Source organism: Triturus cristatus, chromosome 4_1 (assembly GCF_964204655.1).
Source record: "Triturus cristatus chromosome 4_1, aTriCri1.1, whole genome shotgun sequence".
NCBI lineage: Eukaryota > Metazoa > Chordata > Amphibia > Caudata > Salamandridae > Triturus > Triturus cristatus.
In genome coordinates, this window is record NC_140585.1 from 1,227,363,720 (window position 1) to 1,227,435,808 (window position 72,089).

A 72,089-nucleotide genomic window follows, 5' to 3' on the forward strand; every position below is an offset into this window, starting at 1 on the left:
AGACTTTGGAATATTTTACGCAACAATACACCTTGAAATGAAAGATGTTACATAACTGCTGTTGGGTGTAATTATGATGTATTTGGTGGGGTTTTTTGTCACGCTGCATGCAATCGAAGTGTTGTTTTTTCAGGCACTCAGGATCCAAAACAGTGAACAAGGAATTTTTATATGTTTGATTAAAGCAAAGGAAACCAAAACATGCTAGCAACAAGTAGGAACCTTTTGGAAACGGAAGTCTCTTCAGCTTCCTCCTGAAGGTGGTTTGATGGGAGAATTACACAGTTGGATGGAGCTCATGAATCCTTTTCGCACCAGGCTTGGATGTGAAGGTCACCGTTTGCTGATTTCTGAAACTATGACACTATAAGACTTTATTGTTTGATTACTTAAAACCATTACAATTTAAAACACATTTAATTCATTCGTATAAAAGACAACTGAATAAACGTATAAAAGACAACTGAATAAACAAGCATTGAAAATGCAACAGGTCTCGCCTTTGATTAAGTTAAAGCTTTGCTAATGATATTGTATAGCAAAGCAAATGGCTTTAACTTAATGAAAGGTGAGACCAATTGAATTTTTTTTTTTTTTTTTAATTTTTTTTTTGAAAACCTTTATTTCAAAATTCCGGACACAGCCATTCAGCCGACAGCCCGAAGGTTCGGCAGCATTGAGAGTTAGATACAGTGACGTGTCCCCAATACAGTTCAAAGAGTAATGCAAAGGTCCAATTTTAAGTAAACACAGAAAAAACTCACAACAAACCCCAGCAAGGCAAGGACATTGAAAGCCCATGGCGAAAGCCCCCAGGGGAGGCCGGACCCCACTCATCTACTAGGTACAAGACTGTGTACGGAGGAAGAAGGGGGACAGCAGAGGCCCAAGACGGTTCCTAAAACAAAACTGTGCTGGAAAGTAGGTCAGGGGGAAAGCTGTTCCTCGGGAGGTTCCAGATCTGGGGCAAGACATATTCCCCCCCTGTATTGGTTCCACAGATGGCATGCCACTTCCGGGGGCGACCTCTAGAGCAGTAGACCGTCTTCTCCCTAAACATGCTCCAGTCCATGTTCTCCTTCCACGCGGTCAGTGTAGGGGGTCCCGAGGAGCCCCACAATCGCGCGATATCCCTTTTAGCTACCATGTTACCCAGAGTCACCCATTGGGTCTGCGCCTCATCGAGGTCAGTGGGCCCCCAGACGTTCAGGAGGCAACATCGCGCCTCCGGCTGTACCGCAGTGCCCGTCACCTCCCCCATAACCGCATGGACTCTCCTCCAGAACTCCACAATGGCACCACATTCCCAAATGATGTGCAGGAAAGTACCCACCATACCACATCCCCTTCTGCACAGGCCGTCCTCCGAGAATCCCATGTGGACCAGCCTTGGCCCCGTCACATACACCCGGTGCAGTATTTTAAGCTGCACCAGCCTCAGACGCGACGGGATCGCAACCTCCTTAGGAGACGAAACCGCTGACTGCCAGTCCTCATTATCCAACTCAAGGCCATCCCTAGTCCACTGTTCTCTCAGCCCCAAAAGCATGTCTGCCCGGACGTTAATCAACTTCTTATATATGAGCGATATCGTGCTCTCGGGCATATGACCATCAAGGACTCGGTCCTCAAGGGGAGAGGACTCCGGCACCTTCTCACCCTCCACGAGGACTGATCGGAGGGCGTGACGCAGCTGGATATACCTGAAATACTCTGAGGGCCCTAGCTCATACTCAGTCTGCAACTCCTCGAAGGACTTCACCCTCCCCTTATGCAGCACATCTCCCACCTTGGATATACCTATCAGGTCCCACTTATCAAAGCCCTTCGTATGCCAGAGACTTCCCAATCTTTCCGATTCAAACAGTGGGGTAGCGAGGGTGAGCCTATCCTTCCAGCCCAACGAATCAGTCGCCATCTTCCATACACGCACCGCCACACCTGTGGGTCCCGTGAGGGACGAGTCTAAGGACCGCGAATACAACGCCCTGTAGTAGTTGCCGCCACGCAGCAGCCACCTATCCATGGCATACCCAGGGCTGAGGGCAGGGCCATAAAACCCATGGTTGATCGCGCTCAGTTGCGTGGCCCAATAGTACCGTCGGATGTCTGGGAGCGCAATGCCCCCATCGTACCATGGGAGCGTCAACTTTGAAATAGCTATTCGCGGCCGCCCATCCCACAGCAACGTCCGTTGGAGGCCTTCGACCTCCCGAAAGTATTTGGCCGGTACCCAGTCCAAGGTGTTCTGGAGGGCGTAGAGGAAGCGGGGAAGAGACATCATTTTGAACAGGGCCGCACGCCCAACAAGGGAGAGCGGCAGCCTCCGCCAACCTTCAACATCTCGCCTCAAGCGCGCCAAGGGGGGGAGCAGATTCCTCTCATAGCGCACAGCAGGATCCATGGATATAAAAATCCCCAAATACACGAAACCCTGCTGGGCAACCTGTATCGAACATGTTCTAGGGATCGGTGGGACCTCGCCACTAAGAACGTACAAGTACGATTTGCCCCAATTAATCACAAGCCCCGAGTTCCTACCGAACGATGCGAGTACGTCACAGACCACTATAAGTGACTTCTTAGGTGAGGCAAGATACAGCAGGATATCATCGGCATAAAGCGAAATACGGTCCTCGTGATCAGGCGACCACCGAAGGCCCCGTATATCCGGGTGCCAACGTATCCACGCTGCCAACGGTTCAAGGGCGAGGGCGAACAACAGAGGCGACAGGGGGACACCCTGCCGAGTACCCCTACCAAGCTGAAACGGAGTAGATGCCCGACCATTCACAACAACATTCGCTAGCGGCCCCTCGTACAGCAACCGAACCCAACTCACAAACCCGCGACCGAAACCAAACTTGGCCAGCACGGCCCATAAGTATGCCCACTCCACCGTGTCAAAGGCCATCGTGGCATCAAGAGATGCCACAATAGCCGGTTCACGCAGCGCGCCCGCCCTGGCGATGACGCCATGAAGACGCCTAAGGTTTAATGCTGTGTTTTGGTGCGGGATGAAGCCAGATTGATCCGGGTGGACCAAATCGCCAAGTACCCTAATCAAACGGGTAGCCAGGAGTTTGGCCAGAATTTTCGGCTCAGCGTTGAGGAGTGAAATGGGCCGATAGGAGGCGCACCTATCTCGGGGTTTACCCTCTTTATATATGACCACAATCGACGCCAGCCGCTGATCCAACGGAAGGATCCCATCCCCCCGCGCCTCCAAAAACATGGCGCGCAGGTGAGGGGCGACCCTATCCGGGAAGAGTTTGTACAGGTCGATCGGCAGTCCATTCGGTCCAGAGGCCTTACCCGAGTTTAACGCGCGAATCGCCCCCGCCACCTCGTCAACCGTTATATCACCATCCAAATCGTCCCTATCTATGTCAGAGAGGCAGGGCAACTCGATATCACGGAGGAGATCAGACGAGTCCTCGGGCGGCCTGTCCGACACAGAGGAATAAACCCTACGAAAATACTCCGCGAAACACTTCACAATCCCCTCAGGTTCCACAATCGCCTCTCCCCACTCTCCCGTCAACTCTGGCACCACTCTATTGACCCGTTCTTTCCTGTCCAACCACGCCAGGAGTTTCCCTGCCTTATCACCAACGTCATACAGGCGGCCCTGTTGTTCCCTACTGAGGGTCTTAGCGGCGTTCGTCGCCAGGTCCCTATACTCCGCCTGCTTCAAGCCAAGCTCATGCAGTGAGGACTCTGTAACCTCCTCCTCCATAGCCCCCTCAAGGGCCGCGATCTCCTCCTCCACTTGCCGCACCTCGCCATCCCTCCGATTCTTGGCAGCCACCACCAGGGAGAGGGATTCCCCCTGAAGCACGGTCTTAAAAGCTTCCCACAGCGACACCGCCAAGTCCACGGTTCCCAGATTGTCCTTAAAGTAATTATCTACCTTCTTTACCAGGGCGCTGCGCATCTTGGGGTCTCGGAAATACCATGGGTTGATGGGGGCCACCCTTCCTCCTCCCTCCCGACCTAGATCCAGCCGGATCCACACTGGCGAGTGGTCAGAGATACCGCGTGCCATGTGCCTCGCCTCGGATATCAACGAGGCATGTGCGGCCAGAGTGAGCAGGTAATCAATCCTGGAGAGGCTACCATGCGCCCCGGAGTGAAACGTGTATTGACTCTGCGTGGGGTGCCGGAGCCTCCAGCAGTCTATCAGACCAAACGTATCCAGGAAGTCTGGAAGCCATTTCTGAGCCCCCCCTGTGTCCCTGGGCGGGTATCTATCCAACAGTCCGGAGCCCACAGCGTTGAAATCCCCTCCCACTACCAGCATTCCCCCCGGGAGAGTCAGCAAAGCCCTGCCCAGTTCAGCAAATGTGGAGGCCTGCAGGGCCGGCGGGACATAAACCGAAACCAAAACCAAAGTCCTTCCTTCCCACCGCCCCGCCACCGCCACAAACCTCCCCCTATCGTCAACAATGGTGGAGTCCACCTCAAAAGGCAACGATGCTCTAACGAGGATGCCCACGCCCCTGGACCCAGAAGAGAATCCCGAGTGTGCAATGAATTTATACCCCTTCCTATTCAGGGCATAGCACGTATTACCTATGAGATGCGTCTCCTGCAGCAGGACAACATCTGGCATTGAGCGTTTCAAAAATTGCAAAACAATCCCCCTCTTGATGCGATCCCCCAAACCATTAACATTCCAGCTTATTACACTTAAGCCCCTACCCCCCATCCTCAAACGGAAAGAGGCCCACCCCACACCCGAGGAGCCACCATGGAACAGCCCTGAGGATAATCATCATGCCTTGCAGAAATAAACCCCCCAACAACAAACTCAAAATCCCCAAAACTCCCCCCACCCTGCACCCCTGCTGCAGCTTACAAAGCCCCCCCAACTTGCAGTGTGCCTGTCGCCCTACAAAAACAAGAAATCTACAAAAAGTACCCTAAGGGAGGAAAAGAGCACCCCTCGTCCTCCCGCAACCCTCCACAGTTACTGCACTCTGTTCAAATCTTCAAGTATGGTCAAATCAAGTCAGGCCGGCTCTGAGATATCAGCCCTGTCCATCCCGGCCACTGTCTCCATGCTCGGCTGTGTCGTCCCCCGTCCGTCGCCGGGGCAAAGCGTCCAGCCATTCGTCGGCCATAACAGGAGAGTCAAAAAAGAATGTCCGATCTTCATGCACCACCCGTAGTCTGGCAGGGAAAAGCATGGCATACTTCAGATCCAGTTCCCGAAGTCTCCGCTTCACCCCCAGGAAGCTCTGTCTCTGTCTCTGCACCTGCTGGGTGAAGTCCGGATAAAAATTCACCGACGCATTCTGGAAGGGGACTGGGCCCGTCACCCTCGAGGCTTGCAGGATAGCGTCCCGATCTCGAAAATGAAAGAGCCGGGCGACAATCGGCCGCGGCGGGGCACCCGCCTTAGGCCGCCTGCCCGGCACCCTATGGGCCCTTTCCACCGCAAAAAACTTTCCAAGGCCCTTAGGCTTCAGATGATTGAGGACCAAATCCTCCACAAGCAGGTCCGCCGAAGCCTCATCCGAGGACTCCGGGACCCCGATGACGCGCACATTGTTGCGCCTGGCCCGGCTCTCGAAGTCCTCCAGCCGGCGGGCGGCGAGGTCACTCTCGGCCCTCAGCTTCCGAACCTCGGTCTGCAGATCCGCAACATCATCAGTGAGGCCCGTGGTCTTGTGGTCCAGGTTCTTAACGCGTTCGTTCGTCTTGCCCAGGTCCGAGCGGATCAGATTGACATCTACCAGGATGGCATCCACCTTATGCGCCAGGGCCTCGAACTGTCTCCCCATCGAGGTCTGCATCCCGTCGAGCGCGCCCATGACATCCTGTAGGGAGAGCTCCGGTGTCCCAGGCGAGTCCTCCTTCTGGGCATCCGGCGCCTGGCTCGATCCACTCGGCGATGCTTTCAGGAGGGCGTAGCGGTCCATACTGTTGACTTGGGAATACGTTCCCCGCCTGGTGGACTTAGTCTTCAGCCGATCCCCTTCTGCTTTGCCCGACATAATGGACTCCAGGCAGTCCAGTGCAGTTAAGATAAGATAAGGAGTGAGCAGGTCTGCCTTGTGCTGCCAGAGTAGCCCGCCGAGCGTCCTTGGGGTAATAAAGCCACCCAGAGCTCTACCGTGTCCGGGCAGACAAAGGGAGCGAAATCGAAAGTGAAAGAGCGAGGACCTCCGTCCGACAGTTCACACCTCGCCAGGCCGTTGTTGATCAACTAGGAGTCGGGCATCCTGCCAACTCTAGCCCCTGGCATCCCCGGGAGTTAGGCCGCAATCTTCCGCCAGTCGTAAGTCCGGTTCCAGATGGGCTATCCGACCGCGGGTAGCATCAATCGCCTCCCTGACAACTCAGCAACACGGTGCCATGCATACCATCAGGATTAGAGACAGGATAGTCGACGGAGGGCGCGAGGGTCTCGGGAGCTCTAAGCTCACGCGGCCATCTTGGTCAAGAGCTAGGCTCCTGACACCAATTGCATTTTTAATGCTTGTTATTTTCTTTCAGGCCATCAGTGTCTTGGTACAGTAGTCAATACTTTTGCCATTTTCCTAGAGTATAATTTTACATTAAACAAAGAAAAAGAAACAAAATAATAAACAATGGATTGTTTGGTTCCCTTTCCGTAGGGGCACAGACAGGAAAAAAAAATATTGGATACTGTGCACTGTAATTGCCTGTAGCTGAGATTAATTCAAGCATCCACCGCATCACTGTACTTTTTTCTCACATAATTTTTCTGGGGACATTTGTTCCTTCAAACCTATTGTGTCAGGCAGGCAATGAATATTATTTGACACCAATACATGACGGCCTCTGCATGGCCCCTTCATAACTGGCTGTAATATGCCCTGTGTGATTGCACATGTCCATGACTGGTTTTGGTTCTACGCCCGGCGCTGCTGATCCAAAGAGGCCGCAGAGGAGCCTGCCAGCACCGCAACAGGTTAATTTCAGGCAACAGAGGTCACTGTGGGGTGACATGAACAACGTGTGCTTTTAAAACAAACACCTGTGGTTCCTTGCTCTCAGACTCTGGAAGTGGGCGTGGCTTCCGAAGACGTTCGCACAGGGGGAGCTGAGCTCACGTCAAGCAAATGTGTTTAGACTCGTCACAAAACTGTAACATATTTCAGTTCACTTATACCAATGCAAACAACAATAAGTAAATGTAACCCACCCAAAGCTTACCGGCATCCTAACAACGCGCTGATGAGAAACAGTATATTTCCAGCATATGACAGTGTTAAATCCTTTATGACGTTTTTTTCTCCAGGAGAAAATCGGCCAGGCAATTTTAAAACTAATCGCAATAAACTATCCAAAATAACTACCAATTACCAGCTCTCATCCCTCCTAATGTGCTTCTATTGTCCTGCGCCTGTGATCTGATACCTTGCGACACAACCATCTACGATAATATTGCACTTATGTTTAATTCATTTGCGTACACAGTCTACTTCCAGTTAATAAAGTCACATCCCCACATACTAAACCCGCTTTGCACTTCTAGGAGCTAGATAGAGTTGTTTTTTTCTCAAGTCACCGATGTGTGCAAAAATGTGAAAACATATCACAAATGCATCAGTCGGACAGATACTGGTGCATGAAAGGGAAAGTTCAGACGGGGACACGCATACACCATGATGATTTATTTTGAAAGGCGAGAAGGGAGGTCTCGCGATGCTAAAACTGACTAGGGGGAGCTATATACCGCGAGGACTTTGAAGTTACATGGGACCGAAGCTATGCTGTGTATTTGACAGTTAAACATCAATTCTTTTGACTGTATTTCACACTGAACTGTGATGTAAGGCAACACAATAAATAATTTAGGGGAAGCCGAACCTGTACGCCCTTACCTTCCACAGCCCCTCCTCGTGGTGATTCACACGCTGTACAGAGCAGGTCCTGCCTTGCCTTCAGCCTGTGGTCGCAAGTCCCCAATGAGATGGCACTCTCAGGAATATCACGCCTTTCCCTCCATGAGAGCATCGGTCCCACGGAGGAGCATGGCGGCCTGAGACACGTGCCGCTCTCGGCTCCCGTCTGATTCACAGGAAGTCGGATGGCGCTGCATAGCATACTTGGGAGGAGGAGGAGGAGGAGAAGGAAGGGGTGGGTGGCGTGTGGGTGGAGGAGGAGGGCAGGATGGGCAGTGTGTGGGTGGGAGGAGAAGGAAAGGGGTGGGTGGTGCGTGTGGGTGGGAGACTGTGGAAGGAAGAGCATTAGTCAGTGCGCCGTAGGAGAAAGGGGCAGCGTGCAGGCAAAACTGTACATGAGCTGGAAGGTGAGACAAGCTGTTGCCAGTGTGAACAAGCACTTGCCATGACGTATTTGCTCGGCTTTCTCGCCTGCTAAAAGATTTCATGTCTTTATGGGGCCATGTGTTTGGCCCCATAAAGATAAGAAACCTTTTGCGACGAACGCAAAGCAGGCGAGGCCGTCCAAATGGGACGGCCGAAAAAGCCGAGTGAATACGTCACAAGGAGCTCTTTTCCAATGGCTTGCCACCGTTTAGCATAAACGGTGACGCCAGCCAATGGAAAAGAGGGGCGGGACTTAATGCCCCTTACAGAAAATACCCCATATCATTAAATATCACCAGCGAGACTGCGCATGCGCGCAGCCTACGCCAGGCGAGACCTAAAAACTACAAAACTGTTTTTTTCTTTAAACTCTCGAAAACCCTGTAAGCAATTAATGTTCAGCTAAGGAGCCAGGTTCAAATCTGCAGTTGTTAGCAGTCATGGGTTCTGTAATTGAGCCTATGAACAGAATGCAGCACTGCTGGGGTGAGAGAGATTAGCGGCACTGGTATCTCCCAACAGTTTTGACGCCTTATTAACAAATTTGGTGAGCCCAATGTTCAGCTTCGTGTTATCTGGATTTAAGGCGGCTATTGTGGCTGGGCGGCATGATCGTACTCCTAGCCTGTTCCATTCTTCCCGCAATAAAGACCGTCTGACTGTAAGCATTGTGGGACATACACAAACTATATGCTCCATTGCTTCGAAGTGATAGCCGCACATCCTACATTCAATACTGTTGCCGGAACGGCGCCGTTCAGGAAGGTTCTTTAAAAAAAGGCTATTCCCCCATCCTCAGAGCTAAAAACTTTTGTTTCCAATAAAGTGCGAACGTGCTTGATAAGTAGGGTGACTCAACGCCTGGTTTAAAATTGGAAATCATTGCCCTGTCTGAATGAAAAGACAACAGCCGGAAGCTCTTCTTGATGGTTGCCTTTAGCGCCGGCTGTGAGGGGTTTGTTCCCCAGAATTCCTGGACTCCAAGTAATTGTAGGCTGTGATCCAGGTGATACCGATATTTCTGGCTGGTGTGGCTTTTCAATATTTCCTGCCAAAGTCTAGCCTCCAGGGAGCCCTCCCAGGCATGGCGCAGTCTGTTACAAAACTTTATGAACGCACCAGCCTCTACGCCATGGTGGTCTAGTAGGCCTAGTTCGAGTTGAACTTGGGCTGGCGAAGCTGATCTTGGCAGGCGGAAGATCAGGTGCTTCCAGTAAGCGCCACTGCGCTGCGCTGCGTTGCAGAGAGGTGGACTAGGCCGTGCCCCTTTTTACACCTCTCTGCAACGCAGCTCTGTGGCGCTTACTGGAGGTACCTAGTGGGCTAGTTGGACCCTAGGCACCCTCAGGATTCAAGGGGAATTAATCTCCCAAATTAAAACTGCCACAGAGCGTGTTTGCACAGTGGTGAAGGGAGGGGACAGAGCCTGAGCTGACGTGTGCAAACACGCCCTGTGGCACGTTTTAAGAGGTAGTTTCAATCCCCCTGCCCTATTATATACTAGGGGCTTACAGAGGAAGTCATGCTAATCACAGGGGGACCCCAATGCATAGTGTTCTCTAGTGTATGTAGGTGTTTTCACTGTATTCTAAGTGTCTTTTAACATAGCACTGGCTCTAGGACTGGTTAGTCAGACTCAGTTACCACCAGTATCCGTCTGTAAAAGTTGAGGGTACAGGATGATTTTGCAACAAGGCTTCTTTCTGCTCTTCTGTTTGTTCTTTCTGTACGTTTTCCTTCTTCCTGCACTTTTCTTCGTCTTTGAGGACTTCTGTTACTTCTTTCTGCATTTCCTTTTTTTCTTTCTGTGCGTTTTTTCTTCTTTCTTCACATGTCCTATCTCTGTCGGCATAGTTAGAAATTAGCATTTAAAAAACCTTTGAAATTCACTGAAAAAACCATAGGTTTCAGGCATGTTATAGTTCGGAATTAGCATTTAAAAAACCTTAGAAATTCACTGAAAAAACCATAGGTTTCAGGGGCGTTATAGTTAGCTGGACATTTCACTCGTACAAAACCATTGAAATTCCCCTGTTATAGTTAGTTCAGCTAACTATAACTCGCGCACCCGCAATGCACTGCTGATGACGTCACATATTACATCACTCATGACATGGTCAGTGACATCACTGATGACATCACTGATGACATCTCAAATGACATCACTGATGACATCCTGGAAAAAAGCTTCCATCGCAGTAGCTAGAGGATCTGGTTTCCAGCTGAAGAACCGCGGTAGTTGGTGATCCAGATGAGACGCAAAAAGATCTATAGAGAATGGGCCCCACAAGAGGTGGAGTCTCTGAAATGATGGTGGATGTAGTTGTCACAGGCTCATGTCTGACCAGCTCCTGGAGCACCAATCTGCTATCACATTGGAAGCTCCTGGGAGATATTCCGCTGTCACTGAAATGTTGTGGAAGAGATAAAACGTCCAAGGGTCCTTGGCCAGGTCCGCTAGAGCCTTGGAATTCGTACCCAGGAAGACTATTAATGTTGCGCCCAGTTTGAAACCCTTTCCGGGGAAAGCCTCAGAGAACCACAGGGCTGAGGTAGTCCTCCTGTTTTTTGTTTTTTTTAATAAACAGATTTTATTGTATCAAATACAATGCAAAGCCCAGTGACCCAGGAGACTTCTGCCACAGTATATTATGCCAAATAATGACATTGACATTTAGATTACATATTTTCAGAAAAAACAAGAGAACGTAAACGATATAACCCCTCCCGTTGCACTGTTCCATCACTACATCGTAAACACCAATCCACCACCCGCACCAATAAACAAAGGTTCCCCTCACATCCGTTGCCCCTCACTCCATAGGCCTGGACCACTATTCCCGGATCGGGGCATCTACTGGGGGTATGGGTATTAGGTAGAGACCCCAATAGTCTGCCCATCGCTTCCAGATCTTTGGATGTTTTTGCGGGCATCCCCTGACTTTAAATATTGGAATCTCCAACCCCATGCAGAAGTCAAGGCTATTCTTCCATGCCGACAGAGAGGGTGGAACTGCTGCTTTCCACTGTCTAGCAATGTCTCTCTTGGCCAGAGTAAACCCCAACAGCATTAATTGCCTCTTGTAGCTATTTCCCCCGATACCCTCCATTATGTGTAAGATTACCAACTTCGGTGAGGAGGTAGCTCCCATCCCAATACCTCTGCAAGGCAGGCCAGGACCCTTTGCCAGAATCTCGCTAGTGCTGTGCAATGCCAAATCGTATGTATGAGAGTCCCCTCTTCCCGACCACATCGTAGACATGTTGGGGTGACACTAGGCCCACCCTCCACAGCCTAACCCTGGTATAATACACCCGGTGTAAGTATTTAAACTAAATGAGGCGTAGCCACATCGCAATCGCAGCTTCCTGAGGAGAGGCCAGTGCCTCCTTCCAATCGTCTCTGTCTAGTGGGCCAAGGTCCCCTTCCCATGCCTCTCTAAGTTTATTTAACGTGGTGGAACTATTTGTCACTAGGGACTGATAAATTCTGGAAATTTTATGATCTTGAAGGTCTCTCATAAACACCTTGGCTTTGATGGGGCTAAACTCAGGAAGGGTCAATTTTTTGTAATGTTGAAGCCTTCTGGAATGAATTAAAGGAAGGAAAATACTGAACAAGGTTGGAAATTTGTAGAAAAACTGATTGCTTGAATTATTTGATGAAGAGATTGATAGTTGGATTGTGGACATTAACAATGGGGATGGTGCTAAAATTTAGGAGACCGTAGAAATGGCCAGGACCTCTGCAGATTACTTGCATATGGTATATTCATCAGGTACAGGAATAGATGCAGAGGGTATACTAGGACACCAAAGCTATCAGTAAAAGACAGGGAAAGGTTGGAAAGTGCGTTTACAGCGGAGAAGGTAGATGTTGCTATTTCTGAAATTCAAAGTGTGAAATGCCCTAGTCCCAGCAGCTTGGAATCGGGGCTCTTTAAAAGTTTATCATAAAAAATTAATAGATCATTGTTGTTAATGCTGGAAGGGGCTGAGTTTAAAGGACTCCTAAAGTACAATTGCCCACAGTCATCCTGACACAAAGCGATGGTAAACTTAATTATTACAATTTTCAATTTCAAAAGTTTATTGTGTGATTACTTAAAATCATTACAAGGTACATAAAATGCAAATATCGCAATAAGAACACCCAAAGTGCCACTGGACCATGACATAAGTATTTGTAGGGCAGCGACAAACAATGTACAGTTTATAAAATACAGACAATATGAAAAAAATTAGTGATGCATGTTTAAAGCTAAGAGTAAAGTGCAAAGTTTTGTGCCTGAATGCATGTATCTTTCTAAGTGCAAATAACGTAATGAAGATTCATAAATAGAAGCCGCAAGCGGTCACTGTTTGATGAAACACAAGCAGCAGGGTTGTTTAAAGACTGTTACAACAAATCAAGCCGTATAGTTAAAGTGCTAACTTGCCTAGGAGAATAGGGTCTGTAATGTGCGAACAGCCTATGATGATTCATATATCAATCAACAATCAATCTTTATTTGTTTAATTAATAAAAACTCATACTAAAAGCCTTTTTTTTTTAAACCTTAAAAACAAGAAGTTCAGAGCATTTAATTTTTTTGAATGGTTAAAATACTGATCCTACTTCTAGACCTGTTGTGAATTTGACCAATTGTAAATAGTGCCTAAGACCCTTTCCAAAAAGCTATTCCTTCTGCCAATCCTCTTATTTTCTGAGTCTTCTTGCCGGAGGAGTTTCCTTATTTGTGTTAAATATTTTACGCCCCAGCAAGACAAAAAAATTGAGTATCCCTCCATCCAGCTAATCACGGCTTGTCTACATGTGCAAATGTTTAGCTTGTTGAAAATAGATTTAAAAAGGGATTTCCTTAAATCCTTAACTGCGGGACATGCACACAACAAGTGAGTTATTGTTTTGTTAGAGTAACCACATAATCGGCAGTTCGCAGCTTGTTTTTGGCATTTCCATGATGGAAGGAGATCCTTTGAGTCATGCATTCCTAAACGGTGATGAATGAAGCTCTTTTTTATCTCGATACAGAAATGGGCTGCTAGATAACCTTGGGGCTTTGCATGTGTGTAAGAGTTTATCACTGTCTACGCATGACGTCGTTTGGACAAAGTTTTTTTGTCTTCCAAGAGGGATTTTTTCTTTGCAGAATCATTGCTGACTTTGTTACATTTTGCCTTTTCTACCATGCTCTCCCATACTGGTTGAATATCTAATTCCACCAAAGATTTTCTCAAGTGAGCTCCCCATGTATTGGGTGTTTCTTGGACCATTTGGGCTTTGATCTCTTCCCAGCTTAGGCTGTTCAATGAGCCGGGCTCTGATGATCGAAATTTATGCCACAGCTTCACAAAGGAATTAATACTCGGAATTTCTGGTTTTGAAGGCCAAAGTCTAGCTGTGCCTGTGCGGGGGATGCAGAATTAGGGAGACTGAAGACGGCCTTGTATACATTGGTCTAGAGTTCGTTCAATAACTCGGACTCCTTTCCACACCATGTTTGTAGGCCGTATGACAGAGTGGGTAATGTTTGTGCTGCCATCACTTTTAAGAGGTGGGTGTAGGCCGGGCAGCTCAGTTTTTTGTTCAGCAGTCTTAAGGTGAAGATTAGTGATTGGGCTTTTGCTCTTAGATCAATTTTTTGGTCCTTATATGTCATGCCCCACCCCAGTTTTATACCTAGGTATTTATAAGAAGCTTGCTCTTCCACGTGAACACCATTGACGTACCATTTAAACTTATTTTTCTTGGGATCCACTAGGCATGCAACCTTTGTTTTCTTCTTATTCAACTCAAGGTATTTCTGATCCAAGTAAATTACTAGATTGTTTATTGCTCTTTGCAGACCAATCTGGCTTTGACTCAACACCACAATGTCATCTGCGTATTGTGAGAAAGGTATTGTCTCTTTGGCCAAAGTTGGCGGGTGACTCTTAGCTGATTGCATGTATTTTGTTATGTCTGCTAGAAACAGATTGAATAGGCTCGGTGCCAGGATGCAACCTTGTTTTAGGCCGTGCTGTGTATTTATTTTGGCTGATACTCTACACCCGTCACCTAGTTTCACTCTCGCCCAGGTTTCACTGTGAAGGGCGATCATTGCATCCAGTAATTTTGTTGGTAACCCCCAGGTTTTTAGTTTTTCCCAAAGTCGAATTCTGGTCACTCTATCGAACACTGATTTCAGGTCGATAAAACATGCAAGTAATCGTGTTTTTCTTTTTACTGCTTTTTCTGTTAAAAGTGCCAGGGTTGCCAAGTTTGTGGTTGTTCCCATCCCTGACCTAAAGTGTGTTTGAAATTTTGGAATTATGCTCTTTTCATTTATCCAATCTTGGAGGTGAGCTTGGAGACATGATGCGTATAATTTGGCCTCTACATCGATCAGAGATATCAGTCTGTATTTTTCTGACTTACTGTGGTTTCCTTGTTTAAATATTGGTTGAATTATATTCCCTTTCCAGGAGTTTGGAACTTTGTTCTGGCTATAAATGTGGTTGAAGAGGGGCGTGAGATAATCTGCCCAAAAATCAGGTGCTTGCTTGAATAGAGAATTTCAGAGCCGGTTTGGCCCCACTGCCCCCCTCCGTTTTTAGTTTTTTTATTATTCCTTCCTCTTAGATGTTTAGTGTCGGTGAGATTATTTTGTTCATTACTACTTATCTCTGGTTCTGTCTGATGACTTTCTTCATGAGGTTGGGGACTGATTTTTTCTTCTCCGCTCTTTTTCTCTCGAGATGAATCAAAAGCCATAGTTGCTGTAGCATACTTATTATGTTCCAGTTTTGAAAAAAAAGCAGTGAAGGCTCTCCCAATATCTTGATCGTTTTAAAACATTTCCTCTGTTTCTTCAACTTTAATTTCTTTGATAGTGTTTCTGCTCAAAGCCCCTCTTGCCTTCCACACCAGTAACTTCCCACACCCCTCCCCGTATTCGTAATGTGCCAGTTGACTAGCGTTCTACTTTTGTTGTATGAACTCGTCTAGATATTCTGAGAGTACTTTTTTGGCTTCGTCTATCTGTTTTTGAATCTTGGTAACCTCTTCACCGCCAGTTGCATTGGTCAGGTCTGAGATCCCAGATGCTATTGCCCCCTCTTGCCCAGTTATTCTATGGTTAGCTTCCCTTCTCCTATGTGTGGCATAGCTTATCAATTTCCCTTATAAAAAAGCCTTTATACATATCCCAGATTATACCTGGATGAGTGAAATTCTTATTTATATCGAAGAACTCTAGGGTGTCTTGTTTCAGGCTCGCGATTATGTTTTGATCCTCTAAAATGGATCTGTTGAGCGTCTCAGATTCGGTGTTGCACTATCTAGAGTTAAGATGAGTCTCACCGCAGAGTGATCTGACAAATGTTCAGGCTGATGTGTGATTGCTGCAATTTTGTTGCCTAACCTAGTATCAATTAAAAAATAATCTATGTGCGATGCATGTCTATATTTTTTATTGTGGAAAGTGTAACACTTATTGCTGCCCTCCTTGCTCCTCCAGGGATCTATCAGCCCCATACTCTTCATTACATTTTGTATAGTCTTGCTCATTTTTGGTGTGTTTACCATAGGTGGTGTAAAGAATTTATCTAAGACAGGATCAAGTAATGCATTACAATCGCCAGCCATTATAATAATATTTTCATTGTCAAGTAGTAATTGAAATAGATCATGCAGGGAGGAGGGGTCGTCTACATTTGGACTGTAATAAGTGATCATAGAGTATTTAATGGTATTGAGATTTACGATAACTATCACTGCGGTCCCTTCTCCTGCCGCACCTGCAGCTTCACCTACGACAGGCCTACCAAACCTCCAAGAACTGGACCCAACCACCTCCGCTGCATCCTACTCAACACCCGCTCCGCACGCAAACACGCCGTCGAGCTCTGGGACCTGCTCGACACCTTCGCCCCAGACGCGTCCTTCCTCACCGAGACCTTGTAGAATGACTCCTCTGCACCCGACATCGACATAGTCATCCCGGACGGCTACAAGATCACCCGCAGGGACCGCGCCAATGGAATCGGAGGCCATCGTCTACAAGTCCACAACGCCGAACACCTGCACTTCCGGATCCACACTGACCCCAACACCACCCTCAGAGGAACCCTCATCTACAGACCCCCCAGACCACGAGCACAGTTCAGCGACTCCATCGCCGACCTCGCCAGCACCCACGCACTCACCTCCACGGACTACATCCTCCTCGGGGACCTGAATTTCCACCTCGAGAACAACAACCACGCCAACTCCGCCACTCTGAACGAAAACCTTGCCAACCTCGGCCTCAGACAACTCTTTACCGCACCCACCCACGCCGCAGGCCACATACTGGACGCCGTCTTCTCCACAAGCACCCACGTTGCCTTCGACCACACCTCCGAACCCCACTGGACCGACCACCGCTGCATCCACTTCACCTTCAAAAAACCAACCACGCACCATCGCACCCAACAGCTGCCGCGCCGCTGCTGGAACAAAGTCACCGAAGACCACCACCCTCGCCCAAAACCCACCTATCAACCCCACCTGCCCTGACGCCGCAGCCCGCAACCTCAAACAGTGGATCGACGACTGCGCCAACACCCTCGCCCCACTCAAGAGACCATCCAACAGCCACGCCAGCAGGAGAGCCACCTGGTTCACCGACGAGCTCCTGACCTCCAAATGCGCCTGCCGTAAGCTGGAGAAGAAATGGCTCCACAAACGAACGCCAGAAAACCACGCAGCCCACAAGGATGCCACCCGCAGACATCACCACCTCATCAGACTTGCCAAGAGATCCTCCTTCAAAGACCGCCTGGATAACAACGCACACGACAGCAAAGAGCTCTTCCGCATCGTGAAAGAACTCTCCAATCCCGACGCCAGCGCCAACGACATACCGCCCTCACAAGAACTGTGCGACTCACTGGCTCACTGGCCATCTTCTTCCACCGCAAGATCGCTGACATCCACGACAGCTTCAACTCCACGACCGCACCAACGATGCACGACTCCACCCGCCCCGCGATCACCAACAGCGCCAACCGCCTGACCTCCTGGGCCAACACCAACGACGACGAGACACGCAAGATCATGAACTCCATCCACTCAGGATCTCCGTCAGACCCATGCCCACACCACGTATTCAACAAAGCAGACGCGGCCATCGCACCCCAACTACGGAAGGTCATCAACATCTCCTTAGAAAAAGCGCCATTTCTGGAAAGCTGGAAGCACGCTGAAATCAACGCCCTCCTCAAAAAGCCCAAGGCGGACCCCACGGACCTCAAGAATTCCGACCCATCTCCCTGCTCCCGTTCCCGGCAAAGGTCATCGAGAAAATCGTCAACTGACCCGCCACCTCGAAGACAACAACATCCTGGACCCGTCCCAATCCGGATTCAGACGTAACCACAGCACCGAGACAGCCCTCATCGCCGCCACCGATGACATCAGACGCCAACTGGACAACGGCGAAACATCAGCCCTCATCCTCCTGGACCTGTCAGCCGCATTCGACACGGTCTGCCACCGCATCCTACAGACACGCCTCCAAGAAGCCGGAATCCAAGAGAAGGCCCTTGACTGGACCACGTCCTTCCTCTCCGGCAGAACACAGAGCGTCCGCCTCCCACCTTTCCGGTCAGAAGCCACCGACATCATCTGCAGCGTCCCCCAGGGCTCATCCCTCAGCCCGACGCTGTTCAACATCTACATGGCCCCCCTCGCACAAGTGGCCCGCCACCACAACCTCAACATCATCTCCTACGTCGATGACACTCAGCTCATCCTCTCCCTCACCAAGGACCCTCACACCGCCAAATCCAACATTCACGAGGGCATGAAGGCCATCGCCGACTGGATGAGGAGCAGCCGTCTGAAACTGAACTCGGACAAGACGGAGGTCCTCATCCTCGGACCCACCCCCTCAGCCTGGGACGACTCCTGGTGGCTGACCGCCCTGGGGACAGCACCGATACCAACCGACCACGCACGCAACCTTGGATTCATCCTCGACTCCTCCCTCTCCATGTCCAAGCAAGTCAGCGCCGTCTCCTCCTCCTGCTACAACACTCTACGCATGCTCCGCTGGATCTACAAATGGATCCCGACCGAAACAAGAAGAACAGTGACACAGGCCTGTAGGAGAGTAGGGTCTGCTTCCTATGGTCACCCCACTTTTTGCTTTTGCTTTACTGGTTTTCGACTTAGATGTGGCTGTGGGCCTGCTAATCAGACCCACAGCCCAGCTGTTCTCTCTCTAAATTCATACTATGTACTTTAGGTACATAACACAATTGGTAAGGATCACCTTATGGGTCCCTGTACAGTGTACCTAAGGTACCCAGGGCATAGGTGTACCCTAGGCCTACCAGGGGCTGCAGCATGTATTATGCCACCCCTGGCTGGCCTCCCATCATGACACAACTGGCTGATCACTCACCTGGGGCAAGGTTGTGTAATCACCCCTTGCTTAGGTGTAGTATCCCTATACCTACCTCACATATGGACACATGGGTAACCTGTCAGCCACTCCTATGGCAGGCCTTAACAATCCTGGAGGCAGAGTGCTTGGTAACATGTGAGATGGTGCTCTAGCATGAGCTGAGCCTGTCTGCAGCTTTCGGAACCATGTCCTTATAGCTGTTCTATGATATCGCCTACCATATACTCTTAAAGTGCCTTATAATCCTCGCGGTTATGGTAACTATGGTTTGGCTTTATCAAAACATGTTGTGTAAGGTGTCTAACACTTTGGAATACTACCCCCACACCATTTCTGGCGATGTGGATAGTGTTCCCCCCTTCTAGAGGGAGAAGACATGTTGAAATCCTACTTACCCGGTTAAAGTTAACCAGAGCCCCAGCATCACAAAATGGATGCTGCTGCCACGAACACAAGTCGGACCTCCTGCTGCTGGGAGTCCTTCCAGCGAGGGAGGCTTGGACAATAGGTTTCCTGCCTTGGGAGGTGCTAGCACCACCCCAGACAGGACTTAGTGTATTGGGGCAAGGAGGGATGAAAGAAACGAGACACTGCCTGGGGCACACAAGGTGTCCCATGCATAGCCCGGTTCAAACCGGTGCTGGGGCACTCCAGCCCCAGCCCTGGCGCGACACTGGACAAAGGGGAGGGGGTGTAACCACCCCCCTCCCTGGTCCCACCCATAGGAGGGACCTAGCAGGTAAACCAGCCCCCCAGATTAGTATAAGAGTGGGAGCTGAGTCCCTAGGACTTTGGATTATCCTGAACTGAAACTAGACACAAAACTCTGGACCTTCGACATTTGACGACAAGAAGACTGAAGAATCTCCCTTGTGGCCAAGGAGTGGCCACCCTGTGTGAACAGGCACCAACAAGCGACCTGCCGTTTGCTTTGCCCAAGTTCTACAAGGAACCGACTGCAGAGCCCGACCCGCGCCTTGACTTCCAGACTTCTCCGACCCTGAGGCAACGAGAGACGTGGGACCGGCTACCTGGGAAAATTGGCGAGTATTTATTTATTTTATTTATTTATAAAGTTTTATATAGCGCGAACAAGATCCCAGGGGATATCAGAGCGCTTTACATTCAAACTAGAACAGGAAACAACCACAGGAAAATAAAAAAAAAAAACACACAAATTAACCATAAAGTGCACGAAAGTTCGCATTGAAGTTAAGTTAAACAAAGTACAGTGTAAGGACAGTGGGACAGTGGAGAGTAGCTTCCAGCGCAGCTTCTGAGGCATCCTCGAAGTTGTGCTCTGGGGATTGAGAAGCCCCAACCCCTAGCACCATCTGCACCGAAGATCAGCCCTCCACACTCCACGAGTTCTGCTTGAGGCCCTTCTGCATTTTCCTGCTCGATGCGTCTGTCCGGTTGCTGGCCCGTTGGCTAGTAGCCTCAGTGACGACGAACCCTTAACTTTCCACTGCTGATTTGGCTCCTCCAGACTGGCCCTTGCTTCCCTGTGAAAGAGAAGCACCACAGACCTTCCTGGTCTGCACCTGAAGCGAATTTCCATATTTCCATTTCCGCGTGGGTTGCCTTTGCCAAGGCTTGTTGACTCCAATCGGGACGTTGATTCCGCCATCAGCAAGATCCTTCGTGGGACAGCTCGTACCCTGGTTCTGGTCATCCTCGACATCTCTTGGTACACACAGCTGCAGAGACAAGCTTCAAGACATCACCTGTGTTCTGCACGACATCGCCTGGTTCCTTCCTGGTTCCACACGGTCACTGGTTAGTGACCCAGACTTTGTCCCCTCTGCTTGCAGGTGTTCCTCCTTCAAGATCCATACTTGGATCCACCGGACATCTTCCTCCTGGCCGCCTGCCAGCATCTGTTCTTAGGCATCCATAGGATCCAGCGACGACACCCGACACATCTTCACACCTATGCACCTGTCTCCTGTGGGTGAGGTAACGCGAGTACTCCGGTACTCCAGTGGATATTGACTATCCAAGTGTCTAAGTCTTTAGTTGCCTTCCTCCTAGTTTCTTTGGAAGTGTCTTTATTCTCCCTATTTCTAACTACTACATTCCCATTGACTTTAACGTAACCCGCGTGTGTGTTTCCACACTGCACACGCTTCCCGTGGGCCTCCCACTTCCTAACTATTGGTAGGGTAGTGTAGCCCCAGCGATTCCCTAGGCCCTAGGCCTACCCTCTGTTCGTGACGTGGTACTTATACCACTTTCTTAATATATGGTTTGCGTGGCCCCTGGGCCTAACTGTATTTTCCTGTGTAACTTAACGTATGCTACTTAAGAAATAGACCTCTGAACTCATAAAGAGTGCTGAGGGTATATGTTAGAATAAATACATTCTAATTTTATATATACCTGGTGTGGTGTCCTTTCATTTGGTATTCAAGGGATTATAATGGTATAACAGCTGGCTTCACATGCCATACAGAGTTTAGCCTAACACTGCTCTTGTCCATGCTACCACTAGGATAGCTGGTCTATAAGGTTGACTTTACAACCAATCACCATAAGGGTTGTTTGGACTGATACAAGGTGTGCACTAGAACTAGTGACATCATATATCAGGCCAACTTCTCACAAGACCCTCGTCAGCAGCAGACTGGACTACGGCAACACACTCTACGCAGGAATCCCAGCCAAACACCAACGGCGGCTACAACGCATCCAAAACGCCTCCGCCCGACTAATCGTCAACGCCACAGCCACATCACCCCCGTCCTGAGAGACCTGCACTGGCTCCCCATCAACAAGAGGATCACCTTCAAGCTCCTCACCCACACACACAAAGCACTCCACAACGCCGGACCAGCCTAACTGAACAGCAGACTCAGCTTCTACACTCCCACCCGCCAGCTCCGCTCCGCCAACCTCGCCCTCGCAGATGTCCCCCACATCCAACGTACGACCGCCGGCGGCAGATCCTTCTCTTACCTCGCTGCCAAAACCTGGAACACACTCCCAACCCACCTACGACAGACCCAAGACCTACTCGCGTTCAGAAGACTCCTCAAGACCTGGCTCTTCGAGCAGTAGCGGCACGCACCCCCCCCCACCCCTCAGCGCCTTGGGACCCTCACGGGTAAGTAGCGCGCTTTACAAGTACCCTGATTGATTCAATCAATCAATCAATCACGGCATTTGTAAAGCGCGCTACTCACCCGGGAGGGTCTCAAGGCGGGGGGTAAGTTACTGCTCGAACAGCCAGGTCTTGAGCTGCTTTCTGAAGGAGAGATGGTCTTTGGTTCGCCGAAGGTGGGTGGGGAGGGAGTTCCAAGTCTTGGCTGCCAGGTAGGAGAAGGATCTTCCTCCGGCGGTGGCTCTGCGGATGCGTGGTACGGTGGCGAGGGCGTGGCTGGTCGATCGTAGCTGGCGGGCGGGCGTGTAGAAGGTCATGCGGTCGTTGAGGTACTTGGGGCCCAGGTCATGGAGAGCCTTGTGTGCGTGGGTGAGGAGTCTGAACGTGATTCTCTTGCTGACGGGGAGCCAGTGCAGGTCTCTCAGGTGTCAGGTGATGTGGCTGTGTCAGGGGATGTCCAGGATGAGTCGTGCGGAGGCGTTCTGGATGCGTTGGAGTCTTTTTTGAAGTTTGGCTGTGGTTCCGGTGTAGAGGGTGTTCCCGTAGTCCAGTCGGCTGGTGACGAGTGCTTGGGTAACGGTCTTCCTGGTTTCAGTGGGGATCCATCTGAAGATCTTGCGGAGTATACGCAGGGTGTTGAAGCATGAAGATGAGACGGCGTTGACTTGTCTGGTCATCGACAGGGAGGAGTCCAGGATGAAGCCCAGGTTGCATGCGTGGTCCGTTGGCTTGGGAGCGGTGCCCAGGACCGGGGGCCACCAGGAGTCGTCCCAGGCGGAGGGTGATGATCCCAGGATGAGGACTTCCGTCTTTTCTGAGTTCAGTTTAAGGCGGCTGTTCTTCATCCAGTCGGCGACGTCTTTCATCCCTTCGTGTAGGCTGGTTCTGGCGGTGGTGGGGTCGTTGGTGAGGGAGAGGATCAGATGGGTGTCGTCGGCGTAGGAGATGATGTTGAGGTTGTGTTGGCGTGCGATGGCTGCGAGGGGGCTCATGTAGACGTTGAAGAGGGTTGGGCTGAGTGAAGATCCTTGTGGTACGCCGCAGATGACTTCGGTGGCCTCGGATCTGAACGGGGGGAGGCAGACTCTCTGGGTTCTTCCGGCGAGGAACGAGATGATCCACTCCAGTGCTTTCTCTCGGATTCCGATGTTGCTGAGGCGTTTCACTAGGGTGCGGTGGCAGACAGTGTCGAACGCCGCAGAGAGGTCCAGGAGGATGAGGGCCGCTATTTCCCCGTTGTCGATCAGGGTTCTGATGTCGTCGGTGGCTGCGATTAGGGCGGTCTCGGTGCTGTGGTTGGCCCGAAATCCAGACTGCGAGGGGTCGAGGGATCCGTTCGTCTCAAGGAAGGCGGCGAGCTGTCTGTTGACGGTCTTCTCGATGACTTTGGCCGGAAAAGGAAGGATCGAGATGGGACGGTAGTTCTTGAGGTCGGTGGGGTCCGCCGTTGGTTTCTTCAGGAGGGCGGTAAGCTCGGCGTACTTCCAGCTCTCCGGGAAGGTGGCGGTGTGGAAGGAGGAGTTGATGATGTCCCGGAGATGGGGTGCGAAGACGGAGTCGGCCTTGTTGAAGACGTGGTGGGGGCAGGGGTCGGTTGGTGATCCGGAGTGGATGGAGTTCATCGTGCGGGTGGTGTCTTCGGTGCTGATCGGGGTCCAGTTGCAGAGGGTGGTGGTGCGGACGTTGGTTTGGTGGTAGGGTGCGTGGTCTGTGCGTCGAAGCTGTTGTGTATGTCGGCGATCTTGCGGTGGAGAACGAGGCGAGTGAGTCGCAGAGGTCTTGCGAGGGAGTGATGTCGTTGTTTCCGGCGCTGGGGTTGGAGAACTCTTTGACGATGCTGAAGAGTTCCTTGCTGTCGTGGGCGTTGTTATCCAGTCGTTCTTTGAGTGCCGACTTCTTGGTGGCGCGGATCAGCTGATGGTGTTTGCGGGTGGCGTGCTTGAGGGCGGTCCTGTTGTGTGTGGTCTGGTCGAGCCACCAGGCTTTTTCGAGGGTGCGGCAGTTCTTCTTGGACTCCTTGAGTTCGTCGGTGAACCAGGGGGTTTTCTTGCTGCTGGGTCTGCTGCTGGGGCGGCCACATGGGGGAGGCGGAGATCAATGGCCAATGGTCTCCGACAGAGTCCGAACTCCACATCAACCTTCTGGAGCTTCGGGCTATTCGTCTTGCACTCAAGGCATTCCTTCCCTCTGGCCGAGGAAGAGTAGTGCAGGTGTTCACGGACAACACCACCGCCATGTGGTACTGCAACAAACAAGGCGGGTGGGGTCGTGGACCCTATGTCAAGAGGCCCTCTGCCTCTGGACATGGCTGGAACATCAGGGCATATCCCTGGTGGTTCAACACCCGGCAGGTCCCTGAACGCCAGGGCGGACAAGCTCAGCCGCAGCTGCATGATGGATCACGAATGGCGTCTTCATTCTGAGGGGGTGCAAGGTGTCTTTCAACAGAGGGGAGAGCCTTGGTTAGATCTATTTGTTACCGAAGAGAACGCGTAATTCTGGGCTTTGGAATTTTCAATGTGGCACTCGCTTTTCATTGCAAGTGGAGTTGCGGTATTCTATACGCCTTTCCGCCTATACCACTTCTGCCCAGAGTGCTGAAGAAGATCAAGCGCAACCAGGCCCAAGTCATTCTTGTGGCTCCGGATTGGGCATGAAGAGTCGGGTATCCCGAGCTGCTACACATGGCCAGCGATACTCCGTTCAGACTGCCTCTTCGGGAGGACCTTCTGTCACAGTAGCAGGGGACGGTCCTCAACGCGAACCTGTCCAGCCTCCACCTCCTTGCGTGGAGATTGAGCGGTGGCAGTTGATGTCGTTTAACCTGCCTCCCGAAGTCTCTGATTTTATCTTGTCAGCCAGGCGTCCCTCCACTAAAACGGTATACGCCTGCAGGTGTACACATTTGTGGCATGGTGCACAGCAAAGGCTGTGAATCCCCTTTCTGCCCCTCTTTTTGAGGTTCTTTTGTTCCTCCTTTCTTTGGCCCAGCAGGGCTCTGCTCTGGGCACTCTAAAGGGCTACCTCTTGGCCATTTCAGCCTTCTCTAGGCTTCCTGATCAGCCTTCTCATTTCAACTCCCCTGTTGTAAATCGCATCCTTAAGGGCATTACTCATCTTTTTCCTCCTGTTCCCTTCGTAATGCACCAGTGGGACTTGAACTTTGTTCTTACATATCTAATGTGCGCTCCGTTTGAGCCGCTACATAACTGTCCTCTCAGGCTTCTGACTTTAAAAACTGCTTTTCTGCTGGCCATCACCTATACGTGCAGCGTGAGTGAGCTCCAAGCACTTTCTTCTAAGCCAACTTTTCTGACTGTTCATCCGGACAAGGGTGTTCTCCGAACTCGTCCGTACTTCCTTCCCAAAGTAGTTACTCCTTTCCATATTGGACAGACCATCACTTTGCCCACCTTCTTTCCGCCTCCGCATCCTTCCAAAGAAGAAGAGAGGCTCCGCCGTCTGGTTCCAAAGCGTGCGCTTTCCATTTACTTGGATCGCACAAAACAATTCCAGTGGATGACCAGCTCTTTGTTGGCCAAAAAAGGTTGGGCCGTGCACAAACGGACCATTTCTAGACGGGTTGTTTTGTGCATCAAAGCTTGTTATTCCTTGGCAAAGAAGGAGCCTCAAGTGGGGTTGCGCGCCCATTCCACCAGGGCGACGGCAGCTACCACTGCTTTGGTACGTGGAGTCCCCCTTATTGACATCTGTCAGGCAGTTACGTGGGCATCGCTGCACACATTCACAAGACACTACTGCCTGGACAGCCAAGTCCGGAGAGACAGCTTCTTTGGCCATTCTGTTCTCCAGGACTTTCTGGTGTGAACTTGGGGGCATATTGTCAAGACAGGCGATAAAATTATCGCCGCTTTTGCGGCAGAAAACTGCTGCTAAAACGGCGATAATGGGCTTGATAATATGCTCTATGGAATTCCAATTGAAGCCCATGTTAGATGTGAAGGACATTTAACATGGGCTTCAATTGGAATTCCATAAATCATATTATCAAGCCCATTATCGCCATTTAATTTTATCGCCTGTCCTGATAATATGCCCCTTAGTTTGCAGAACCACCTCCGGGGTTGGTATTGCTGGGGTATCTATTCTAAGGTAAGGAATCTATAACTAACTGTTTCTTTCAGATGAACAAGTTACTAACCTTCGGTAATGATATATCTGTAAGAAACATAGGTTAGTTATACATGTGCCCCCCTGTCTCTATTCCCACAAAGTTCCAGCACAGCATGGACGTCACATTCCATGCCCTGCTGGAACATTTTTGCTGTTCACTTTTTGGTGCCTATTTTCCAGGTACTGCCATGGGAAATGCAAAGGACAGCCGACCTTATCATGAGTTTAACTTGTGTAACACAAATTCAACTTGTGATGCCGTCGGTGGTTCTTGCGCGGATTTGACGCAGCTAAACTGGTGTTGTCGCCGGCGCTGAGCAGGTGCCATTGCGTCAAACTCGTAATCGGCTCATAGCCTGACATTAGACCTCTGTCTTTGAAGTGCAGCAAATGTGACATGAAAGATACAGAATTTAGAGGCATCTTTATTTATTGATTGAACTTTTGCTATCCATAAAAAATCGGCACAAGGCCTACCAGTGGGCTGCAACGCACTGTTTGGGAAACACTGCTCCAATATCCATCATCAATATCCACATTGGATTTGAGGCTGAAAATCCGAAACCAACATTTGCTATTACTGCAACATATGCATGCAAAATATCTTTGTATTTGATTTTCTGTCATTTCATTTGGCATTCATATTAGCACCTTTGAGATTCAGTGCCAGAAGGTGATGGTAGAGGGCACCTTTTACTTCCTTTGATTGCCCATGGAACAAGCATTGGCAAAGCCATAAAGACTGAGTTACGTATGACATGCAATACTAGCACCGGAAAGCTAGTCCTATTGCTTTCCCAGTACAGGTTGGTGTTGCTGTTACTGGTGGTGGTGATGTTGGTGCTGTATTTTGATTGGTGATAATGGTAATGGTGGTGGTGGTGGTGAATTTAGAGCTAATAATGTTGGTGGTACTTTGGTCATAGTATTGATATTGGTGGTATCTGCATTAATGGGGTATGGTATTGGTTGTGATGGTGGTGGTTTTCTTCTTGCTATTAGTGATGGTAGTGTGGCTGGGGTTATGGTTGCGGGTGGTATAGGTACTGCTGTGGTATTGGTGGTGTACTGCTGGTGTTGGTGGTGATGGCACTGTGTTATTGATAATAGTGGTGGTATTATTAGGATTGTTTATGGCAGTCTAAGTGGCAATGTTGATGTATTGGTGATGATATTAGTGTTGGTATTGGTGGTGAGGGTGTTATTGGTGATGGTGTGGTATTGGTGGGTCTGATCAATTGCCCACCTGTTAACATGTGCCCATCTCATACACCTCCTAGTTGCTTTTTTTTTCATTTGAGGATGCCCGGTCTCAACATTGTTGTTTGATGTGAAAAACAAAGAGAAGGTAGGAGAATTTGTAAATGTGTAGTTCACAATTAAGTCATGACAGAAGCATTACAAAGATGCCTGCTAGCGTAAACTAATGGTTTCTTTATACTATGCATGTTTGAAATAAATATTTGACAGTGACAAAAAGTGTGTGAGTGTTCTCTGCAATCTCTCCCTTACAAGCAGAATAATACGCCAAACAGAAATACTCCTCTGGGCTGATCTAACATGTGAATGACAATTTCTGAATCCAATGACAAAGAGGATGATCCAAAGCTAATGGTTGATGGGGGTTGAACCAAAGTCTACTTAACGTATTTGGCGTGCAATAGCTCTTGAAGACAGCTGCACTGTCAACCCAGTGATAAATAAAGAAGAGGTCTATCTATTGGAAGATCATTCCAACTCAAACAGGATTATAGTCATTTGATTTGGTAATTTCTGTACCAAACATCAATGCCCAATTTCCCCATAATTCTTAGAACCTATAGCTGCAAGGCTCCATACCTAATGGTGACTTGCCTCTTGAATTAGTTGTATTGAATTCATTTTCTTAATATGGCATCCCTGCCTCCTACGCACACACAAAAGGTGATGAGACTAGGGCTTGCAATAAGTCTAACCACTAGCAATCGCCCAGACATAGCTCCCTTGCTTGCTGTGGCATATGATTCAAGCTATACGTACCTCCCTGATGTGGCTAAAACCAATTTGGGGTTGCTTGTGGTCCCTTCTGGAGAGGGTCTTGCCTGGCAGTTCGGAATGGACTGCTCCCATGAGGAGCAGAGTCAGTGCTGATTTACATAAGGCAAGCCTTTATCTAGAGTGGCACAGTGAGCGAAAACAATAGGTTGGAATGCTACACTGAGCATTTGTCAGTGGTTAGACTATTTGTAAGCATTACGCCATCACCTTTTGTGTGCTATAGGTAATACCCTATGCAGCCAACTGTCTGCCTAGACATGGGTCCCTTCAATACTTTATAAAATGCTGGTGTCCAAAGCTTTACTCAGAAGCCCATGGCCAGTTCTATCGAAGATCGGGGTGCAGGAAACCAAGGTTTCGTAGTCTTAATTACACTTCATGCCTTTGCTTCCACCACCATATATCCCCTACCTCTTTATATCAGTTATGCAGGTTCTTTTTCATTTCTGCTTTCACCCTGTATGTATTTTTCCATCTTTCTCTTCGCCCTCCTTCCTCCTTTTGTGTTTTTCACTCTTTCCCTTGTTAAAAATCTGATGAGGAAACAATAATTGCCAGTCACCGACAGAAGCGGCTCGTGGAGGGAGTGCTGCGAGGCGGTGGGGCATAGCGAGGGAGGAGCAGGGTGGGGGGTAGTAAACTACGAAATACGGCCGAACAGAGGTAAGTAAACAAATAAATAAATAAACCACTGCCCCACAGCACTCCCTCCACGAGCCGCTACTGGTCCCCAAAAATTAGTGTCGTGGGACCCACCTGCAATTACCGGCTCAAATTAACCACTGGGTCTCTTGCTCGCTGTGCCTTACGATGCAACCTATACATCACTGGTGAGGTCTAAGTAGTCCCAAACTGGTATGGGGTTGATTGTGGTCTTTTCTGGGTGTGGCCTCGCCTGGCAGTTCGAGATGGACTGATCCCATGAGGAGTAGGGTTAGTACTGCTTTACATAAGGCGGGAATTTGTCTATAGTGGCACAGTGGGTGAAAAACAATGGGTTGGAATGGTACCCCAAGGGACTGACAGTGGTTAGACTATATGAATTCCTTCCATCACCTTGTGTGTGTATTACCTCCTCACTAGGCAATTGGCCTCCTCTGATCCAGTAGTGCTCCAATTTTTAGCAGTCTTTTTTTATGGCTGAGCTGTCCATTTGCAACATACGTTTTTCTTCTGCATGCAAGGAATGACTGCAAACCATCAACATAAAGATCAAAAGAAAAAATCATCAGCAGTAAAAACCCCAACCTGCAAACTACTTGTGACGTTAATACTCGTTCTTGTCTCGAGAGGACTAAATAACATGCAGTACAAAATACACTTGCTGTGCAACATACAGTTTCCAATATGAGACAAACCCACCTCTTTATGCCATGTGCAAACTAAAACAAGTGGTGATAGCCATAAATAATAGATTCTTGTGAACATAAGCCCATCAAGCACTCTTGGGGTTCTGATAACATGACTAAAACACTCGACCTCTTGTTGTGTAATATCCCCTGAGATTTCTCGTTTGCAGATTTCAGCAAGCCATCATGTATTATTTCTCTATATGCAGACATAAACATTAAGCAATATATACAACGTGTTCAACAAGACTATATTTAGCATTTATCTTATTTAATTGCAGCATGTCTTTATCATGACACCCAGGACACGCAGACTCTGACTGCAATGTCCCTCGTAATGATGTCACTCGCGGCCCTGGCACGCGCCTCAGCTGTAGCAGCTGCCACAATCCTCCTTGGGTCCAGGTGCGGCCACATCAGCATGGATTACAGCTCTTTTTTGTGACGTGGTTTCTCTTCCAAGTGCCCCACCCTCTCACACCACCCAGACAGATAACTTTGCACGTGCCACTTTTCTGATGCTGCCTGGTAGTGCCAACGAACAGAGATGTCACCGTGGACTCTTACCACCATGTGTCTCAGATAACAGCCTGACCCTCGACCTGGAAATACAATCTTTTAATATTGGCCGCGCCACGCGACACCTTGGGTCAGACTGCAACAAGATTGACTTTGATTGACTGGGGCTCACTACTATGTTTCTGGATCTTATCAAAGCATTGCCCTAGGCGCCGCGCCACCCAAGTGAGCAAACCCGTGACTGTGTTACACGTGGCGGACGGACACACGAAAGACGTGGTACGGGTGTGCTAGGTTCGTCCTAGCTCCCCCACTAAGAGCTGAGACAAACTACCTCGAATTAAATTTAAAAAACCTTTACCACCAAACTTTTCTAAAATTCATCTATGAAAATCTTTCTTGCGGACCACAGCCAAAAGCTGTCAGATATTGCCGTTCACCTTAACCTGCTGTTTTTCAACAGACTGTTGCTGATCGTTTTTACTGTTATTGCAGCTCACTTTTCTTTCTTCATGTATCAAAGTCATAATAAGATGCACATCGGCGTTCTACAAAACTCCTAAAAATAAATAATTTAATGAATAAATTGCAATAAAGAAAGTGTTATATCTGAAATTATATCTGAAATTCTGTTGCTTATAAAGCTCCTACGTCTTGGAGTATCCAAGCGCTTTGTTGACTGTTAACATTGTCAGGCTGAATTTGAAATTTACAACATGGAGTATTTGGGCGTAGTTCGCGAAGTAGCACTTCGCGAAGCTACGCAAAGTGCAGTTCGCACTACGCGAGCTACGCGTAGCACTTCGCGAACTGCGTAGTAACTTTTTCGCACTGTGCCAGATGTCGTTTTCAATGATTGCACAGTGCGGACAAGCAACCGGCACTGTGCAATCATTGAAAATGGCATCTTGCACAGTGCGAGCTGTAATTTTCTGCTGCTCGAGTAGATTTTTACTCGAGCAGCAGCTTTCACAACGCGAACTGGTAGTTTCTCATCGCGAGCGGTCGCGAGCATACGCGACCACTCGCAATGAGAAACCTGACCTCCTCGCGTTGGGAATCTCGCCGGGAGGTTTATTTTCCATGCTCGCGATCGCCAACTTGTTGTTGCTGATCGCGAACAAGGAAAAAGTCTCGCCGGGATGTCATTTTGCTTGCTCGCGGTCGCCAACTTGACGTTGAGGACCGCGAGCAAGCAAAAAATGACCACAGCACTACGCTACGCGTGTTCGCACTGTGCTACGTGCAGTTCGCGTAGTGCGAAGTAGCGCGAACTTCGCAAACTACGCGAGCGTAGCATAGTGCTTTGCCCAGGCTTAATCCTATTCTGTATGTGAAGTAAAGATGGGACATTACTGACCTGCAACAGCTTGTGTTTGACTCACAGTGGAATCGATAGATTAATGCGGGCTCTTGGCCCAGCTCCTGCAAGTTTCGTCGCACTCATGGTCACTTTCTCGACACCTGAAGTTTAATGCTCATCATGGCTGGTTCGTAGGTGTTAAGGCAATGGTTTCTTTCCCTTCAATCAAGAATGTTTCAGTGAAAAATTTCAGTGATGCTAACTTGAGCCTTTTAAAAATATACTCGAAAGTCTTCCATCACTCCGTGGTGGTTTGTGTTATCTGGATTTCTATAAATTAATTTGTTGGCCAGCTCGGCAGAACTAGCCGATGAGCTAGCAAATAGCACCATGCTTATCTATGCAGAACCCCCTTTTTACATCTATTTTATTTAGTGAAAACCACTGTGTATAATCCCAGAATGGATTTGTGCATGCATTAAACCCATAGAAAACAAAAAACACACTTTATCCCAGTCTGTAGTCTTCTGGCTGTTGCAGAGTTTCGTGGGCTGTTTGACCTATTTTAAGATACTTGCTGCCACTTTTATAGGTTCATATTAATTGATAGCCAGCCAGAACCATTGACAGTAAACTTCGAGGCACAGTGCTCCATTTTCCTGGGTAGTCAAAATTAAGAACCCAGCTTATCTCTTAAAGAAAATCTATTCTCAGATAAGCGAGAGGTATGTGAGAGCCAGAACTGGGGGCTCAGCTTAGATATCTCATTTGTTTTGGGTCATACCGCTATCCACAGCTACTCATCTATTTGTAAACAAGTCTATTAGATCACCAGCTCCCTGTGGCACTTTGTGCACCACAGCCTTTGATGTGACAGACACCTAGGGCCAGGCAGCCTTTGGGATCACTAGGGACACTAACCGGAAGGCCCTTGCGTTCCTGTTGGAGCCCAAATTTGCATTGGTCTCATACTCTTGCCAGGGATAAACCTGGTTGGCCCTCGCACTGCTGGACAAGACACGCTCTGTTGGTCGGCCTTGGTCAGCTCCAGTGCCTTTTAGAGCAATAAGGCCTTTGCATCCCACATTGTGAGTACAATGTCACTTCAAAGCTGTGACCAGAGTGAAATTGAGAATTAGGTATGTTCATTTTAGAGCAGCTACCTTTGTGTTTGCATTAAACTGTTTGTTCCATTTAATTCACTCGCTCTTGCCGTGGTGGCAGTGTCCCTCTGTCTACTTGGGCATTCTAATAAAAATGTAATTATCTATTAATTTGTCTTGGGTGCTTTATAGTCATTGAATGTTACCTTTGGACCACTTCAACGAGATAGTCTGCCAGAGGTGCAATAGGCAGGTGCTCTCAAATTGGTGGTGCCCTGTCCCTTACAGAGAGGCTATGTGTACATTGCTATACATTTATATGCTTAGAATGGTTAGAATGTTTATGCTCAGTTGTAGTTCCTTAGGCTGTGGACTTTACAGGTGCAGGAATTTGGTTCCTGACTGGTATGGAATAAACACGCTCTGGATGTACATTGTCAATAAATCTTTCAACCTCTGTGGCTGTGAGGATTTCATCATAACATTAGGAGATATGAAGATTACAGCCATGTGAGATGGTCACTGAACCGCACAGAGAAAACAGAGTATTTAGTAAAGGAAAAATGTACTATAGTAGTTCCCCCTTCAGCACAAATCCAGACTGAAACTTAAGAACTTTCTAGAACAGTGAGTGGACCAAACTACTAGTGTATGGTTAAATTTGGCCAATATATTCTTTTTAACGAATGCGTGGGCCGTGCTTTAAACTCATAATCACTGCCTGCGCCTGGTGCAAGTGTGTGATCACTGTGGTCGCACTCCATTTTCATAAACCCACTTATGCAACACATGCGAAAGCGATGGATCCTGAAAGCAAAAGCAAGTACATTTGCTTGTACACTGCAGAGTTTACTCATAAAAGTGTTTACTCACCAAATGGCATACCAATCAGAAAAAGCAATGATAAAGATCAAAGAAAAGATGTGAAGTGGCTCAACGCATCAGAACATTAAAAGGTAGGTCCTTCACAACTATAAAAAATATGGCCCAAATAGTAAATGACAGACAGTCTCATTTTTCAAGTTCTTAAAAGTTTTTATCCAGGTTTAATAATTTTATCAGAGAGACAAATCTTTAATATTAATATTAAGAGTGCTTTTACAGCAAGTTATTGCAATACATTAGTACTTAAAATTACAATATTTTGTAGTGATCCTTTGGTACTATTGAGTCAAGAGCTAATATTATCTCTCCACAATATTTCTGTTACAACCAGGTCCTCCATCAATAGAATGGGAGGAATGGATAAAAACATTTGGGAGGTATCCTAAAGTACTTGATGGACGGCTTGCAAGAAAATGAGCCCTGCAGGAAAATGAGCAATATTATTCAGCATACTAGGAAAAGAAGGCCAACACCTTTGTAATTATGTTCCAGAAGCAGAAGAACAGAATGGCCAATCAATTTTGAACATCTATGAGAAGGCAAAAGTTAGCTTAGAGACTAGATTGTGCAAGAGATTTACATAGCCATGATATGATTAAAGTTTAATACCGAACCTCAGCAACAAATTGAATCTGTTAGTGAGTTTGTTGTTAGACTACAGGACTCGTCAATAAAGTGCCAATTTGGATTGATGATGGACAAACCTATTTGTGACCAACTGATTGTTCACTTTCGAATTAAGAATATACAAGAATGACATTGGGCGGCCAGAAATCCTTCCCTCAAAGATGCTATTGGCATAGCGAAAATTGTGGACTTATATAGTAGTTCAAGATTAAACATATGCAAGGTAATGTTAAAGTGCTTAATTTATAACCAATTAATTCCACACAATGCTAACATTCTTGTTTGATCATCACATTCAGTACAATTAAGACAAATAGATAAAATGGTTGTTTACATCACTATACATATATGGTAGTTCAAGAAGAATCATGTGCTCGATAGTGCTAAAGTGCTTAAGTTCTAACCAATACATTCAGAACAATGCCAAAATACTAAACAAGCTGAATCTTCAATTTCTAGTAGGAGTTTATGACTGTCCCAGTATGCTTCTTGGCTGCTAAAGCATCCTTATCAACCTTAAACGGGAGTTGTTTTGTTGCTCTAATCAAAAAGCACTTAAAGCAGTCTTTATTCATGTCTGGAGATCTAGATATCTGTAAATCAAAAGTGTGGTAGCACTCTGATAAGTAGGCTCTCCATGCACAAGCATACAGAGTTGTTGATTTCTTGCCTGCACATATTTGCTGTGGAAACAGGTTCAGATAAATGCAAGGATTGTAAACATTTTAAAACGGCAGCCTGTCGCACTAGAGGTCATCTTTGGAGACCAAACTTCCAATCGAATTTCTGCATGGCCAATGTTCTTAGGAATCATAAAACAGATTTAAAAGCCTTGATTTGCAGTAGGTCCAGTAATTTGGCATTCTTCCCGTTGAAAATGTCTGTACCATAGGCTAGTGCTGGGATCGATTTAGCAGCCATGATTTTCACCAATTGTTATGTTGTGCACCTTAATTTATCACGTAGTGATTTGAAAGCAAAAATGGAGGAAGATGTTTTAGCTCTTAATAGATTAAAGTGGCCTTTAAACAAAAACAATGTATCAAATAAAATGACTAGGTATTTGTAGCTCCTAACCATTTCAATAGGCTTTCCCCTTACATACCAGGATCGATATCTAGCTATATAGTGCCCTATTGACATTATTTTGGTTTTCTTAATATTCAATTCGAGATGATTAATTGAAATTTATTTGTCAAAATACTTGATTAAGCGCTGTTAGCCTATAGGGGTCTGACTGAGTAATATAGTGTAATCAGCACATTGTAGGTATTTTAGATGACAGTTTGCAAATTTGGAAGGGTGTGCATTAATATTTTCCAGATGCTGCTGCAGATCTGCCATGAAGAGATTAAATGAACATGGCTCAAGCACAAATCTTGCTTTAAGCCATTGACAGTTTTAATTCGCTGTGTTGGGCTAGTTCCAACCTCCAACATGACCTGTACCCAGGTATTCATATAGAGGGGATGATCAGATAAAGTAATTTTCAAGGCACTCCCCATGCTGCTAACGTTTTCTAAAGCAAGGCTCATAAAACTGTGTCAAATGCTGCTTTCAGTTCGATAAAACAAATACGCAAATTGCTCTCTCAGTATCAGAGTCAGTGCCATCAAGTTGGTAATTGTTGACTGGCCCTTATGGAATCCTGATTGAGTGAATCGCATTAAGTGCTGTGTTACTGACAATTTCTCCAGTTCCTCTAATAGATGGGAGGCAAAAACGTTTCCCTCAACATCTGTCAAAGCTATTAGCCGATAATTTGCCGGAATTTCAGAGGGACCGCTTTTGTAGAAATCTTGAAAACGAGCATCCTTGCCATGAGTCAGGAACTGATTTTGTCAAACGAATCTCATTATATAGTGGAGTCGGGACCTCTGCCCGCAGATCTGGGTTAGCTCTAAAGATGGTGTTTGGGAGGACGTTCTGGCCCCGTGCCCCATTTGATCTAATCCGTTTGAAAAGAATTGAAGTTTCTTCATTGTTTAGTGACTCTGTAGTTGGTAACGTTGTTATATGGACCATGTTACATGCATTATTGGAAAATTGTATGTTTCCATTGTCAGCATTTCCTAATTGTTCTCCAAGTATTTCTGGAGATGAATCATTCCGAAAGTATCTATATTCTGTGGAAGTCGCAACCCGTGATCCATACAAGTTAGTGATGGAGTCTGCCCGCATATTTTCTGTAATGTTTGCGCTGCTAGCCCTGTTACCACTATTTTCAAGGTCATTAATTATTGTTATTGCCCAATAAACCTTGGTGTTATTTGACTTACTTGCATAGCCCCTGGTGGTAAGTATTCTTTGCATTCCATGATGCCTGCTTATATGATTTCCCTTAAAATGCCAGGTTTTTTTTCAGAAGAGAACGTGTTGACATATGTTTCTGACTGAAAACTGCCCTTGTTGCTCTGTTAAGAGACTTCTTTTGTTGGTACAGCATAGGCATAAACCACTTATTATGAGTATTTATAATATGTTTTGCAGAAAATGTCCTAATTAAGGATTTACAAATGGAATTCCCTTTATCTACCATCGAGATTTCAGTTACACCATGAGCACAGCTAGATCGAATTAAGAATCATCAGGTTTAATTATTTTAGCCTGTTTGGTAGACTACCAACCATTTTTTTCTAATTATAGGAACATGGCACTCGGTGAAGAACATTAGATATCTGCTTACAGCAAACAGACAGATATAAAAATGATCTCTTGGGGATTGCAGTCATTTTCTACTCTTGGTGTTATAGTATATCCAACAATATCGGTTGCCAAGTACTTTGAGATGATGGTATAGTCTATCATAGACCTATGATTGGAGTTTTTAAACATCTGTACTATGGTTGGTTTCTTTGGGGAAATTTTGTTAAGCATCACTAGGCCAAGTCATCGTAATTGATCACAACAAGACTGCACGATGTTACAGCTCGGCATTCCAGATGATTTTGTTGGAATTAGATGAATATTAAAATCACCAGAAAAATTCAGAAATAATCAGGCTTGCAGTTGGATGTTGACTGGCTAGTGTTTTAACTATTCCTCACAAGGTTAACAGCTGAGTCATTTTGTTATTTCTCCTGTTGCTCAAATAGATGTTCAATAGAATACTTGGTAAATGAAAATGTAATTTTATACATTGCAACCATGTCAATTGTAAATTAAGTGCCTGGACCTTGGCATCTAATTTTGGGGCTATATATATATTGAAAGCCCTCCTTTGGCATGGTCTTGTTGTAATGTACAGGGGGAAGTAAGAGTACATTCTTCGGAGTTAATGATTGGAGTACTTTGCTCTTTCCATGTTTTTTGTAACATCAGTATCTCAAAGGTTTGTAAGAAAAATACTGTCTCTGGATCTTCCAGCAACCTTGCAAGCTCATGCACATTCCAGGAGCTTAATCTCTTGGGCATTTGCGGTTTTGCGGAGTTGGTCAGGCATCAATCCTCACCGTCTGTTTTTATTTTGGATATGAAGGTCAGCAGCCATGCCCAATCCTCCATTAAAACTTTCATGTTAGGGATTTGTTTGTGGGCCAGAAACAGTTTTTATTATTGTGAGGCCTGACATTTGTGTTAGTTTATAGAGAGGACCAATCGCTCCTCAGAAGAGGGGGTTCAGCTGTTTTGAGCTCTTAGTTATAGTAGAACACTGCCATTCCCTTTTTGATGACACTGAGGATATCAGTAATGTTGGTTATTTTGAAAGAACATCTTTCTTGACTTAAATTCCCCACTCTGCGAAGAGTGATCTGCATTAAAAAACTTTATTTGCAATTTTGGTATTTGACCATGTGGCAAAGGTAGGTTCTCGAGAGGGACTGGAGGGATCTTGCTTAAATTGGACTGACTCTAGGTTGTCTAACTTGAGAATCGATAGAATAGGGATTGAAGCTGTCAGTTTTAGATTGAAACTTCGATCAAGAATACCATGCGGACCTCTGGATTCGAAAAAAGAGTGAAAGATAATCTTGGTGTTGTTAGTAGAGCGATTTATCTGGCTTGTACCTTTATATGACCCGCTCGTGTGCTCCATGCCTGGGCACGGATTTTAGATTGTTGTACTAGTCAGGTTTCCCTGAAAGAGTGAAGTTAGCAGTGAAGTTGCAAGGTCTCTTCCATTTTCATTTTCGAACCTTTGGTGTTGATCAGTTTTATTTGAGTTTGAGTTGGTAAAATTTACATTTAATAAATTCTCTTTCACAGTATTATCATGTCATGGTTTGGCCATCCCGCTATCTGCTGCCCAAATTGAAAATTAATGACTATTGTCTGATTGTGATTTAAGAAGTCGTCCCCGTCACTGCTGATTTGGGCTGTGAATGATGGTTTGTCTGGGTATTAGATTTAAAAAGAGACTAGCGACCCTTGGGCTTCTCTTCAAACCTTGCAGGTATAACAGTTTTTTTTAGATTTATTCCAAGCCTTTCTTAGCCTTTTTCTGGCCTTTTTTGTTAAGTTTATTTGCCTATTAGAGCAATTAGGTGAATTTGAAGCATTTAATACATGTATTGCACAGCTTTCTGACTCCTCCACTGAGGGTGCTGTTTCAACCTTTTCAATCACAGAGAAATTTTGAGCGTTAAACGTTTTGTCAATTTCCTCTATCTGGATTTTTCCACTAAATACTGAATGGTCAGTTTGGGTAATTGTACAATCATGGATTTGTCAAATACTTGGGGGTCCATTAGGATGTAGGGCGGTGGCACCACCGCGGCGCTGGTGGTATGGAAAAATGCCTTTTTCCGCCCGCCAGCAGCAGACATCACATCCGCCATATTAGTATGGTCAAACATAGGCCATTTCCCGACCGCCGCGGTGCGACGTGCACCGGCAACAAAGTGCGCCCGCCACCGCGGCGGTGGGAGCCAATGGAGACTCACCGCCATGTGGAATAAGGTCCGCCCCGCTCCACAAATTAGGATGACTCAAGCAAGCAGACGCACCGCAGCGGAGACACCGCCCAACCAGAGACGGCGGAAGCTCGACAGCGGAGCGCAAAAGCAGAGTCCCGCTCACGACCACCATGGACCCAGCTCTACACGTCTTTCCGGTGCTGTACCTGCTACATCACCAGGAACTCATGGACCGCCGCGGACGCCGCCGCAGGTACGCAACAACACAAACACAACACACAACACACGGCCTGAAATAGGTTCCAAATCCACATCAGACACCCTAGGGGGGACAGGGACACATCCACAAGGGCACCCACACATCACCCACCTGCCACAAAGTCAACCCACTGGATCCTGGACACACAGCTACCGCCACCATGCAGCAATGTCCCGGTCACGTCACCGCAGCGGCGAACACAAGCAAATACATGCGCACAATGCAGAAGGCAGGGCCAGTGCCAGGCATGGGCAGGGCACAAAGACCACAGGGCCACACCCCCTCCCACCACACACTAGCACTCCCCATTAAGGCACATGCAATGTGCCCTTCCTCTGCACCCCATGCACAACAACAAGCCAGGGTAATACACACCCTGCACCACACAACAAACAATCATGGAGACACACACTGCAGGAGTGGCTGCACAGGAACACACAACACACAGCACAGTAGCACAGGGCCAGGGAAACACATGCACCACCGCACTCAGGGAAATATAAATGAGGACAAGCAACAAATGACCACATACAAGGAATTAACATCCAAATGGACACACAGCCTGCACAGTCACACATACATACCACAGAGTGACACACACACACACACATACACACCCCACATGCCAACAGCAATGGAGCACAACACATATGGAAACCAAGGTGGCCTGCACACAAATGGAAGGCCATGGAGACACACAACAAGCATGCGTACATCACATCAACACAAGGAACAGAGCACAACAGCCTCACACCATCAAAGCACACATGACTGGCACAGTCAGTGAACACAAACCACAGACAGCTCAGTACAACAACACAGGGAGACAGCAAGGCAAACCACGTATAGGCACAAGGATGAAAGGAAGGCCCTGAAGTCAAACTGTGAACATCCACACATCCATACAACTACTTCACAGGAGTACACCAGCAGCACTACACACAGGGACCATCTACACACCTCAGGACTGACAAACACCAGTAAGAATCTACACACATAACCCCCTCACACCAGCAGCACACAGCACCAGTGCCAAACACACTGAAGGCTGGCAATACTTGACAGTCAATACACACACAAACAACCACACATCCTGGGCTCAGCCACAAACATCACACACACACACACACACACACACACACACACACACACACACACACAGGGATGCCACCACAAATGTGGAAACAAATACAACAGACAAACACATAGCCCAACAGAAACACACACAGAGCCACAACAACAACAACAGACATGCCCTGTGCAGCTAAACTGGGGAAAGACAATGGGAGCACAGACATAACAGGAGTGCACAACCTCATCACTCAGGAACAATGCACAGACAACATACCACAACACACACAATAATTGCTCCATCACAGAACAACACAGCCACAGCAAACAAACAACAGATGCACAGGCAGAACAATCACATAGCAAACACAGGAGGACATCAGGGGATGCACACCAGGCAATCACAAGGCAACATACACACGCAGCACAGCATGCACAACAAGCTGTGAGTGCACAGCAAGCATACCAGACACACACAGACATCTGTGACAGAACAGCAACCCACACAACACCATAAAGCACAGCACAAAGACAACAGCACACCCAGGAAGTGAAGCAAAACACAAACAACACACATACATCCGACACAACACTCAATAGATGCACAGGTTTGGGATACAAAGGTGGAAACAACTTGACCACAGGACTGGGCAGCACACACAGTTTAAATGCATAGGAGCAACCATGACTGACAAACAGCACCAGAACATCACACATGACCCATTGCGGAAATGCCCTGAGTGTAGCTTTGACCCTGGCCAAAGAACTATACCACAAAGCACAGTGTCACAAATGAAGTCATGGGGAGGCACACGCACATACAACCCAAGGGGACAGCTCACACCAAAGTGAAGTGTACTGCATGTCAGTGGGGGACATGGCAGGAGTGTACCATACCCAAAGAGAGGGAGTGCAGACCCACAATGGGTAGGCAGCTGAAGCACACATAGGGGATGGCATGACAACACACACAACATGCCACACTGGAGGCAAGAAGGCACCATGTGACAGCAAGGCATGAGAAAACACAACCACAATGGCAGTGTGGAGCAGCATGTCTGCACAATCCCCACAAACAGCCACCAGACACATGGATGTGCAACAAAACACAACACTGACTTGCCAGTAACACTCTCTGCATACTCACAAGTGACAAAAACAACAAGTAGGAGTCAGACAGAACTGCAAGGACACACCTACACACTGCACAGTGCACAACATACAACCCACACATGGGCATACAACCTCATCCACAGGGATGAACAATCACAACAACAGGCACACAACTCCTGGGTGACACATGTGTGTAGTTGACATTGCAGAGGCATGTGCACATCAACACTCCCCACAAACTAACCCCCTTCACAGAGCACACTACCTGGCCATCCAAGAGCACAAATGGAAAGTAAGCAATGGGACTAGGATGACTGACCATCACAAGATGACCACACACATACACCACTGGGCACACATAAAGGAAGAACACACATAAATGATGACCCTGGACAGCCTGCCTGCAATACTGTGTGCAGAAACCCACTCTGTGCTGGCAGTGACTCCCCCTTGACATGTGTAGAATAGAGCCAACGTGAACTAATCAAATAAATGACTACTGCTAACCATTCAAAATTGACACCATTGCCACCACAAGTATCTAGGTCAAGAAGAAATAAAGATCCTGTCACCCCTTACAAAAGAGAGTAAGTGAGCCCAAACATTGACCATGTTGAAGTGCCACACAGACCATGTGGCACAGTAAACCATTTACACCCAGAAAAAGAACTTTATTCCGTAATGACACTGACAAAATAGACAGCAGGTGAAACTGTCTTTATTCACATATTGTACAGATAGGTACCATGAGAAGAGAAGAGCAAGGCACAAGATGCAGAGCATGTCCATGAGAAGCTGCACAAACAGGGGGCACACAGCAGTGAACGACAAGGCCAGTGGGCAGGACAAAGTGCAGACTGAGTCCATGAGAAGCTGCACAGGGAAGGGTCCAACAGAGCAAAGAGCAACAGGGCCAGTGGCCAGTCCAGGGTGCATACTGAGTCCATGAGAAGGTGCACAGGCAGGGGGCACACAGCAGTGAACGACAAGGCCAGTGGGCAGGACAAAGTGCAGACTGAGTCCATGAGAAGCTGCACAGGGAAGAGTCCAACACAGCAAAGAGCAACAGGGCCAGTGGCCAGTCCAGGGTGCAGACCGAGTCCATGAGAAGCTGCACAGGGAAGAGTCCAACACTGCAAAGAGCAACAGGGCCAATGGCCAGTTCAGGGTGCAGACTGAGTCCATGAGAAGCTGCACGGGCAGGGGGAACACAGCAGTGAACGACAAGGCCAGTGGCCAGTGGCCAGTTCAGGGTGCAGACTGAGTCCATGAGAAGCTGCACAGGGAATGTGTGCGACTGTACCTTTCCATGGTCAGCAACACAGTCAGGGGGCAACAATGTGCAGTACAGGCCCACCTGTGTGAGAGACAGGTGTGTGAGGGTGACTAACACTCAGACTTGGCTGTCAGGCGGACTGGGAGCTGGCTGTGTCTCGGGGACTGTTGGGGCACTTGACGGGGGAGAGAGCGGAACAGCTGAGGTAGAGATATCAGTGGCTTGGCAAGCCGGAGGGCTGCTTGGACCAGGTGGTGTAGTGGCACGTGGAGGGGAGTCATGCAGACGGGAGACACAGTGTGCCTGGGAGATTGTGGAGGGGTGCCCTTCCACTTCTTGGGGATCCTAAATGGCTTGTCTGACTTTGGATCAATGGGAAGTGGTGTGGGCACAACAGGCACACTCACCACCACAGCTGCAGCCGGTGCAGGCGCTGGCAGCCCCTCTGGTGATGTGCTGGACCCAGCGGAACGCTTTGCCTGGCTTTGCCTCTGCCCCCCCTTCCCCTGTTTACTAGGTGTCACCCCTACAGTGCCCTCCTGCCCCTGCTTCACTGGGCTTGGAATGGGAGTCGAGGTGGTTGGTGATTCTGCCTTGGAGCCCTTCCTAGGTGTAACCTTGGCATGCACCACCTCCTTGGTGGGCACAGACACTGTACAATTATCTTTGCGCGATACTTTAGGGGCAGGAGAGTCCTTGGATGGGGATGCCACTGAGGCATGTGTGCCTGAGGTCTGCTGCTTTGCTTTTTGTCCACTGGTGTCGCCTGACAGGCTTTTTTCCCTGCGCACTGGGGTGGCTTTGTTCTTCTGTGGGGATGGTGTCTGCGCCCGGGACCGCTTGGGTTGCTGCTGCTGTGTGCTTTGTGTGCTGTATCGTGACTTTGATGTATGTGGACCGTGGTCACTATCGTCAGATGTGGCCACTGCCAGGGGGTGGACAAAGGGACCGGAGCTGGACTGTGAGTATGAGCCTGTTGCAGGGCAGACGTCACTGTTGATGACAAAGCCTGGACTGTCCGTTGCAGCCCACCCACGTCGGAATGTATGCCCCCCATGAAAGCAACCACCAGGGCCAATGTCTTGTCGTGGTCAATGAAGGCATTGAGGAGAGCTGTCTGGCCTACACACAGCTGGCGCAAAAGGTCCACAGACTCAGCACTGATGACAGCAGGGGGGACAGGGGCAGTGGTGCCAGGGGTGATGGACACTCTTCCCCTCTTACTGAGGCAGACACGGGCGCACCAGAGGAAGTGGCTGGGAGGGTGGGCAATGGCCGCTGTGTGGTGGAAGTCGATGCAGAGTCCCCGTTCCCGGTGCCCTCCAACATGGATGAATCCCCGCTGGTATCGGATGATGTGGTGCTTTGCGTCTCAGGCTGGGACTCCTCCAGCAGACTCCTGTCCCCCTCCGAGGCGCTGGTCACATCTGCGTCACTGAGCTCCTGGGCAGCTGTGGTGCTAATTTCACCCCGACTGATGTCCGTCTCCTGTCCCTCCGTAACCACAGGTGATGCTGCATGAGAGAGAGAGATGTAGGGTCAGGTCAGTGGCAGCAACAGAACAAACATATGCAAGCAATTCATGACAAAAGTTGACCAAATCTACATGTTGCACACCACCCTGTGCAATCACATCGTGCCAACTCACTACATAGACTCAAGCAGTGCGTGGAAACTGGAAACTCAGGCATGAGTGAGCCATGTGATGACCACACAGCACAACACCCTGCTTGTGGCTCTGTTCAAACAGACACACAACTAGTTCTAAGCACACCTAGAGACATGATGGGGGCACACTACTTGTTGCCAATGACAGAACTGGATGGAACAGAAGGGGACAACACAGGCCCAGACTACAACATGACAGTCCACAATGGACATTAGCCCATGCCACCCACCATGTCGTACCTTGGGGACAATATAATGCTGCACATTGCTGTAAGATGTGTAAGCCTCCCCAATATGGGTGCATGCAATGGACGCATTGATGTACATACAGTCAGATCGGGCACACTGCCGTTCCCTCCCATGGGATTCCCAAGACTACACCAATACAGAAGAAACCTGAAGAGCACAACTCAGAATGTAATGTGACGGTACAGCATCCAAATCACCTTTGTAAGTACAATTAGGGCAAATGCATGCCACAGGCACCCAGGTCAGCAGCCACTTACATGTCACAGCATCACATTACCAACATCACATAGGCCAGCGCTGGCACATGCTCTGTACACATGCAGCCACTCCCAGCCAAACTCAGACTCCCCAAATGCTCACCCCTGGCTTGCTGCCGATGCTCCTTCAAACGTGCATCCAGCTCAGGCTGTGTCACCGCCAAGATGCGCCCCATTAGTGGTGTCATGCTGCGCCGTGCCAGACGCCCAGTACGAGGAAGCAGCCCCAAGGTCTTCTCCGCCACATTCTTTGCCAGCCAGCTGATGTCGTCCTATCTCTTGTGGCAGTGGGTGCGACGTCGGTTTGAGACCCCCAGAGCTCGCACCTTCGCTGCAATGGCCCTCCACACGGCCTTATGCTGGTTTACCTTGAGCTGCAGGCATGGGAGACAAGAAGGGGAAATGATCAGTGACACAGTGTCATGTACCAACATCTATCAGTATAGCAGCAAGATACAAAATCATCACATATCCAACGATATGGCAATCAGAGACTATAGTACAGCACACATGGGACACCTACATGGGAAAAGCTGATGTTAAAACATGCAGGTGTGAGGGGGAACACAGTTCCTGCACATCTCACGCACATGCAGGATGCCAGCACTGAAACACCCATGTAGCCTGCCCACATCTCCAGTCCATTGTTGGCTTGAGCAACACATACATCACATGTCAACCAGTGTTTGGGGGTGGACTCGCTGTGTCCAAGACTGCACAGCCATCAATGTCCCTGTCCTGTGAATAGATGAATGTGTCATGGTGGTCACATTGAGGGACATGATCACACAAATACAAAATGCCATTCACAAGGACAGTTGTGTGCAAAATACAGTGCTGAGATGGCCCATAGCTGGAGTGCAATGTGATAAGACTGATGTCATACTCTGTAACTTAAGTGAGGTGTCCTTGTCTTTGTAGGCGGGGACTGTGCAGGCCAGCTGGGCTCACACTGAGATGGACTACAGGGGCACACACAGCCATCGAGCCAAGCAATCACTGTCCTGACTACAGCATGAACAACCTTCTGTGTCACTGTATGGCTGACAACACAACACAGGTCACTCATACATACATGTACAGGGAGGGAAAGCTGTGGCATTGGGTACACACACCCTTCCACTGGAGAGAGCATGTCCGGCAGTGCATGGCACTACCAGGCACATACTGCATCAGTCCAACTACATCTGTGGCCCCCTGCCCTACCCCACCACTGTTGAAGACTTACCACGACATTTGGGGCACCATATAGCCTTGGGTACTGTGTGAGCACCTCGTCCACCAGGACCTCCAGCTCCTCGCTCGTGAAGGGACAGGCACGGATCTTCTCTGTCCTTGCCATCACTGTGGACATGAGACAACAGCGACGGAATTGGGTGGTGAGGGGTCTCAGGGAGCAGTCCCTGGAGGCAGCAGCAGGTGAGGGGTCTCAGGCAGCAGTCCCTGGAGGCAGCAGCAGGTGAGGGGTCTCTGGCAGCAGTCCCTGGAGGCAGCAGCAGGTGAGTTGTCTCAGGCAGCAGTCCCTGGAGGCAGCAGCAGGTGAGGGGTCTCAGGCAGCAGACTCTTGGAGCAGTGGAAATGTGAGGCTCACTCCCACACATATATAGCCCCCTGGGGTCGTTTCAAAGGTGCCAAGCTGCAGCAATTGGTGGTCCAGGTCTGCCTCTTTCAAATGCATCCAATGACCGCCTCCGCGGTGGCGGAGCACGCCTACCGCGATCTTCAAAATTGCATCATGCCACCGCAATCATGGCTCCCATTGGCTGTAAGGGCATGCTCCATGGCGGTGACACAACGCTGGGGCCCGGGGTGCGCTACCGCGATGGTGCATCTTTCAAATGCAGCCATGGTCCGCCTCCGTGGTGGCGGAGCACACCTACAGCAATCTTCAAAATTGCATCATGCCACCGCTATCGAGCTTCGCATTGGCTCTAGGGCAAGCTCCATGGCGGTGACACACTGCAGGGGCCCGGTGTACGCTACCGCGATTTTAGTGGCGGAGCATGCCTACCGCCATTTCCACATGTCTCCATGTCTATCACTACCGCACTTGTGTGAATGGGGGTGCTGGTGACACACCGCCAGGGCCAGGCAGTAGCTACCGCGATATGGGTGCCATACATTGACACGAGGCTCCGCAATTCAGGCGGCGGAGCATGCCAACAGCCATTTCCACATGTCTCCCTGCCTATCACTACCGCACTTGTGTGAATGGGGGTGCTGGTGACACACCGCCGGGGCCAGGCGGTAGCTACCATGATATGACACGAGGCTCTGCCATTTCGGCGGCGGAGCATGCCAACCGCCATTTCCACATGTCTACATGCCTATCACTACCGCACTTGTGTGAATGAGGGTGCTGGTGACACACCGCCGGGGCCAGGTGGCAGCTACCACGATTTGGGTGCCATACAATTGCAATGGCCATCTGTCAAACATCAACAGTGCACAGTGCCAACATATTCAATGGCACATCAGTGTGCACACAATGCCAATGTTCCATTTACTCCACTGATGGCTACACATGCCATGTTTGTGTGTGTGTGTATCGTAGATTGGCTTGTATCCACTCACATGTCACTTATGGATTTGATGTTGGTTTAGGAAGGACAGTGTTGTTCTGGACTCTACAATGTGTACACATGTCAATGTGTTGAGGCCCAGTGACAATCACAGCGATGCTCGTCTCAATGAATGATGATCTATTTTGCATTGCCTCTCATGTCTGCTCATGAACACATTCGTCATTCCAGCGTGTGGTGGATGTGTGCCAGGTTGTAATGACGCATTAAGGTGTGACAGGTACAGCAGCTAGGTATGAGACAGTGGTTTTGATTAGTTACACATATGCTGGATGCTATACTCCCAGGCGTGCCCATGTGAAATGTGGCTATATCCCTATGTGCATTCACATCGACCAAGGTGTTGTTTGAGGTACTTGTCTTGTGTAAGTTGACAGGTGTGCCCTTTGTGTAGCTGAAGGTGTCCCTACATGTAAGCTGGTCTGTTAGTCAATATTGATGTCAGTCATTATTGTCGTTGTGTCATCCAGAACGTGATATGCTGTGCACATCTCATGATGTATTGCATTGACATGTGTCCACTATCATCTCAAATAGGAGGAGGTCAAATTTGACTCGTCACTTGACGGTGCTGGAGGACATGGAGGATGTTGCGATCATACGGAAATGCCGCCTGGACAGAGCCACCCTAAAAACCCTTTGTGATCTGTTAGAGCCCCACCTGCAGCCCCGCAGGACATATCCAACAGCTTTCACCCCGACTTATAAGGTGTTGGCAGCCCTGCATTTTTTTGCCACTGGATCGTTCCAAGAGACAGTGGCCAGTGCTGGTTGGATGTCACAACCGATGTTCAGCATGGTGCTGCGTGATATACTGTCCGCCATGATGCTATACAAGGACAGATACATCCATTTCCCCAGGGGTGCTGAATTGCCAGCTGTGAAGGGAGACTTCTATCCCCTTGGACACATCCCCAATGTTGTTGGGGCCATTGATTGCACCCATGTCGGTCTTGTACCACCACAGGCAAGTGAGCAAATTTACCGCAATCGCAAGCATTACCACTCCATCAATGTGCAGGTGGTGTTCCTGGCAGATATGACCATTTCGCACGTGTGTGCCAAATTCCCAGGCTCGGCCCATGACTCCTACATCCTGCGGAACAGCATAGTGCCCCAGCTGATGGCTAATCTCCTTCCCGAGTGTGCATGGATTGTGGCTGAGTATGCCTAGTCGTGTGGCGTGCTGTGTGTGTGACCTGCTGCCCTGAGCCTCTGCGATGTTGCAATGTCTATTTGTGTTTGTCATACCTAGGTGACTCTGCATATCCGAACCGTCCCTGGTTGCTGAGCCCACTGCGGAATCCCAGGTCCCCGGCTGAAGTCCGCTACAATGAGGCCCATGGGAGGACACGTTGTGTGGTGAAGCGTACTTTTGGTCTGCTGAAGTCACGTTTCCGCTGCCTGGACAAGACCGGAGGTGCACTGGCATACTCGCCCAGGAAAGTGTGTCAGATTGTAGTGGCATGCTGCATGCTCCACAATCTAGCCATTCGCAAGGAGATTACCCTGCTCCAGGATGATGGTGAGGACACAAGGCCCCAGCCTGCAAACCAAGCCGTGTCCAGTGATGAGGACAGTGTAGAGGAGGAAGGTGTTGACCTGCGTGAACAGCTCATCACCTGTTACTTCACTTGACAGTGGGTGTCAATGTGCAACATACCCATTGTCTGATGATATTGCTGTTGTCGTGAAGGGGCATGTGAAAATTGTAGCATCAGCCAGCTGTAGACTCAGTGGTGGTTGGAAATGTTTCTGGGACATGTCATTTGGGAACATCAACAGGACGTGTATGTTGACACTGGGTGGCCATTGTGAAATGTGCATGTTGGGTTATCCTGATGGTATCGGTTGTGTGATGTCTGTGATGCCACACCCAGACCAGTGACATTTGTTCTGTTGTGTTTACCTAGGTGCATTCGACCTCTCCATGCTTACATACAACCCATGCTCCTGGTACTTTGTGATCATGTTGAAGACTGTACATCCTGCAATAAAGACAGAGCAGACATGACAACATGTGTGTTAGACCTGGCACCTTGGCGTGAGTTTCCCTTCCACTTTTTGCTGATGTGCCTCATTGTGTTTTGTTGGTGTTAGCTGCTCAGAGCACTGTGACACTGCTGATCAGTGCCACAGTGCAAGTGCTCCCTTTTAAAACTATATACATTGATTGGTGTCCATGATTGAGTCATTTGGTTTACTGTCAGCCCCTAGTAAAGTGCACCAGGAGTGCCAGGGCTTGTAAATACAAATACCGCTGGTGGGCCTGCAGCACTGGTTGTGCCACCCACAGAAGCGGCCTAGTAAAATATGTCTAGGGTCTGCCACTGCAGAACCTGCGGCAAGTCTGGTACTGTCGCGCTGACTGTGCCAGTGCCCCCACTTGCCAGTCCCTAAACCTTCCCTTAACTACATATTAGTCACCCCTCTGGTAGGCCCAAGGGCAGGGTGCATTGTAGGCATAAGGTAGGACATGCCCTGATGTGTGTGGCATGTCTTAATAGTGAATTACAGCCCTTTTCGTTTTTCACTATTGAAGGCTACCTGCTCTCCATAGGCCAGAATGGGCTGCTGGAGTCACTACACGCTGTGACCCCAGTGGACTCATAGAGCATGGTAGAAAGTCATGTTTAGTATGCCTGAACTCAGAATAATAAAATACTTCTTTTAGTAAAGTTTATTTTAATATCCTGTGTTTGTAAATACTACTTTTAGAAAGTTAGTATTTACTGATCTGGCCATTCAGTCCGCCTCTGCGCTGTGTGTGTGTGTTCTGCCTAGCAACAGGGCTGGGGAATTCCAGGAGACAGGTTGGCTGCCAGGTGGTGGGTAGGGAGATTACACCAGGATGGGTGGGAGGAGTACACCTTGACTCTTGAATAGACCTGTGCTCTGCCAACACAAAGCCGGCGCCGCCCCCTGTGGAGCGGCTGATGTCTCTGCCCTGCTGCTGAAAGGAAAGTGCAGAGTCACCATAACAAAGTGCTCCAGAACTGGACTGAGCCAGGCCCAGGCCCCCTGGCGCTAAAGAACAAAAGAATTGTGCTATAAAAGTAGGAGGCTGGCTCCTAAGAAATTAGATCCTGTTGACGCCAAGACGAACCTCTGCCTGAAGGAGAAGGACCTGGAGAAGCTGAAGGAGGAATACTGTCTCTCTGCCTAAGAGACTGGCCTGCAGTGGGTGCCTGCTGCTGGAAGGAGAGGAAGAAAAGACTACAGAAAAGACTTTTAATCAACTTGTGCTGAAAACAATCTCCAAGGGCTTGCTAGTGAACTTGCCCCCTGATCTGCGCCCCAGGAACAGTGGGCGCTACTTCCTGAAAGAAGAGGAGAGGTGCCTAGAAGTGATTCTACAAGCTGACCCTGGAGAACTGGTGCATCCCCTGATCTCGCTGAGCAACGCGACTTCTGCTGCTGGAGTGGCTGTGAGCAACGTAAAGGCCTGTCAGCCCGAGCAAAGTAAGCAGCTGCCCCCTCGAGCCGTAGCTCGCAACGCAAGGAGAAGATTTATGTGTCTGAGCGCTGAGCCCCTGTGATCCCCGCCGGGTTATAGAGACCTTTGTCAAGACCTAATGGTGCCCTGGTTCGCTGCATCCAGACGGAGCTAACAGCGCGCTGCGCTGTGACATCACCCCGAGGCTGCCCTCCTGCTTCTGCCCCCTTCGTGGTGACTTGTGACCTGTCCAAACGCCCCACAAAGCTTCGCCGTCCCTGCAACATCAGAGACTGCAGCGCGACGTGGGACGCCCTGGTGCTGGATTGCGAGGCCGCCCCGAACCCCCCCGTAAGAGACTGCAAGGCTTTGGTGAGTTCACGCTACACGTACGGCTTGTACTTGCTTTGGTACGGACCGTACTCTCATCGAGAGTATCTGGTGCACGAAGCGAACCTGCCTTCAAAATCACCCAGTCTGGTGCGCTAGCGCGGCCCGTACTGACATTGTAAGTGCCTTGTGTGGACCTTGGGCTGTGAATTTGGCTCGTACTGCCAGTGTTTGAGCCGCACCTGCCATCGAAGTATCGGGGACGTGGTGTGCATTGTCTGGCTCGTACTTGCTTCGTACGAGCCGTGATCGCCTTTAAAACATACTGCTTGAAGCGTACTGCTTACACCGTACTACCATTCCACGCCTCTGAGTTCGCACCGTACTATTTTGAAGCTACTGCCCTGGTAACCTACCTTGGTTCGCCCCGTACTCAGCCGAGTTCGCACCGTACCGGTGCTTCCCTTGAGGTACGAAGCGTCCCTGACAGTCTGAGCCGTACTGCATTGGAAATCATTGCCGGTGCTCACGCGAGAAGCGTGAGAATCGGCAAGCGTACTCCGGCTCACGCGGGAAGCGTGAGAAACGGCAAGGTCCTGTTAAAACCTTGCCCAGAGCACCCCAAAGGCGCTACGAAGTGCCCCGAAGACCTAAAGAACTTATTTTAAACAGAACTGTGCCATTAAGAAACCTGTGGACTGCCCTTAAAGCATTTTTGAGAGTAACTGGATTATTTTACCAAGAGAACTGTATTTATGCAACCTGCCTGAAAGAAAACCTTTTATATAAAGAATCCTATTTTTGATAAATACAGCCTTGTGTCTTTGTGTGGTGGGGAGGTGATTATTGTGTGGGACAACTTGAACGCTTAACCTATATGCCCTCTGGAAATCTAGCCTGACTGCTCGCGCCACGTTACCTAGAGGGTGAGCAGGGGTTATTTTTAAAGAGGTGATCCTTTGCCCTGACTTAGAGGAAAGGGTCCCTGCTTGTCGCAAGTGCATACCTGCGCCAACCAGAGACCCCGGATTCTAACAATGTGTGTGAGGATATTTTATTTACAATGGTGAGATGCGAGGGGGGTGTACATTTCCATTGGGGGGTGGGCTGGAGCAGTGAGTTGACAGTTGTGGCAGATGAGATAATCGAGTAGTCACCACATTGCTGTGGTGACCCAGTCCAACAGACAGATTCCATCCACAAAGCAGCGTGGGGAAGGACAGTCCAAAAGGTCAATGCAGTGGTGGAGAGGGTTGCCATCATGGCTGGCTCCGTGACTGGCGTCTGGCAGGTGATTGGCCTCCAGATACTCCCAGGGGCTTCTTGGGACGGCCCCTTCGTCATTTGGCAGGTGGGGCCCTGCTGCAGGGCCAGTGGGGTCTGACGATGGGGTAGGTATGCCTCTTTGTGCAATGAGAGGGCTGGTGTTGTCATATGGCACCATTTAATTTGTGAAAAATGGGTTGGTGCACGTACTGGCTACTTCCCTGCAAGTTTGGGGCTACCCATTATCCACATACATGGCACTGGGCGGCATAGTTGTACTATCCAAACGCACGATGTCACCATACCAGTCTAGTATGCAGCATAGTCTCCTCTATGCACCTCCGTCACAACAGCACGTGGTTGATAATGCCAACCATTGCTACTCAGGTAGAACCTACCTCACACTGTTGTTCATTTTTACTATGCATGTCACATCGAAGACGCACCGACGCTTCACTAGTCCCATGCATTTTTCACTTGGGCGCAACCAGTGCACCTGTGACTTCGAGCTCTTTGTAAATGGAACATATATAATCTATATGTAACTGGGCTCTGAACTCCTTTTTTGTATGTTTTCTCTCTTCTCCCCCCCCCCCCTCTTTTTGTCTCCTTTTTAGGTTGATAAGTAGGACTTTAGTATAAGAACGGGTCCTCCCAATCACTACCACAATCAGGTCTGTCTAGGGATACAGTGTGTCTTTTCCTGATCCCTGGTATTTCTTTTTCTTTAATTGGTCCTGATGAAGCGCTTAGGATCCCTTAGGGACCAATCTGTAGCGCGAAACATGTCGACCCCCTTTTTTTAAACTACACTTTATCACATTGACACTCGGGTTGAGAGAAGTGGGAATTTATTTGTTTTTATTTCCCCTCTCACAACGGCACATACGCGCATCTCCATCCCCGTTGACTTTTACTCTGAAGCAGGGGTCCTACGAATAAAACTGACAGGGCCTCCTGCTCCATTTTAATTCACATTCACTGACACCTTTTCCCACATACCCGCACTCACCACTGTGGCAAACTCCTAAAAGATCTCCGCTAGAGAGCCCCTTGGGGCCCGTGAGGGACTGCAGCGCCACCCCCACGAGGAGCAACATTGCCCGATGATGATGCTATACACTCGAAAGGGTGTGTGAGGGCACTACGTACAAAACCTAGGAGTACCTTTCTCTTTCTTCACACACTCACCTATCCCAGGAGACTACCTCTTTTCTTTATAACACCACACAATTAGTGGATGTTCCCCTTCATCCATAGGAACTGATACCATCCATTGTAATCTTAAGTTATAACTTTGGGAGCATTGGTTCAGGACCTTCTCTAATTGGCTCCCAGTCCCCCCTCTTCATTTTGTGATTTGTGATAAGTACGGCCGTTGGCCGTGGGACTACCCTCTATTTTCCTTTCTTTACACACGTTTCCCTTCCCCCCTCTACCGGGGGTTTATTGTGACGATCTAGATAGACATCTCTAATCCCTGGTACACGATGGACAACCCAGGCCTTAGTTTTGATGACGAGATGGTAGCTGAGATCTTAAGAGCACCATCACTCTTAGCTGAAGATGGCAGCGCACCATCGGGCAGTGGTAACGATGACTGGAGGTCGCTTCAAAATCTGCGCAAACTCCAGATAAAAACAGCCTTACATGGAACAATCATGACAGAGTATCTTAGAGCTAATATCGCCCCCAATGGCCTTCTGATAACTTTGGCCCCAAGGATATTCTTGGAAGATCTGACATTCCGGCGCGAATGGTCAAGAATATCCTGGAAATGTACACGTGATTGGCTGATACTGATCATTAATACAGCAAAGCGACTTTCTGATGAACTATTGGTTCAGATCAACCTGTCGGAGAACAGACTCAAGACAGGCATTTCAATTACTTCATTCAAATCGAAACTTTCAGAGATAAATCTGGAAATGAATGAACACAAAGAATATCTCACTAAACAAAAAATCAATCAACTACAAAAGGATGTAAAGAGGTTCGACAAAGAAAAGATCTATCCATATACAAAAGACGACTATGTCTTCCCTAGCATGGACACCTCAACAGAAGAAACGGGCAGCAATTACTCAGGCAGCTCTGGTTCATCGAGCAATGAATCCAACTATGACAATAGGAATCAGAAACCAAGAGGAGGATACAGACACCAACATCCACCACCACCATTGTTTCACGGCTTCCCTACACATCCATTCTCAACACCAATGTATCAAGGACCATGGATGGGTCCCCAACCCGTATGGAACGGTCCCATGGGACAGAACCCGATACAGAGTTATCAACAATACCAGAACCCACCCCCACCTTTTTTCAACAGAGGGAGGGGCAGAGGCAGAGGCAAAAGAAGAGGAAACAACAAGTCCGTCCATTGGCAGGACCCGGAACCAATGACCTTGAGAAGCAAGACAACAAGACCCTAGTGGTGAACCTATCTTCGAGACCCATCACTGACGATGAGAACAACCTTCTGGAGAAAGGCTTAGGGTTTGTACCGACACCAAAGGAAGACGACTTCATGTTACATCAAGAACTTCATCAATTCTTTCGCAAGGTGCGCCTTAAAGCATTCTTTCAAGACAAGCCAGAGACTACACCTGTCGGCTCAGGTCTCAAGAAAAAATCTAGATTCACTCCCACTGCAGCAATGACCCTGCACGAGGTACTAACTTTTGAACAGGCTGTACTGAAAGAGGTAGAGAATACAATCAGTACCCGCCCCTACAATAATCTGTCTAAAAAAGACCGACTTCTTCTTAAAAATTTGACAGAGGACAACACTATCGTCCTTAAGCCAGCGGACAAGGGAGGCGCCATAGTTATTCAGGACAAGGTCGTCTATGATGAAGAATGCCTGCGACAACTTTCCAATACTAGGTACTATGAGCCTATTGAAGAAGACCCTACCACACGTCTCACCACCAAGATACAGCACCTGACTGTGGAGGCCGAAGCAGAAGGCTGGATAACGAAGGACGAGGCTTCATTCCTCATGAACAAGTACCCCCGTACTCCGTACTTCTACTGCCTACCAAAAATCCACAAAGGGGTCACCCCCCCACCTGGCAGGCCCATTGTCTCAGGGATTGATTCCCTGTTAGAACCACTCAGCAAGTTCTGCGATGTATTTCTACGCCCCTTGGTAACTAAGACTCCTACCTATCTGAGAGACACAACAGAAGTCCTGAACCTCATCGAACAATTTGAAACACCAGAATCAATCACCCTCCTAGTCACCTTAGACGTGGAGGCTTTATACACGAACATTCCTCAAGATGCGACACTCCTAGTCCTGGACAAAGTGCTCCGAAACGTGGACCCATGGCCATCTGAAACACCTATCACCTTCATCTGTGACTGTGCTACTATAGCGTTGAAAGAGAACTACTTCGCCTTCGAAGAACAACTTTACCATCAGACCCAGGGGACCAGCATGGGGAGTACTTTCGCGCCGAGTCTGGCCTGTTTGTACATGGCAGACTTCGAAGAAGAGCACATCCTCACAGACGGCAACCCTTACAAGACTAATATTCTACTATGGCGAAGGTACATCGATGATATCATCATCTTTTGGAAAGGGGATGAAGAATCATGCCGAACCTTTTTCACATGGATCAATACTCTTAACCCTTTCCTCAACTTTGTTGGCACGATGTCATCTGAGTCTATCCCTTTCTTAGACCTCCTCATATCTTTGAAAGATGGGTCCCTCATGACTACTAACTACAAAAAACCGACTGACAGGAACAGTCTCCTCCTATTCAACAGCCACCATCCTAAATCCTTGAGGAACAATTTACCAGTGGGTCAGTTTCTACGGTTACGACGTAACTGTAATACCATTACAGAATATGAGAGAGAGGCGGACACCCTAACAAAAAATCTGATCCAAAGGGAATACCCAAAGAAAATCATTAACCAAGCCCGAAAACGAGCCAGAAATAACCACAGAGAAGCACTACTTGAAATAAAAGAAAAACCGACCACAGATATACTGACCTGTGTTACATCTTACACACCCAATTCTAACAAGATTCAAAAAATCATTAAGAAGAACTGGAAGATCCTGGAAACTGGACAGTTCCAACCAGGTCCCCAACCACTCTTCTCCTTCAAAAGAACCCAGAACCTCAGGGACATGCTCGTGCATACACGGCCAAAGAAAACCATTCAGACACAACCCACATTATGGAACCTACCTCCAGTGGTTGGACATTATCCATGTGGCTCATGCGCCGCATGCCCCCAGACCAGTCCTACTAAGGAAATAGATTTGGGACTTTCTAGGCTCTGGAAACAGACAAGGCACACGAACTGTAACACCAAGAATTGCGTGTACTTAATTACCTGTCCCTGCAACCTACAGTACATTGGCATGACCACCAGACCAGTGAAGGTGCGAATAGGGGAGCATAAAAGTACAATCCGACGCAAACGCACAGCCACCAGACTACAAAGCCATTTTCTGGACAAAGATCACCCCCCAGAAAGTTTACAATGGACAATAATTGAATCCAACCCCCAGTGGTCAGCAACCACATTATTTAGACAAGAACAACGTTGGGTGTTCAAACTCAGTAGTAACAAAAGAGGATTGAACGAGGATATACCCTGGGTGGATCTTTCACACTAATATTCCTAGACCAGGGCTAGTTGCTACCAGATACCTGCTATAGCACCTTACTCTCCATCAATATAACACCATATCAATTATTAAGAACTTCAGCAATCCCGACCCCACTACTGTGCCTGTTCCAGTTTCTAACGCAAAGCATACACTCTAGGGAGTTACGATATCATTGATATCGATTTATCACCACTGGCAGCTCATTCAGATGACATTTTCCCCCGTCACCACTCCAAGATGGCCTCCCCTCCCCTTTCCGAAAAGCATCTCACACACATAGAGAATTTAAGGAGTACCTCTATAGCCTTTATTAATTTACTACACTGACTCCTAATCCTATAGGGTACAGAAACTCAGATTGATGATAATCTCAGCAACCCATTGGGAGCCTTTTCACTATTTTTGGAGCATAGTCAGTACCGTTATCTATAGTATCCCACGACTCGCGTCCCCATTCCAACATGGCCGCCACCGTTTGGATAACCACTGATATCCCCCCTTCACGCCGCGTGATGACGTCACGGCCTCAACTTCCCGCGTTGCTTCCCGTATTTAGGGAAGTCCGATTCCTGACCTGGTATACTACCGGCAGTACCGCAGGACGGGTAGGTTTCCGGTCCCGTGAAGGAAGAACAGAAGTAAGTAACTCCGTGTCCTTTCATAATGCTGCCAGGCTGGTTCCCCTTTGTATCCGATGGGCCCTCCCGATGTAAATCCAATCCTGTACTCTGTTTGTTTTTTCTAGCTTATCACGGCGCGGCACTACCGAAGGAGCCCTTCTCAGACGAGGGGAGGGTAGGCGGGATTTTATGTCTCGATTTTTGTCCCGATTTGTATTTCTATGTATCCACATCGGTCACGCCCAACTCCAGGTCCGGTCTAGTCACGTGCCAGACCCTACACAAGAACGCACTCGATCTGAGCTCCCTGTTTTCCGGGCACGTCTCCCCCTTCTATTTTGCACAGGGTCGAGACTCCGACTCCAGGTTTGGGTTAGTTTAGCTCCCGACCTTACACAAACACCTTTAGTTGCACGGGATTTAGTTCTATGTTCTCCAGGTTAGCCGCGTTTCGTACGTACTCACAAAGGGACGTGATGGTAACCAGCGCCACCTTGTACATCAATAACCCTGGGGCTACCCATTATCCACATACATGGCACTGGGCGGCATAGTTGTACTATCCAAACGCACGATGTCACCATACCAGTCTAGTATGCAGCATAGTCTCCTCTATGCACCTCCGTCACAACAGCACGTGGTTGATAATGCCAACCATTGCTACTCAGGTAGAACCTACCTCACACTGTTGTTCATTTTTACTATGCATGTCACATCGAAGACGCACCGACGCTTCACTAGTCCCATGCATTTTTCACTTGGGCGCAACCAGTGCACCTGTGACTTCGAGCTCTTTGTAAATGGAACATATATAATCTATATGTAACTGGGCTCTGAACTCCTTTTTTGTATGTTTTCTCTCTTCTCCCCCCCCCCCCCTCTTTTTGTCTCCTTTTTAGGTTGATAAGTAGGACTTTAGTATAAGAACGGGTCCTCCCAATCACTACCACAATCAGGTCTGTCTAGGGATACAGTGTGTCTTTTCCTGATCCCTGGTATTTCTTTTTCTTTAATTGGTCCTGATGAAGCGCTTAGGATCCCTTAGGGACCAATCTGTAGCGCGAAACATGTCGACCCCCTTTTTTTAAACTACACTTTATCACATTGACACTCGGGTTGAGAGAAGTGGGAATTTATTTGTTTTTATTTCCCCTCTCACAACGGCACATACGTGCATCTCCATCCCCGTTGACTTTTACTCTGAAGCAGGGGTCCTACGAATAAAACTGACAGGGCCTCCTGCTCCATTTTAATTCACATTCACTGACACCTTTTCCCACATACCCGCACTCACCACTGTGGCAAACTCCTAAAAGATCTCCGCTAGAGAGCCCCTTGGGGCCCGTGAGGGACTGCAGCGCCACCCCCACGAGGAGCAACATTGCCCGATGATGATGCTATACACTCGAAAGGGTGTGTGAGGGCACTACGTACAAAACCTAGGAGTACCTTTCTCTTTCTTCACACACTCACCTATCCCAGGAGACTACCTCTTTTCTTTATAACACCACACAATTAGTGGATGTTCCCCTTCATCCATAGGAACTGATACCATCCATTGTAATCTTAACATAATCGAGTAGTCACCACATTGCTGTGGTGACCCAGTCCAACAGACAGATTCCATCCACAAAGCAGCGTGGGGAAGGACAGTCCAAAAGGTCAATGCAGTGGTGGAGAGGGTTGCCATCATGGCTGGCTCCGTGACTGGCGTCTGGCAGGTGATTGGCCTCCAGATACTCCCAGGGGCTTCTTGGGACGGCCCCTTCGTCATTTGGCAGGTGGGGCCCTGCTGCAGGGCCAGTGGGGTCTGACGATGGGGTAGGTATGCCTCTTTGTGCAATGAGAGGGCTGGTGTTGTCATATGGCACCATTTAATTTGTGAAAAATGGGTTGGTGCACGTACTGGCTACTTCCCTGCAAGTTTGTTTGGTGTACTGCAATGGCTTCCAACTGCTCCTGGGTGGGGGAGTGCTCCATCCTGCTCAGGTGTGGGACAGAGGGGATGTGAGAGTAGTAGTGCAGGCCTCCCAGCCACTAACACCCTCACTGTGAAGATGGCTTCCTACCTGTAAGTTTGATGAGGGTGATGTAATGGCTTCCAACTGCTGGGGGGGAGTGCGCCATCCTGCTTAGGTGTGGGACAGAGGGGATGTTGGGAGTAGTAGTGCAGGCCTCCCACCCACAAACACCCTCACTGTGAAGATGGCTACCTACCTGTAAGTTTGTATGGTGTACTGCAATGGCTTCCAACTGCTCTTGGGTGGGGGAGTGCTCCATCCTGTTCAGGTGTCGGACAAAGGGGATGTTGGGAGTAGTAGTGCAGGTCTCCCAGCCACAAACACCCTCACTGTGAAGATGGCTACCTACCTGTAAGTTTGATGAGGGTGATGTAATGGCTTCCAACTGCTTCTTGGTGGGGGAGGACTCCATCCTGCTCAGGTGTGGGACAGAGGGAATGTTGGGAGTAGTGGTGCAGGCCCCCCACCCCCAGACACCCTCCCAGGGAAGATGGCCACCTACCTGTAAGTTTGATGAGGGTGGTGTAATGGCTTCCAACTGCTTCTTGGTGGGGGAGGACTCCATCCTGCTCAGGTGTGGGACAGAGGGAATGTTGGGAGTAGTAGTGCAGGCCTCCCAGCCACAAACACCCTCACTGTGAAGATGGCTACCTACCTGTAAGTTTGATGAGGGTGATGTAATGGCTCCCAACTGCTGAGGAGGGGAGTACTCAATCCTGCTCAGGTGTGGGACAGAGGGGATGTTGGGAGTAGTAGTGCAGGCCTCCCACCCACAAACACCCTCACTGTGAAGATGGCTACCTACCTGTAAGTTTGATGTGGGTTGTGTAATGGCTGACACATGCTTCTGGGTGGGGTGGTGGGAGGAATCCATCTTGCTAGGCTGTGGGACAGGGGGCATGGTGGAAGTAGTGGTGCAGGCCCCCCACACCCAGACACCCTCCCGGGGAAGATGGCTACCTACCTGTAAGTTTGATGAGGGTGATGTAATGGCTTCCAACTGCTTCTGGGTGGGGAAGGGCTCCATCCTGATCAGGTGTGGGACAGAGGGAATGCTGGGAGTAGTAGTGCAGGCCTCCCAGCCACAAACACGCTCACTGTGAAGATGGCTACCTACCTGTAAGTTTGATGAGGATGATGTAATGGCTTCTAACTGCTGGGGGGGCGTGCTCCATCCTGTTCAGGTGTGGGACAGAGGGGGTGTTGGGAGTAGTAGTGCAGGCCTCCCACCCACAAACACCCTCACTGTGAAGATGGCTACCTACCTGTAAGTTTGATGTGGGTTGTGTAATGGCTGACACATGCTTCTGGGTGGGGCGGGGGAGGGATCCATCTTGCTAGGCTGTGGGACAGGAGGCATGGTGGGAGTAGAGGTGCAGGACCCCCACTCCCAGACACCCTCCCAGGGAAGATGGCTACCTACCTGTGAGTTTGGTGAGGGTGATGTAATGGCTTCCAACTGCTGGGGGGGAGTGCTCCATCCTGCTCAGGTGTGGGACAGGGGGCATGGTGGGAGTAGTGGTGCAGGCCCCCCACCCCCAGACACCCTCCCAGGGAAGATGGCTACGTACCTGTGAGTTTGATGTGGGTTGTGTAATGGCTGACACATGCTTCTGGGTGGGGTGGGGGAGGGCTCCATCTTGCTGATGCTGTGGACCAGGGGGCCTGGTGGGAGTTGTAGTGCTGTCTGCCTGTACACATGCTCCCATGGTAATGTTGGTAGCTACGTTTCGGGTGAATGAGAGTGGATGAATGTTGGATCTGTGAGATATGTTTTTGTGAGTGTGTGGTGCAGATGGATGGTATGTGTCCTAGGTGGTGTAGCTTTTGTAGTTGTGCAAGACAGTACATAGCAGAGTGGCGGTAGTCATTTGTTTGTACTTACCAGCCTCCACTCCCCTGGCTACTCCTGTGAGACTCTCTGGATGCAGTATGGCAAGCACCTTCTCCTCCCATTGTGTGAATGGTTTTGGTGGAATGGGAGGGCCACCGCCAGTCCTCTGAGCCAACTCACCGTTCTTGCTCCTCCTCTCCTTGACGACCCTCTTCAGATCATGCCAACGCTTCATGATCTCCTTTTTTGATCTTGGGGTGGGCCCTACTGCAATGACCCTTTGGACTATCCTTGCCCACATTTGTGTCCTTGTGGCTAATGGTGTCTGTTGGACCAGGGTACCAAAAAGCTGTGGTTCCACTCTGACTATCTCATCTACCATGACCTTCAACTCACTCTCAGTGAATTTGGGCATTTTCTGTGTGGCCATGGTGTGTGGTGTGCAAAGTGGTTGTGGGTGCAGGAGTGGTAGTTGTGGTTGTGCTGTGTATGGTGTGTGTTGTACAGGGAGGTTAGTTGTGCTGGTGTGGAGGTGGTGGTGGTGCTGTGTGTGGTGTGGCTAGTGATGTTGTGTTCTTTGCCTCTCCTGTCAGCTCGGGTATGTGTCCCTTCTCTCCTGGAGTATTGCAAGGGATTGTGGTCAGGGAAGGGGCTGGTTTTATACTCAGCTATGTGGGTGTGTCCAATTGGGGTGTTGCTGACATGTGTGTTGTCCTGGGATTTGTATTTTTCGTTTTGCCATGTGGTTGTGTCATTGGGGTGTGTTTTGTGTATTTGGGGGCCATGGCTAGTTTTCTGTGTGGGTTTTTGGCTTCGTCCGCCATATTTTTTACGGATCGTCTGCCCCAGTGGCTGTGCTTCAGCTCTTCCGCTGGCTCTTCCATTCATCCCATTGTGCGACCGCGGCGGTCAGAGACCGCGGTACATACCGCGGGAACGTCGGGGATATCCTAATTTCCGGTGCGGTGTCTCCGCTATACTTGCGGCGGGTTGGTGTTTTTCCGCCACGAATCCGACCGCCGCAGACGGATTTTGCCCATCTCCGGCCGCTACGGGCGGTTTTTCTTGGCCTTGTTCCGCCGCGGTCGGATTTTTTGGGTGGTTGATCCTAATTTAGCCGCCGGTTTTCCCACGGTGCCGGCGGGCGGTTGTTTTCCGCTTCCATGACGGTCGGGGTGCTTTTCTGCTCGCCATCCTAATAGACCTAGTCTGATTTCAGGGGTTAATGATGGTATTGCTACATGCTTTACTCTTTGAAGAGAGGACATGCTTTTAACTTCGATCACAAGAGTTCCTACTATTATTGGGTGATCTGAGACATTGTCTATATTTATTTATTTAAAACGTTTTGTATAGCAGGAACATGACCCTAGAAGGTATCAGAGCGCTTTACAGAGAGATGCAACACATATAAGGGGAGGCAATTGTGGCAGAACATCAACAATAGACAAAATTAACAGTAGGTATGTAACGACATAATGATGGGCAAAAGAATAAGACAGTAAAATACGAAAAAAAGAGTAATCGTGACAGTAGATCAGGAGTAGCAGATCAATGGGTTAGGAAGGACCCATCAGTATCAGGTTGATGTAAATCAGGACCCCGGCTAAACTTCAGGTCAGGAAAGTACTAATCAGTAGCGCTTTCACTTCCTTTTTGAAGGACACTGTTGATGGAACCAGTCTCGTATCTGTAGGCAGGGAGTGCCAGATTCTAGGGGCGTTTCCTGAGACGGATCGATTTTCAGATTTCGGCTTTTTGATTTTTTTTGGTTTAAGTAACAGGGTGCTGGAGCTCCTGGAGGCACGGACACCGCTCGACAGCTCAAGTTTTTTGAAAGGTAAATAGGAGTGTTGAAGTGAAGGGCTTTGTTGGTCATGCAGGCAAGTTTTAGTTGTATCCCTGCTTCGAAAGATAACCAATTTAGAGATTTCAAGTCAGGGGAGATGTGATTGCTCTTCTTGGAACCTGTGATGAGCCTGGCGGCCGCATTTAGTGAAGCTCTAAGGGGAGCCAGTTTGTACCTTGGAAGACCTCAGAGTGTTGCACTGCCATGTTTTAGCCGTGAGACGACTAATCCTTGTACTGCGGACTTGAAGTCATCAGGGGATAGGAACGGTTTTAGTTTCCTAAGGATGCTCAGTTGGAAATTTGCTCTTTTGGTAGATGCGCTGATGTGATCCTGCATGTTCAAGTTCCTATCAAACACTATTCCCAGGGATTTCGGAGATTTTATGATATGTGGTGTGCAATTGAGAGCAGAAGGGTTTATCATATATTGCTCAAGGATGGTGGCTGGGTTGGGTGGGGAAATGAGGAGGAATTCAATTTTTAGGGTGTTCAGTTTGACATGGTTGAAGGTTAACCAGTTAAGGGTTTTGTGCAAGGTTCCATTGAGTGTCTTAATCTCGTCAGGCAAGGAGATTTTCATGTACAACCGGGTGTCGTCTGCATACATGTGATATTGGATATTAGAAGCTTTGAGGATTTCAGTAATAGGTTCAATGAATAGTTTAAAAGTGTGGGTGAAAGCAAGGAGCCTTGGGGCACTCCTAGGATACGGGCACAGGTGCATGTTACCAGTTGACTGTGTCAAACTGTGCTTTTTCAACTCAATCAGTCAGTTTATTTAGTTTGGAGTATATCCCCACAACATAAAGAGCAAAAGTATTAAACAACTCCACCTGTATGTTTAATTTATCAGAATGAAAATTTAGTGCAGCTGGTAGAGCATCCATTGTGCTAAGCATATTCCCCCAAAACTGAGCATGGTCCTGTTGAGGCTCTTTAGGGGATTTAACATCATAAGAGTTGATTGCATTGTATTTTGCCAAAAGTTATGGATCAGCAGACTTTAGTGAGTCATTCATAGAATTCATATGATCCGCCTCTGTGGGACCTAACTGTGGCAATGGGAAATTATCAAAACGTATTTTCTGCGGAGTTAAAGTCAGTTTTGGATCAGGATATTTGCATCCTATTGTGAGAACTGCGCTGAAGGGGCCTATTTCAGGCTTTTCATCACTTAGATCAAGGCTTGATAGGTCCTGTACTAAGATGACACTAGATATGCTCTTATCTTTCCTTGTTGATTTTAATGGGGGCAATGCCGAATTTGTAGGAACTTGTTGGCTCATTTCCAAGACTATGACAGAGTTATCATCATTCAGGTCAAGGCTGGATATGTCCTGAGCTACAGTAACACCAGACATGATATTGTCCTTTGTTGTTGAATTTGGGGGGAATTGTTGGCCAATTTCCAACGATGGTACAGTCTTTTTTAGAGTGGTTGTTAAGAGGTAGCACTCTGAATTGAAATGGACCTGCACCTTTACAACCATAATGTGAGTCTAACTCTTTATTTGGCTTAGCAGCACTGTCTGATGTGTGTTTATTTGATCTGACGACTGTACTTTGCTTCATTGACAAGTTGTTCCCAGGAGCCACAACCTGAAAGGATAGAAGATTCCAATAGTTGTAGATGTTTTTGAGGGGCTCGTTGACATCGTAGCCAAGGTGCTTAGGTGGATTTCATCTCCTTGAATCGATTTTTCTAGAAATCTAAAAAAAAAAAAACACAGTTAGTGGGTTGCGTCGCAGCACCATTAGGGATGGATATATTCCCCATGACTGACTCCAAGGAAGGCTCAGGCCTTGTAGCTATAGAGCTATTTGTGTCCTGAAGAGTTACTTCTGAGCCAATGGTTAAAATAGGTAATTCAATCTTCATTCTTATATGCTTTTTTTAGCAGAGGCGAGGCCCTACAGGAGCGCCCAGACATCATTATTTCCGATAGCGTCACAGTCGTAATAGCAGTCAAAATCACTTGCTAACTGACTGGTAAATTTCAGCAGCTTTTACAGTTTAAAACATTACATATTTACTGCAATCTCCATGTAACTATAACGTCACTTTAACCTTTGTTTTTTTCAGTGAATTTCTGAGGTTTGTTTAAATGTAAAGTAAGATATTACCAGACCTAACTATAACATCTGTTTAAACTTTGTTTCTTTCTGCAAATTTCTGAGGTTTTTTTAGTGTAAAGAAACAACATAAACAAATGTCAATTAAAACAATGCATTTTTGTTCCACGCCATTATCATGTGTATGTGTCGTTCAACAGTATAACAAAGCCCTGACCATGTTTATAATTATAAAAGTATAACAAAGTCCTGGTCAGGGCTTTGTTATACTTGTATAATTAAAACACTTTTCAGAAGAGTTTTTATAGATATATATTTTTTGTAGAAACCCTTTGGAACAATGTTTATAACTAAAACAGTATAACAAAGTCCTTGTCAAGAGTAATGTTTCTTAAAGCTAGGTAGAGCTGGGAAAAAGTCATTCATATGTGAGGGCCCAGTAACAGTATAGCTGACAGCTCTGACTTGGGTGAATCTACTTTCAAGTCTTGAGGCCAGAACAGTCCTGAGGTTGATTATGTTCCCATTTGTAGGGAGATTGTCTGGCGGCAAGTTGGGCAGAACTGTTCCTATTTGAGCAGAACCTTGGCTAATGTTCATGGTCTCTGTCTAGAGTGGGATAGTGATCAAAAAGTATTGACGGAAAAGCAGTCTCGAGTAAGTACCAATGGCTGGAAATATTTTAAGCAATCCACCCATCACCTTTTGTTTTCCACAATGTGACACCCTCTAATGAATAGCTCCACAACTATTCAGATTATTACGCAAGATAATCAGGTTTAATTACTTGACAGTAACTAGGCCTCTGCTGTTTAGTTGCTAGCGAGGTTACCTATGCCAAGCATTCTTTTCAGGGTGGCATTGTTATTACTGACTTTGGTTTAGAGTTTTCATGCCCTTAGGCTACTGACCTTAAAGAATCAGTCACTGTTGTGATGGGGCTGACCCCTGGATGGTAAACAGGCATGTTCTTTTTCCTTGAGTGTTAACTGTATATGAACCTGGTATACTGACTTTACTTTTGTCCCTGGCATCTTGCTAGTCTAGCTTGCGCACAGAGGCCTAGGCCTGACAATTCAAAGTCCAGATCTTGTCCTGTGACCTAGAGATACACCAAGCGTTAGATCATAGTAGACAGTGGACTATTGTCCCTGTGCTGGATGTAGCACATAAAGCGGAGATGTCAGCGTACCATGTTCTGTGAATCTTTAGCGTGACCAGACCTTTTTATCAGTGCCATTGAAATAGTGGCTTACAGACCCCTCTCATGTCAAGTTCCTCTGTTATTTGAAACCCAGAATCCAGCTCTGTCAACCCATATGCATGTCAAGTGATAAATGTATGGTAGCAGGACTGTGTTTGTGTGTGTGTGTGTGTGAGTCTGAATAGAGGACCAAGTGGGAACCATTGTGGATTCCCCTGAATGTAGCATGGCACAATATTTAGGAGGTGGGTGAGGATGGCTCCCCCAGACAGTGGAAATGTATTATCTGCATTATTGTGGCCGGGTAGTAGAGACCAAGGCAAAAGGTGAAAAGAATTGAGAAAGGGCTACCTTTAGAAATTCCATAAATACTTGGATAACAAAAACTTCTGAATAGTTCTTCCTGAGCACTGCCTTTTGGTATAAGGTAAGGATGAGGAGGTTTCTAAGCCAGGCAATACCTGCTCTTTTGTCTGCTTCTGATTACTGCTTCAGGAAAGCTGTTGATAGCCAGGTACAGAAAACTCAGATTTTATTTGGCTTGGAGCCAGCCTCAGCTTTGCCTGCTGTGAGATGCATCCCTTCACACCAAGGCAATGCCTGGAGAGTAGCCTGAGAAGGACACCTAAAGAAGAACCAACCCAACCTATTATGAAGCTTGAGACAGTGGATACACATACCAGATCTGAGACAAATGTTTAAAGTGGGATCAAAACCACCCCACTTTATTCCAGTCCCAAAGTCTTCTTGACCAAGGAAGGGATTGCTCAGCAAAGTACCCGGAGAGCTTCTGTGTACCCAGGACAAGAGAGTGCTTGATAGCCAGACTCCCAGACATGACGGGACATCACCTGTAGTCGACATTTTCTGCTGGAGATGATAAGAGCGCCTACAAGGGATTTGTTCAATGATTATTCAACAGTTATTAATCAATTCAATTTAGGTAAGTTCTATTCAAGTAACTTACAGTTGGATTATTCCAAAAGGCAATTAAAATAACTATAATTGGCTTTTGGAATAACAAATCCCTTGTAGGCGCACCTACCTGCCCATACTAAACTGCCCAAGCCTACAAGGGTCTATTGGGTTTCCCATTTGTTTGTGATTTTGGAGAAGATAAGAGTCAGCGTAAACATCCAAGTAGCCTGCCTGCAGATTGTGAGAGGTAAGGAGTGTACCTGGCCCATGCTTTACAAACTAGGGAACCTCAGAGAAAGCTGACTACTCAAGAGAGTGTCGGCTAATCAATGCTGTTGAAAGGTCCCCCTGCCTCTCTGCACAGTTCATGAAGTGAGCTGCACCAAGTTTGTGCCTTAATCTGTCGCCCAGCAGACAGTCTTAGGTTTGATCACCTGGTGCTGCTGGCGATGACAAGGATTAAAGGACTTCCCACTGCAAAGAGGAGAGTCCAATCTGCCTAGGGGCTGCCACTGCCCAAAGATATCACTGCAAAAAGATTTGGTCAGGAGACCTCAGCTGCCTCTACTGAGCGCTTGCCCCCTTCCAATCAGGAGGGGGCTCTGGCACAAACGACCACCTACCTCGCATCTTGCAAACAATACCCAGACAGGCTTCCACTATGATGCAACATACACTGGGAAACTGGGAGGGTGCAAAAGCATCCATGCCAAGCCCAGGACTGTTGAGGAGCAACTTCCAGGTAAACTGCTGGATTTTGCTTGCATAAGGGGATGAGAAACACAGATCTACTTCACCTGCTAGAAACTGCTGTTTGATGCTTAAGTAACAATAGACTGTTGAGTTGACTGCATAATTAAAACAGCAAGAACATTTGAACTAACAGCATCTGAGACTAATTTGGGTTAAACCTATGCAAGGGTGGAGTCCATAAAAGCAGGAATCTTGACCATAGCCGAAAGGAAGACAACTTCTGGGAAGAGAAGGGGAAGTGCATTTCTGAAAAAAATATTAAACAGCGTCAATCAAAAGACTATAACATGCCTGTTGCCTTTTATGCTACCTGGCACTTGGAGTGCAAAATGGGAACAACCTTGATTGTGCTGCAGGGTTAAGAGGGAGCACTGCGTTTAGGGTTGGTAAGGGTAGCGCATAGCACCAGCGGGAGGCAAAAGTCCCCACCCCCCCCACAATAGCATGCATGTTCTTACACATAAATAAAACACACCACACAATGTTTTGTTTGGGTAAGAAACTGCTGCAGGTTTATTACATACACCGTTATGTAATATGGTGGGTTATCTTACGGGCGATCCAAGGGCAGGCAACCAACTTGGCCGCCTGCCCGCCTGATGAGCCAAGCAGCACTGGGGCGAACCCCGTCTGTGCTGCCGCTTCAGTGATCCTCTTCCTGGATCTCGGTCCCTTATTACTCACGCCCCTTTCAGGGCGGAGCGTAGCAAGGCAAGCCCCCGGTTGTTCAGGCCCACAACCGCCCGAAGGACTAACGGGGCGCCGATACTGTTATCCAGGAACCTCCCACGAGGCTCCTGGGCTCTGGCACCCCCTTTGGTGCCACACAGAGGTACCCTTCCTTCGGTATCCATTTGCTTCCAGATCGCCCTGTAACTCCGCCACAGCTCTGGAGGCGGCCACCGTCGCCGCCAGTGCCCCCCACGAAAATAGCTATAGTCCTGCCCGCTAGATCGTCTGTCTGGAGCCTCCTGCAAATCTAGATGAAAGGACATCCCTACTGGATATCAATGCCCAATCTATCTCCCAATAGCCCTAGACGTTAGTTTGGGTCAGCTAGTGTCTGAAGAAACAAACGCCCTATGCCTGTGAAGTAGTGCCAAGCACTAACACCTCACGCCGCAAGGTTCCACTGCGTCACATGACTCAGCCCCGTCGGGGCGGGACAGTTTCAGACAACCTAGCTCACGATGGCCCGCCTATTTGCTGATCACACCGGATGCCAGCCTTCTGGCACCGTGTGTGCAGGACACAGGTGTCTACGATCTCTGGGCCAGCACTCACTTGTTAGGAGACCGTTCCGACCCCAGGAGCCAGCTAGGCTATTAGGGTGGGAAGGATTATACTTAACCTTGGCACCGTCCCTTTACTCGTTAACTCAATGCGCACATGGATGTCCATAACGGCTTATGAACATTGGGCATGGCTACACCCAAGCACTTTCCCTGCATCCCATATACTCTATAGGAATTGCGACCGCTCAGCTTCCTCTGGGAAAGCCCCCTAGGCAAACCCGCTTAGAGAATCTGCTGATTCGATACAGGGCTCACTGTCTGTAATCTATTGCCTAACCTTTGATGTGGGAGATGCCACACACCGCCTAGGTCATGGGAATCTAAAGGAGCACACCATTATCCCCCGGGCGTACCTCTAAGTGGGACTGGCTCCACCCAGCTGTAACGCCAGAGACACACCTCTTAAACATCTTTACTCGTTATGCCACTTGGCACCCTTCTGGTTGCAGCGTGTGTATTTGTAAAGCGAGCATGCCCCCGGGGCACGATGACGCTGACTAGCCAGTGTATGTTACCCACTCACTGATACTTATCTATCCTAACTGCCCTTACTTGGATTGAAGGGTTTCTGGATGCTACCCCAGGACCGAAGACTTAATGCTCCAACCCACTTTGACCCCAGAACTTGGGGACAACCCCAATGGTGACCATGCCTGACATGGTACATCTACCTCAGCGCTTGACTATCAATGTGTTAGGGACCCCAATCCCAAAAGATGCCCCTTCTATTGTCTGGTTCTAGCCCGCAGAAGGATAACCCGGGGGGGGGGGGGCAGACAAGTCTGCGGGACCAGGGGTAAAGGTTGTGTGCAAATACCTGCCCGTTCCAGATTTTGGGACGCCAAAAGTTCGAAAATACTGTCGCCAATTGGCACTAACGCAGTGTTTACCAAACTTTTCCGCGCCACTGCCACTTGTTAGCTGACAACTACCACCACCCACCTGCTGCCCTGGTTAAAGCGCGGGTGAATATGTCTTACTGAAGCTACCCGATACCGGCCCTTGGCTGCAGGGGAATGCCCACCCGGTGTACATGGTACCTGATTCTATATGGTACCCGCAGGTGTTCCCCATGAAGGCACTCGTAGCCAATTGTGCAATGCAGTCCCAGTATTTCGCAGTGCCTCTCTTTGCGTTGAAATTAATTGAATACGTGTAAAATTATACTTTCCCACCATTGGGCTGATAACCGGCGGCAAAGGCAGACTGTTATTTTGCGGCTTCTGACAATGCCTCCGGATATATACTACAAACCACAGTACCTTACTACACGCCAGTACCCTTGGGTTTAACAATGCTTGTTAGTTGTATAAGATAACTGAAGCCACAATTCTGGCTTCCCTGCGTAGCATATTGAGAATGCTTCAATTCTGAACCTTAACGTGTTGAACATTCATTAAATGTCTCCATTCGATGAATAGCAAGCTCAACCGCAAATGAGACCATTACACTAATCAACTTCCACAACAGCCAGACAGGTCACCTGCACGTAATCTAGGTGCCGAAAGGGGGAGCCCTCTGGAAACGGAATAGTGGCGCCCAATCCCCGCGTTGGAGACAAAATTGACCTTGTTGTACTGCGAGAGTGGCACATGCGGAGACGACATAATTATTCTTTGCCAAGACAGAGCCTGTCCGTAACTTTTGTCTCTATTGGGACAAAGGATGAACCATGATAATATCACTGATCAAATCTGTGATGTCATATACGCTACCTCTAGCATATTTCTAATACTTCCCATATACGGCTGACACCGCACTCTCCGACTGTGCTTTGTGTGATCTTGAGCCACTTTGGTGTGAACAGAGCCCCGTGAAATATACTTGGGTTCTAGGCCGATAATGCACAAGTGTTAGGTGAGAAAGATGAAACCATACTTGCCGAGCCCCGGCCAAAACCGTCAACCATTTTACCCTTTGTCAACAGTAGCACATACATCAATAAGACATTGATAAGGGCCACATGCATAACTCCTGGTGGCCAAAGGACCTTGTTGGTCAAGCAGCGAAATCTTCGCTCAATGCTATAATACGAAACAGACATTTCCACGGCGCACGCCACCCAGGCGCCAAACAGGACACCGAGGTTTACCGAAAATCCCGACTCCAAAGGAAAGGCACCACAAACCCAACCCCCTGCACAAGTCACTCACCAAGGCACCGCTGAAGGTTCCACCCTGAACAGCGCCTTCAATGAATAGCCAGCTCAAGCGCAAGTGGTACCATTCCACTAAGCAACACCACCCATCAACGGAAATCAACCATACCCCCCTGCCAAACAGGTAAAGTGTGTGTGAAACCCAGCCATGGCCAGACGAAACCATGTAAGCAGTTTACTTAAAAGAGGCATAACACTGTAACAGCTCCCCGCGCTGCAAAGGCTCTTGCTATCAGAGGGAACCTCAAATCAGGTGCTTTCTTTACCTGCCTACGGATAATCTGCGGTCATGTGACCTAGTCTGGTGGAGAGCTATCCCTGAACCTAACCGAAAATGAAAACTCTGGAACTGCAGCCATGAAAGCTGATTAACTGAAGACCAGTGAACCGAGGCAACTCCTCAGGAGTTTATACTCGCAAAGCTAAAGTCATGAGACAATCGACACCTTTAGGGTACCAGAGTATGTTCAAAATGATCCCTTAATATGCTTCTTGAATGTTTTAAACCTATGATGCATAAGGCTGCTTAGACCACCTTTGGAACTGCCCACATTTGTG